General features: G+C 40.4%; 1 long non-coding RNA gene across 1 annotated transcript; it reads left to right on the forward strand.

The window, feature by feature from the left end:
* The first annotated feature begins 859 nt into the window (after window positions 1–859).
* LOC116572398 lies at window positions 860–57,038 on the forward strand. The gene is made up of 9 exons (XR_004278290.1): window positions 860–1,034; window positions 1,383–1,483; window positions 42,554–42,731; window positions 45,757–45,945; window positions 47,790–47,850; window positions 50,547–50,703; window positions 53,188–53,275; window positions 53,774–54,689; window positions 55,771–57,038. It is a non-coding gene; the product is annotated as an uncharacterized LOC116572398 (long non-coding RNA).
* The last annotated feature ends 15,051 nt before the right edge of the window (window positions 57,039–72,089 follow it).

Consider the following 72,089-nt stretch of genomic DNA (forward strand, 5'->3'; position numbering starts at 1 on the left):
CTCTAGACTCAGAACTGTGTGGGCAAGGGCTGTTCTTATTTATTTTTACACCTCCTGTCCATTGCCGGGCCCAGAGTAATGTCCAATAAATGATTGATGAATGAATAAGTAAAAGGATGTCAGACACAGAGAAGAGCCCTGGGGCAAAGGATCTGAGAATGGATAGGGCTTGCTTGATGGAGGAACAGGGCATGGAAATAGCAAGTCAGGGGCACGTTGCTAGCAGTTGGAGGAATTTAATAGAGGCTAAGACACAATTATGTACCAGGGGAGGGAGTGACGGAGGGGCATAGAGAGACTGTGCTGCTGATATCTCAGTGTTCCTGTGGACAGTCATCACTTCTCTTATTCTTCTATCCAGTATGCACCCTGGCATCACCAAGGTGGTTAACAATGAAAAAAATCAGTCCCACTATTGTCTGTCCGTCCTTCTGTCCATCCGTCCGTCCTTCCTTCCCTCCTTTTTTTTTTTATTACTTCTTTCTTTCTTAAAATGGCCTTTTCAAATGACAAAATTAATATATATGCTTTGTTTAAAGTAAAAAAGTAAGGTTAGGCAAAAGTTTGACCAGTGTTACTGTATTTCACCACACACCAGGTGGCTTAAAACACTAGAAATTTATTTTCTCACAACTCTGGAGGCTACAGGTCCAAAATCCAAGTGGGGGCAAGATGTCCCTCTGAAACCAGTAGGGGAGAATCTTTTTTTCTTCCAGCTTCTGGTGGTTGTAGCTGGTCCGTGGCGTTCGGTGGCCCGCAGCCACCCCCTCTGATTTCTGCGGCCATCCTTTTATGACGTTTTTCCTGTGTGTTTGTGTCTTCATGTGGCCATCTCTGTGCCTCTCTCTTTTGTAAAGACAGCAGCATATCGCAGTAAGGAACAACCTGCTCCAGTATGACTTCTTAACTAATTACATCTTCAATGACCCTATTTCCAAATATGATCCAAAAAGTACCAGGGGGTGAGGACTTCAACTTGTCTTTCTGGGGAATATCATGATTCAACTTATAACAACTATACTCCTACTTCAGAGGTAACCACGGATAACACTTTTTATTTTCTGCATCTTTAAAAAAAACGCATCTGTATATTTATATGCAGTTTTTAACCAAAATGAGATGTTACTATATATGCACTCTTTTATATGTGCCTTTTTTTAAAGTTAATGATTAACTGATTAACTTTTAAAATTTGCTATACATATTTGCTCTTTTGTACCTGCCTTTTTTTTTAAGTTAATGATGAACTGATTAACTTTCACTATCTGATTTCTTTTGTTTCACTTTGCATCTCTTGTCTTTAGGCTTATTTACTGTGATTTTTTTTTTTTTTAGCCATTATATCTGAAATGTGATCCTATAATGTTTTTTTGAATTCTCAGCATATTTCTGATTATTATGGAAACTTGCCGTGTTCCCTGTGGGGATAAAAAAAGAAAAAAGAAACAGATTTAAAGGCCCCATTTCATTATGCATAATCCAGGTAAGCATGTCTTCTGGATGTTTCTGCTCTAATTGACATTCAGAAATTGAAGGCCAAACTGAGTCCTCACCCTCTACCGCAGCGGAGGAGGGCTGAGGTCAAGTGTGACCCTCGTTTGAATCTCTCCGATTAGATTCAATGAGCTGTGTGCCTAATGAAAAGTTTCATCTAAAGGCTCATTTGTTCACAAGAACTTTTTCTTAACCTCTCTTTCCTCTACGTAATGCAAAAGTCTGCAAGGAATATGCAAAAGATGGAGGTTTTGCTGCTTAAGCATAATCCAGATAATCCTGCCAGTTGACTAAAATAAAATGAGACCTACTAGGGAAGAAGATAGAATCTAATCTTTATTTTCCATCTCTCTCTCTCTCTCTCTTTTCTCTTTTCCCTTTTGCAACTGGCCCTGGTGCTTTTCAGAAATAAGAACTTGTTTTCTGCCTAAATAAAAAGCACACATGTTTGTGATGCCAGTAATGATGGAAAGGCAGCCGTCCAGCGGGGCTCAGAGAAAATTGACCCCCCAGTGATCAGGTGTGGAATCCCTCTGAGACAAGTTCAGCTCCAAATATTTTATAGAGAGAAGGGGGCCATCGCCAATGTGGGAGGTTTTATGGGATATTCGGAATACACTTCCTGACCCACCAAGATGCCTGACATTATGACATTGTGCACTTCTTGTGACAATGTCACCGAAGGACAAGCTTAAAGCATGAAGGCTACATGAGCTCAGTATATAGTAGCTGCGAACCTGGGGCCATTAGAGACAGCTAATGCAGAACAGAATGCAGGAGTGTTGAGCTTTGTTGGAGGATGAAAACCAAGAGCGTGTGGGTGTTTATACCTGCCAGTGGTACAGCTATGGGGGTGTTATGAGGGAGGCAGGGGTAGAGGGGCTTAGGATGGAAGTAAGAGAGAGGATGTGGCTCCTGGAAGTATAGCTACCGATGACAAAGGACAGCCCACCTTTTGGAATCAGACTACTTGGGTTCAAATCCAAGTTCACATAAAATTGAGACTTGGGTCAATTTATGGTCTCAGTTTCTTTATCTGTAAAGTGTGGGGGGGTGTAAAAGCTGAATAATCTCAGAGGGTTGATGTGAGGATTAAATAAAACATGGAGCTTGGGACATAGTAAATGTCTGATAAGTATTAATTCCTATTATTAACTCCTATTAGTTATATTAATATATTAGAGGAAACGTGTTCAACACTAGCCAAGGAATTTTTAATGTGCTGACTTTAGCAACATTATAACTGTCCATTCTCACAACAATTTTATACTAGTAGTCCCTTGTAGAGATGGAGAAATTGAAGCTTACAAAGATTAAATAATTGGGCCAGTTTTAGGTAGCTAGTAAATCCCAGAATGGATTTGAATCTAAATTGCTCCCAAGCTTACTCCATGAAGTGTGGACCCTGCAGGCTGCTAATTTGCAAGCCCAGGGATCTTCAGTGGGGATCCATAGATACATGATCCAAGGTGGGATTTGGATACAAGTGACTTAATGACGGGAGAACCTTCAGGAAAGAACCTGTAGCAGAAGGGGGAGAGCAAGATAGGACGGAGAAGGGCCACCAGTGAAGATGTGGTCTAAGGCAAAGTCTAGTTTTGGCATGGTCATGGCAAGGGAGAGGGCAAGGAAAATAAATCAAGTTGAACACCGCAATTGTTCCCTCTTGAGGTCCATAGGCAGCTTTATTTACTCTCTGAATCAGTAGTCACTGGCTTTGGTCTCTCCCCTCTCCTTTCCCTTTCACCTCTTAGGTGAATGAGACTTTTATTCTTGTGTAGTTACCCAGAGGAAGGAACAACTGTGAGCTATTAGTTTCTAATATTGCCAGTGGCTAGGATGAGTCTATCAGCTCAGTATGGGTATATCAGATGAAATCAGGTATACCTGGGTTCCCTGGGTATACTCAGGTGACTTGGTGATATGCCAGTAAAAAATACTACCAGGAAAATCAAGGGGACAAGCCCAGAACAGGGGTCAGTCTGAGTACTATTGGCTTGTGATGACGCGGGGAGATCTACTGTCCTGTGGAATGACAGCCTAATCAGGAAAAGTATTCCTAGTCATTGAATCCAAGAGTCAAGATGAAGATAATGAAAGAAAAATTTGGGAAGGAAGGTATTGCTAAATCATAAAGTTTTGAAAATCTGGTGAGGCCAAGTCAGGCATGAGGGCTGAAATCGAAAATACTCCTTCATCTCTCAACATATAGGCACTGATCTACAGTCTTAAAGAAATGTGACTGTAGAACATGGAAAGAGGGGGTGACCAGATAATGTGATTTTTAGGATATGCTGAAGGGTAGGCTGAAGTTGCTTAAATGACAGACTGACATCTCAGCCAACCAGTGGCTGATCTAACCTGAGAACAGGTGGAGCCAGCCTGAAATGATGGCAGGGATTTAGGGGTGAGGGGTGTATAAACTAAATTTCTGGGTCGACTTCGGCAGCACACACCGTGGCTGCTCCTTTTTGTCCCCATGGAACATGAACTTATCACCCATAAGAATGAGGACGTTCTCTCCAGCTCTAAAACTTGATTCCATTTTGTTAGTACTCAACCCAGATACCACTCAAGTGTCGCTTTCACCCAGATTAGATGTGACACTCTTGGTACGTATCACCAGTGTGAAATGGTGGGTTTATTGCTTATTTTTTTTTGTGTGTGTGTGTTTCACCTTGAAAAATCAATGAAAATCTTTGGCCTATAGCAGTATTGGTTTTAGTATTACTTTTAGAAGTTAGCTTATTTATTTATTTTTTTTTAAAGTAGGCTTCATGCCCAGCATGGAGCCCAACGCAGGGTTTGCACTCTCAACCTTGAGATCAAGACCAGGACATTCAACTGGTGGAGTCACCCAGGCACCCCTAAGTTAACTTGCATTTGTTAAAAAAATAAACTCTATACCCCACCTGGGGCTTGAACTCCTCACTTAAGAGTTGTATATTTTACCAACTGAGCCAGTCAGGCGCTCCTGGAAGATTGGTTTTAAATCACACTTAGCACATGTTTCAGTAGAGATGGATGGTTATGGCATGGAAGCATTCTAGGCCGGAAAGTGTGAAACCCATGAGGCCGACTTGTTGATTGTCTTTGTAGTGGGCCTGGTTACCAGCACTCCAGACTGGCAAGGTCCATATTCCCCCCACAAAGTGCAGGTAGAGAAGGCCACTTGATGGGCTTCTTGTGGATTTGGAGCAAAAGGGTGACCCCAAGTGGTAACTTCTGGTCTAGCAACATGGTTCTGGAAATGGTAGTCTGGCACCTTAGTGGACATTCATCCAGTAGCTGCGCTGATCTGTAGGATCTCTAGTGTTGCCTCGCTCATTTAAAATTTTACTTTTAAGGAGATGATGTATCCTTGGTTCTGTCTGTGTTCACATATCTCTCCCCTCTGCCCTGCTTTTCTATACGCATGACTCCAGTTGGCTTAGCCGCACCTATGGTAGCAAAAAAGTAGCACCTGGATATCATGATCTAAGTGATATGCTGATACTTTCCAGGTAGCTATTCAGAGTGACCCAGGGAGACTCAAAAAGAGACATTCAGAGAACAACCTGGAGCTGATGACCACTCGTATTCCTGGATGAAAATGTTTTCTTTGAGCTTATAGCAGTAAATGTCAAGTCACATATAGGTTAGAGTATTTTCTTAATCTGCTACTGTACCTGAACTCTTCTTCAGGAATGGGCTTAGTACCATGCACATATCACTTAAAAAAATTTATCTGTCATAGCTATGTGTTTGGAAAATATTTGTAACTCACTGAGCATATGGATTTCTTGATTGAGTTGACCTTGGAGGGTTAAGAGAATTCTTCCCTGAGAGTGCCGGGTGTAAGCACACGTGAGTCTGGTCTCACTAGCTCCAGCAGGTGAGAAACAGATCTTTTCTTTTCCAGTTCCTATTGCAAAAAGTTTCCGGGCCTGAGTCTTAGGGCTGGGTAAGCTGTTCATTCCATGAAAATGTTCTGAGAGTCTATTATCACTTGTTTAAATGGGAGGAAGTCAATCAAGGTCCACTTACATAAGGAGTATAATTTAGATTAGAATTTTAAGGAAGAAAAACTGAGATCACTGTGCAAATTGGGTTGTTTTACACTACCCAGTATATAGCCTGTCTGTATCTGAGTGAAAACGATGACCTATTTATCCCCACGCTCTATGAGTTCTTCCACGCTCTGACACTTACTCTGATGTGAGGCTAATCTATTAAATCACTTTCTCTATCTCATTAAAAGCATGGCTTTCAGTTCTTTTTTTGCTCCAAGACTGACCTTCTAAAAAAGACCTCTGTCTTCCAAACCACCATGAACTTCTTCTCTTAGCTCCTAGGTTTACATTTGGGACAGAAACACAATTCAGCCTTCGCCTTCCGGTGTGCTTTGTTTTATGCACCCCAGAGCCTGGGGTGGGGGAGCTCCCCTGCTTTCAAAGCTATCTCCTCCACAGTGAAGGTGCTGTTGCTTCTTAGCTCAGTCATTAACAGAACATTCAAAAAAAAATCAGCTGAGCTTAATTTTTTTGTCATCCTAATGAATGGGAAGTAGAATTTATAGAGAAGAAGATAAACTAGGGATGGTTTTCTTTATTAAATAATTTAATATGGGATTCCTTTTAATCACAACCACGAATATGTGTCTTTGACTGGTACATCAGCTAGACTTTTCCAAAAATGTGTACACTCCCACCAGGAAAAGGATCCCATTAGAACTCAGAACAGAATTTCTGTTGTCACTGTTTAATAAAAGCAGAAAGAGTCACAAATGAAATCATCAAGTGATTTGTTAATTACTAGTGGGAGACCAGCGACTTATTATTGCCTCCCATGGAAAGCTGAAAACAGCCCCCAGAAGAAAAGCTCAACACAGGAAGTATTTTTAGCTACTCAAACAGCCTACGGTAAAATGTCAGTGTCCCTGTTAAACAACTGTCAGAAGCCTGACTACATATATTGACTTGAATTGAGAGAAAAAGAAACTAAGAAACTTAATTTAATTCTAAGGCAGCACCAAAGTTGATCATGTTTTGACACCTGGATTAGTGCGTCACACTCCAAAAGGGTATGGTCTGTGATGATGATATGAACGTTGCTGACTGTTCATTACTCATTTCTGATGGTTTTGGACATGAATTCTGGTGGATTTGTGGCCTACAGCAGAACCCAAATTGGAAGATGAAACAGGCTATTTTATTCGTGGTTTAGAGCATTAGAATTTCCCATTTCATGTGAAAACCTGCTCATGTAGAGAGCCTGGCTCTGAGAGTATGTTAGAACTGGAAAGTTTCCAATACTCAGAGAAGAGAATGGAGACCTGGAGAGTAACCAGTTCACTGAAAAGTCTGATTTAGGAAGGGGATGGGAATGACATTGTTCCATTGTTCTTCAGTCATTGCCTCTAGCTGTGCTCAGCTGAATCTCCTCTTTCCGTCCCTCTATGACGTTTCCGGCTCATCCCATAGCTTTCCAGCCACTTCCAGTTATTAGCAACGTTAGTCCAGTCTAGGCCAATTTAAAGTGATCTTACTACAATTTGCTGGTCTTGTCCCCTCCTGGCATGGGCCAGCCTTGATTCCGAAGGACTTGAGAAGGGGAGGGGGAGCACTATCAACCATTGCCCACTTTCTCTCTGCTCTTCCTCTCTGCTCGCCCTGCTGTGGGCCTAGTTCCTCTGGGGTTAGAGACGGCAGGAGGGAATAGGGAACAAACTGTTTTGTTTACTTAACCAGTTAGGGGAGAGCAGTCTTGTGTTGCCTGTTGGCCCAATGCGGTCCCTGTGGCCGTTGTCCAAACGCTGGCTCCCTCAGGGCAAACGTGTGAGTTCTTTACAGGATTTAGTGAGATTTTGTGAATCAGACTGTGGATAGTCCAGCACCCAAGGCTGGTAGACTACTTCATAGGTGTTTTTGCAGAGTTCTGCCTGATAGAACTTGGGTAGAGTACTGAAAAGATAGCTTTAAGTTGATGCAAAGGCACCCCTTCCGCAAGGACACTCATCATCCTTGTCTTTCTAGATCTTAGGAGTGCTGGTTTCTCTGTTGCAAATTTGTCCGTGTTCTGCTATCTAAAATGCTGGGCTTATCAACCAGTCCGTTGCCTAAGCAGATCTCCAACCAGGGAACCAGTGCCAGACTCCCTTTCTGGAAACTCCTGCCTGCCTCTCCCTGCTCTAGCACTCCTTACAGGGCCAGGAATGCGTGACTCTGGATTTTCCTCTGCTCCACCTCCCACCCCGTTGGGAAGTAGGCTGGAGGAGGAGCACTAAGCCAAACCCATGGGAGACAATCACAGGAGCTGTAAGGAACAAAAGGATGGAAAGGAAATCAAAGCGTGCCGTTGCCAAAGTGAGTTACAGTTTCTCAGTTGTGGAGACTGTCTTGACTGTCTTGTGCTGGATCTTGCCGCTGCATCTGTTTCAGAGGCCAGATTTTCCTGTTCTTCTCCATGATTTATTACTCTTGGTAATAAACGCACTGTGGTAATGAACAAAATGTAATGAACTGTGTTGGCAAATGGCATGGCTTGTGACTGTCCCACTTACAGTTTTCTCCATTCGATGCGACGCTGTTCTAATCACTTGTGAAGTTTTACTCTTGCTTAGAAAGAGAAATTGTAATATCTCGTCGAATTCGTACATGTAAAACCGTACCAGACAGCACATTTTCTCAAGTGCTTTTTAATCATTTGCCAAGAACACAAAATTTAAAGTAGTCTTGAGCTTCCAGGCGGGGAAAAAGAAAAAAAAAAAGAGCTGTTATTTGGGTTAGGTTTACCATTGTTTTCATGAATCCTTGTTAAGAGTTTTGCAAATAACATGATGTATTTACAACCAACAGAAATGTTCAGTAGCTTGATCTGTTGATCAAATATTATTAAAGAATTGCTGTGAAACATCTTGAAATGTAGAGCTTCTGGTTGGAATGTATACAAAATTTCATGGTCTTTCAAACTCATTTTTAATTTTAAAGCAGTCTTTTCTTTTTCCTTGAAATAATTTTCACTAAAACCCAAAGTGGGAAAAAAAAAAAGTATTGGCATCAGTTAGGTCATTGTTTAAATTAGGTTCTGCCACTTACTGCTACATCATCAACCTGGCTACGTAACTTAGCCTCTCCAGGCCTGTTTCCTCATCTATAAAATGGGGTAGTAGTCGTTAACTCAGAGAAAAGCCTTGACAATTATTTGAGAATATGGGAGATGCTTAGACTAGAGTCTGCGCACACGGCAAATGCTCAGATATTCTATCACCGTCGTCATTGACTCCTGTGGCGGATAGATCCCACTTCTGGCTCAGTTCCTCCCTTCCTTGTATCTTTGCCCTTGGCTACATGACTTCGCAGACCCTTCACCACAGAGGTGAAGTCCATTTCCCCACCTTCCATCTGAACTCAGTCCTTTGACTGGCTTTGGCAAATGGAATGTTCACAGAAGCTTGAAAATGCACATACTGTGCTTTTGTGGTCTCTCTTGATTCTCTGGCCCCAGGCTCTACACCATCCATGAGGATTGCTGGAGGACATGAAGGGGGTTCAGGGGACTCCAGTTAGCCCAAAGGAGCCATCCTGGAATGGTGCTATGGCAGCTGGCGGTTGTCAGACATGGATTTAATCCAGCTGGGACAGGTTGACATCACTGGCCAGCACACTGGTCAACTAGACCAATGCTGATGTTGTAAGTCACTGTGTTTCAGGGTGGTTCATGCAGCATCATTATTGTGGCAGCAGGTGATGGAGACAGTCATTAATAATTATTTGTTTGAATTTGTGGAGCAATCTCCTTTGAGTGTATGAGTTATCTCCTCAACTAGATTTATACCTCTTTGTTTTCTCTACAAGCAGATGCTTTTTCATACAACACTTTGTTATGATAGTAAGTACTCAGCCTATTTCCCAGCATATTATAATCCCCGGCAAAATTAGGGAGGCCATGTGTTTGCTCATTAGTGGAATGAATGATATTACAATGATAACACACATTTGGGTTTAATTCTCAGCTCTTTTTTTTTTTTTTCTAACTGGGTGATATTTGACTTACTTAACCTGCCTGATCTTGTTTCTTCACCTAAAAGTGGAAATAATAATATCTCTTCTTTTAGTAAGTGAGATAAGATACGCAAAGCACAGATTAGGCATTCATGAAAGCAAACACTTAATGGCTTCTATAGAGTTCCTTACGTAGGTTCAAAGGCTTATTTGAAAGTCTTAGCAATGGATTACTCTTCTCATACCCTTGGTCAAAGAATGATATTCCTACATTGTTAAAATTAGTTTGTACAGCCTTGATGAGGACATGCATGAAGGTAAGTGAGGAAAGGAGTTTAGGCAGGTCAACTGAATCAATCTTGGGCGTCAATAGAGTGATTGATAGAGACCTCAGCCCGTTCAACCCTTGTCTCCTAGCCACTTCCCTTCATCCTCCCTTTTGTTCTTTCCACTTTCTCATGCCCAACACACCCAGTGCCCTCCCGTGGCCTGCTGGATGTCCAGAACCCACATGGGGCTTTCCTTCTGGGTAGAAAGTGACCCATGCTTCCATCCCTCTGCCTCTCTCTCCTACTTAGTCCCTTTCATTTCAAATGCAAGCTTCCTACTCTGCTTTCTCTAAAACATGCCAAAGGATGCTGTGCATTTACCTTGAAGAAATGTTGCTACTGATGAGCAGGAACTTAATTCATAATGAGTGGATCCTGGGTTTGTTTGGTTGATTGGAAGGGCCTCGCCTCACCTTCTATCCTCTCTACTTTACAGATGGTTACTGGCTCTAACTTTAGAGTCAGCAGGCTCTGCTTAGAAAAGTTAGAAGATTGATAAACTGTACTTTCCTCAATCACCTGAAAAATAACCCATGCCTAAGACTTTGCTTTGAATGAGAAGTCTCCAAGACCGAGGTTGCTCATACCGAAGGTAATTTGACAAAGTGGTTTTGAATCCAGGCAGGGAACAGGACTGAATGCTTTGCTTTGCCTTTCTCTTCTTCTAGCATGTTGTCCTTGAGGCTTTTTCTCTCTTGCAGATGGAGGTATTCCCTTTTCACCTTTGTAGTTGCTCAAACTTGTTGCTTTCTCACCCAGACTCTAAAGGCAAGTTCTCTGCTTTCTTAGCATCAGTAAAACTAGAAATAGTTAACATTTATCAAGTATTTAATGCACGCCAAGTACCGTGCTGGGCAGGCTTTAGTGCATTTAATTATCAATAAGTCAATGAAGCTGGCATGACCGTTATTCTGTTTTTTTAAGATAAGGAAATAAAGCACAGAGAAATGCATTACATAATTTTTTGTAAAGTTTGCTTCCAAATTTGGATTCGATACTTTGGGAAATGATTTATCTTAAACTTAGAATGTCATCACTATCTACAGAAGCTCTTCACCAAAGACTCTTCACCAAAGACTGGAACCCTAGTCTGGTGAGATGATCTGTGAAGGGTCAGATCATCAACAGAGTGTGCCAAGCATATATAGTGAGTATGCACAAATGTGCATATAAAAGACCAGGAAATTAGTCCCAGGAAAAAGACCTTTTTTAATTCATTATTTTCTGAACTAATAAACCACAGCAACATTTTGCTCAACATCAGTGGACCTTATTATGTTCTACAGTATGCGTGCTGGAGCAACATACTTATGCATGGTAATGGGACTGGTTTTTAAGCAAGCACAATGAAATGTAAATCCAAATATATTCTTTCTCCTTTGGAAGAAGTCACCTTAGGAGACTGTTCATTTATTCCTGTGATGTTGTTTTAAATCTTAAAATGCTTCAATGCTTTTTGGAAACATTTCTTTCGGTGTTCCCTTTAGAGCCAAAGCCACAGAGGAAAATCAATCTCATTACTTTGTAATCACATCTTGTTTCTCACCTAAGAGAGTGTCTGTGAACTTGGTCACCCAGTTCATTCACCAGACTTGGTACTAGATAAAATTTTTCTAAAAAGTAATAAATAAAACTTCAGAGGATGAAGAGTTTTCATGGGTGAAGATACTTGTATTGAAGGTAATTTAGCCTCCTGCCTGCTCTGAGGTACAGGGTTTTTGAGCCAAGATGTCAGGTGGAATTGAGTACTCTGAGCCACCACCTTAAAAAAAGTCTTTGTTCTTATGTTCTCTGTCCCCTCAGCTGTCTCTGGACAACTCCTTCCATCACTTTCCTGGTTCTTGGCTTGAAACAGTTCATAGCTTTGTCCCCTGCTTGGTGTTGATCTAGGCTATTGTCTCAGGCTGCTACAATCCCTTGGTTCTGTCCTTTGCATGCTCTTACTTGCTTTCTTCTTTGGTTTTCTGCCTGGTAAAGTCCTTGACTATGATTTCAGGGTGTCTGTTCCTGAGTTGAAACTTCTCGACTGTTATCCCTGGGTGTCTGGATTCCATTTATTCCTGTGATGTTGTTCTAAATCTCAATGCTGTTGCTACCTTGGTTGAACCTCCCTAGAGTCTCCAACATGGCCACGCTCTATATTTCCAACTGGCACTAGTGTCAGACTTACAGAAAGAATGCCCCTCACTAAGATTCTCCATTGTTGCCACTTTCGTTTATCATTCTTGCTGACACCAATGTGGAGGGTGCAGCTAGCTGGTAGGGAGCTGAGATGTGTGACTATTGCTGAGCTGAAGTGATGAGTGTCTGGACCAAATCAGGGCAATGAGGAATAAGGAGGAAGGTCTAGATGAGAAAGCTCTTATGAAGACAGATCAGCAGGGATTAGACTTCCATGATATGGCCAAAGGCAAGGAGGAAGAAAATGTATATGACTTCCACGTTTCTTTATAGACAACTGGTTAAAAAATTTTGCTGAGACTGGGGACTCTGGAGGAGCAGAATGTTTAAGGACAGAAGCTTCAGTGTGTGTAAATATTTATTATATATATATATATACACACACACATATAAAATTATATATTAAATACATAATTCATTTATTTATTATTTATTCATTTATAATACATTTATAGTATAAATTTATTATATATTAAGTATATAAATTAAATATATTACATATTAAATATATATTATATATTAAAACTATATATATAGTTTTATAAAAATATTTTATTTATTTACATGAGAGAGAGAGCACACAGATGAATGGGGGGGAGGAGGAGAGAGAGAGGGAGAAGGATAAGCAGACTCCTTGTTGAACACGGAATCTGAAGTCTGATGCAGGGCTCCATCCCAGGACCCTCGGATCATGACCTAAAGGCAAATGCTTAACCCACTGAGCTGCCCAGCTGCTCCAAGCCTCAGTGTATATTAATTGTTACCAGCTTAAGAATAATAACAACAACAAAAAAATAACAGTGACAAAAAGAAATACTCCCTGCTAAGATGCTATTCCAGTGAATTACAATTACATATGTGCATATTTTATTCCTTAGTGCATGCTAGGATTTGAAATTTATAGAAATGTGATCTACAGATATAAGAGCATAAGAAAGAGGATCTATAAGACAGATAAAAAAGTACCGAAGTCAATTGCATCGGTGGCCCCGTGTGCTAACATCTCTGTGTAGTGACTCCCAAGACAGTGATTTGTGTTTTGCTTGGTGCATAAAGATGTATAGTTGGGCAAGGTTGTAAAAATTTTTTTGAGGAAAGTTACTACATTACAAGTCATAATAAACCTTTATTTTGGCAAGCAGAATGAACAAATTTGTCTACATGATTAGAAGAAAACTCTAGCAAATCATCAAGATATACAGGAGTTGGCAGCATGTGCATTTTTTGGGTTGTTTTTCAGAAACATATTTATTTCCCCTCAAAGGGGAAGAAAAATCTTGATGATAACATTGCTAAAAAGGAGAGAAGTCTAGGTGCTTTCTCTGCCCCCAGTGAAAATGACTTTGCCATCTGTATGTAGTGTGTTTCATATTTCATATTCTGCTACAGAATTAAATTGTTAATAAGTGGAAAATGTGTGAAAGAAATTTTTTCCAAATTATGATTCATATTTGGAAAGGATAAGCATCTAAATGTTAATGACAATAATACCATTACTGCTATGCCTGAAAATAAATCTAGGTAGAAAGAGATCCATCGTGATTAAAAAGAAATCAAGTTTATGTAACATTGTGTGTCAACTATACTCAAAGAAAAAAATTTAAAAAAAAGAAATGAAGAAAGTTAAAAGAAAAATGCATAAAACACCACCACCACAAAAGGAATTAGGTTTGCATCAGGATCCTGCTTAAAATTCACACTTCCTGTGAAATGTCATGGTCACACACCAACTCTCTCTTGTCCTTTAAAGTGGCTTCCAGCACAATCTGGTTAAGAGTAGGACCATCTAACTTAGAGTGAACTGGAGGCTGACATTTTGAAACATATCAATTTTATGGGCCGTTTTAATTAAAAAAAAAAAAATAGTTCAAGAAAAGATGTCCTTCACTAAGATTCTCCACTGTTGCCATTTTTGCCCCTTGGTTTTTATCATTCTTGTGCTCTCTCTGTTAGTACCTCTACATATCATTACTACTCTTTTCCTTGAACCACATGAGAATATGCTGCCTGTCACTTCTAAGTACTTGAGGGTGTATTTCCTACAAAGTCCGTCTGCAGCACAGACATCAAGATTACAAGTTACATGGATACATTGCTATTATCTAATTCACTAAACCCATTCAAATTTTTCCACTTGTCTTAATGATGTCCAGGATCCAACCTAGGGTTACACATTCTATGTAGCTATAAAGCCTCTTTTTTTTTCTTTAAGATTTTATTTATTTATCTGACAGAGACACACTGAGAGAGAGAAAACAAGCAGGGGGAATGGGAGAAGGAGAAGCAGGCTTCCTGCGGAGCAAAGAACCGGATGCGGGGCTCAATCCCAGGACCCCAAGGTCATGACCTGAACCAAAGGCAGATGCTTAATGACTGAGTCACCAGGCACCCTGCTGACTTTACTCTTTACTCTTCAGTTGGGAGCAGCTCCTCAGTCTTTTCTCATCTATCATGGTTTTGACCTTTTTTTGAAGAGTATTAGTCAATGACATCATAGAATGTTCCTCATTTACATTTATCTGATATTTCCTCCTGAGTGAGATTATGCGTTTTTGTCAGGAACCCTATAGGTAGGATGTTGTACTCTGTGTAGATGGCGTCTCTCGGGTTTCTTCACTGCAAAGTTCATTCATAAGTTGTACTTGTTAATAAGTGTTATGAGTTTGGATTCTACTGTATATACTCATGGATTCCTATTTTATTCAAAGAATGATAATCTTACAATAGATAAGAATTATCTATTTTGATGCTCAAATTATGCCCGATCCAGCTACTGATAGTTCCTTCCAGCTGGATTTCTGTCCCTTTGAAAGTTCCCTGACGTTGTTAGAACACTTCCTTACTTTCTTCCACAAAAAGATGTTCCAGGAGCATCTTGTACTTACCCTGCCTCAGCACTGGGACCAGCTGTTTGTTCCAGGAGTCATGGTTCGTTTTGGTGGAGAATAGTCTTTAAAACCATGCAGGACTTGCTTACTCCTTGTTGTCTCTCCTTGTGGCCCTCTTGGTGGATAAGTCTTGGAAATATATGTATGGATATGCGAACACGTGTGTGTGTGCGCGCGCGCGTGTGCCTATGCGTGTCTGTATGTTTTCACTTGGTAGTTTTCGAAGTGTGGTTCCTGGACCAGCAGCAGCAGCAGCACTGAGGAACTTGTTAGAAGTGCAAATTGCCAGACTCTCCTCCAGATCTACTGAATCCAAAACTCTGGTAGCAGGGCTCAGAAATGTGTGTTTTAATAAGACTCCTGGGTGATTCTGATGATGCACTTGAAGTTTAAAAACTACAGATCCACTCATAAATTCAGTGTCAGTGTGTGTGTGTTGTGTGGATCAGTGGGTCAGTAGTTTTTAACTTAGGCATACATCAGAATATGTATATATATTTGTTTCTGTATTATTTTTATCTCTTTGTGTGTATATATAAATTATAGATATCTCTATCTATCCATCTATCTGTCTATCTACAGAAAACCACGAGTTTGCTTTGATACTTCCAATTCCAGTTCCAATCCAACAATGGAGGGTATATTCTGGATTGTTCTTTTCTATATTTATAGCTCCCTTCATTGACAGGGAGAAACTTTGCTCCCAATTTTCTTAATATAAGGTCATCGTTTGTGTCCATTCCTCTGCGTGGAAGCCAGCTCTCGACCCTGGCAGGGATATTACCATTCCTGGTTTCCTTCTTCCCTTGGCCCCAAACCCTGTTGGTTACCTCCGAAAATATTAGAGAAAGGGAAGGAGGAGGCCTGTATTGATTTTTTGAGAATGAAACACTAGGAAAATAATTTTAAATTAATATATGGAGTGCCAATGTCAGTCGATTCATAGCGATTGGATGTTTACTCTTGATTACCAGGTGATAAATATCATTAAGTTTTTCTAACCTTACCTGGATACTGCTCTTTTCTCAAAATCCAGTCTCTTTTTTAGTCCTTCATTTCCCCTTTACCTCACCTCCATCATTTTATTGTCAGTTTATTGCTTTCATTAAATCGCGATGTGTATACATTATTCGATTTAGTCTACACCCTCTCTCTGTACACAGAGATCTGCTGCTTTAGCAGTTGATTCTTGCAGAAACTTGCCTTTATCTTCTTTTTAAATTTTGATTTATTATTATTATTACTATTATGAGAAGAGAGAGCCTGAGAGTGGGTGGTGGGAAGGGGCAGAGGGAGAGGGAGAGAGAGGATCCTAAGTAGTTTCCATGCCCAACTCAATCTCACAACCCTGAAATCATGACCTCAGGAAAGCAAGAGTGAGCTGCTTTCCTGACCCAGCCACACAGGCGCCCTCTTTCTCCTCCAGGCTCAATTCACCTGCGTGGATAGAATTCTGCACAGGTATTCCCATTTTTGAGCATTCATTCAACAAATGTTGTTGAGAATGTACGACCTTCATTTTGAAAAAGTTGAGTCTGAGGTGCTTTTGAGACACTCAAGTGTAGGTGTCTGCTTGGCAACTGAACATACAGAATGGGATTCAGAGTAGAGTCTTTTGGAGGTGGAAAGAAATAAAACAGCGACTCACCGGTATGTGTACAGGTGGTACTTTTAGGCTGTGTAGACAAATGAGATCCCCTAGAGAGAAAAAATGTAAAGTGAGAGGGGGGAGCCTGAGACCTATCCTTTGGGAACTCTGATATATTTTTTGGTCAGGGAGAGGCATGTGCATTGAAAAAGAAGATGGAAAAGGTTGGTCGAAGCATTAGGAGGAAAGCTATGAGAGAATGTGTCATATTAGTCAAAGGAGAAGTGCTTCAATAAAGAGGAAGTTTAATAATGCTTGGAAGCCTGGGAAATAAGAACATGTGTTTATTTGGACTTTGTGTGGTCTTATTAAAGGACCAAGTGAAAGGCCGTGTGCAGACTTGTTTCTGCAGTGTAATGGGAGTAGGAGCTCGAGGGGTAGAGGGAGTCGTGAGTGGGAGATGACAAAAGAGAGACTGTGAATACTTAATTATTTTGAGAGTTTGGCTTTGAAGAGGGACACAAAGATAAAAGCTGGGGCTGGGGAGGAAGAATGATAAACCAAGGGGGTTTTCTTTAATGGGAGAGAATAGACAGTATGGGGGGGTTCACTGCGGAGCAAGAGGCTGAGTAACAACGAAGTCATGAGGTCTTCCATATGGATGATGAAATCACTCAGAATGATGCTGGGCGTGAGTTAAATACTTTAGCAAGGTATCAAAGTCCTTAATAAATGAGGAAGAATGGCCAGAGGTCTCCATTTCAGGATGCACACACATAAGATCACATTCTAATGTTTGTAGGTATAAATGCAGCTTTTAGTCATTGATGAGTTTATTTACTGAGGTCATTTTGTTGTCCTTCCCCTCTTCCTCCCAACCACTTCAAGGACTTGTGAAATTTGCAAGTATTTGCTTCCCTAAACTGAGAATGCATGATTTTAGACCTCTAACTCTATCTCTGTCTCTATAGTTGTGTGACTGACCCAGGTTTACTTAAATTTCAGAGGCTCAGTATCCTCCTATGGAAAAAGAAGGTAATTGTACCTTCTTTCTTTTAGAGATGTTGTAAAGATTAGGTTAGTTAGATCCTATTAAGCTCGTAGTGCTCCACTTGGCAAATAGTAAGTGCTTGATAACTAATAGATGTTTTAATTTTTGCATTCAAAACTTCAATGCTGCCCATAACAAAGGACATGTTAATAGATATAATTATAATTATAATTATAATAGATATTATTGCTGTGGCTTGATAAATACTAGATAAGTAAATGGATAAAAAAATGGAGCAGACCCTTGTTTAGTTTCTAGACACACCTGTTTCAGGACCCACTCATCTCTGATAGAAGGAAACTGTACAGGAATTTCTGAATTGGCTCTTTGAGATTCTTTTTTTTTTTTTAAGATGTTATTTATTTATTTGACAGAGCAAGATCACAAGTAGGCAGAGAGGCAGGCACAGAGAGGGGAGGAAGCAGGCTCCCTGCCAAGCAGAGAGCCTGATGCAGGACCCGATCCCAGGACCCCGAGATTATGACCTGAGTCGAAGGTAAAGGCTTAACCCACTGAGCCACCCAGGCGCCTGGCTCTTTGAGATTCTTACTGTGCTTTGATTTTAGTATTTTTGGTTAAGTAAGTTGCTAGACTACAGAGGCACTGTGTTATTGTAATACTTAAAAGTATTTAATTAATAAAGAAACTTTAAAAATAACCCCCTTCCTTTATAAAATTATCTATGAAATACAACGGCTGAGAATTCAACCTTCGCTGTCAGGAAGTTCAGATTTACAGTCCTTGCTTTCTACCAGCCTAGGCTTCCCCTGAATTTATGCTTTACTTTGGCAATCATTCACAATTACCTGCAGAAGATATATGGTATCTCTCTGTGTACAGAGCACAGATACTTCTAAAACCACCCAGAGAAGGGACGAAATATTTGAGTTCCAGGTGTCGAGGCTATTCTCTGATCTTGAATTTCTTAACTCATTTACACTTTGCTTTTCACCAATAACTTTACATTAATATAGGGTTTCATGCGGGATGCTCTTCCGGTCATTTTTATTAGGTATAAAACATGAGTAGTGCTTTAAATACTGTCGTGTTTGGAGGACAGTATTTAGGCAGATTTGGCCTCTTCCATAAACAAATCTTACTTGCTCACTGTCTGGGCCACAACTTTGGTCCCTATGTTTATCCACATTTTTCTTCATAAATAAGAAGCCTTCTTAGGATTCTAGAACATATTTAGTGCTAAGCTCTAATTTAAGGAACCAAACTATTATAAATTCTGGAGTTTTATTTGCAGAGCTTTATATTTGGGTGTCAGATTGTTTGACATCTAAAATGTTCTGGTTTGAAGGGTGTGGTGTGGGAAGGAGTATCGGAGACTTTGGGGTCAGCCTCCTGGAATTTTGACGTGTTCTCCATTTGTGGGTATAGTCATCACTAGGCAACCTTATGAAGCAGGTGAAATTCGTCTTACTCTTCCAGACTCTGAATTCTGAATTGTTTTCCAGTCTTACTGGTTTGATTTCTCCCCTCTCTGTAGGAACGCAAAGGCTCTGTACTCACTCTACTCCCCGCCCCTCATCAAGACTATCAAAAATAGATCCATATCTCAATTATACTATATCTTGTTTCTCCAAATGCAATCCATAACAATCTAAATTAGAGTTATTTGAGAGGCTTGTTGAAAACATAGATTTCCATCCTTACTCTGTCGGGATATCTTGGAAATCTGCAGGTTATCAAATTTCCCAAGTATATATAAGGCATGATACATTTTGAAAGCACTAATTCAAAAAATTCTCTCTCCAAAGACATTTGTCTTTTAGGAATTTCTTAAGCCGAAGAATACAACCGGAGTCATGCAGTTGTAGGTATTTCTGTGTTGCTGTTTTTTTCCTAGTACCTTAGAAATCAGACCATGGTAGATTGTATGGATCTTTCTGCATAAAGAATTCTGGGAAAAAAATTGATATTTTTAGGGTCTGATGAGGTCAGCCTAAGTGGAATATTATACCTGTTATAAGTAAAAAGAAAATTAATCAATCAGCTACTTCCTTAGAAATCTGATATTGTATAAAAAGCGATCCTTCCGGTGAAAGATTTTGGAAATAATGTTTCCTTATTTTCCTCCAGAGAGGATAAATGGACAGATGACAACAGGATGAATTCAAGCTGAAGTTAGGATGACTTCTGTACATTTTTGAAAACCAAAATGCATTTTTGAAGCAGTTATCTTGATAATCTAAGCTTAAAAATCATTGTTTGAAATATCCAGAGAGTCATGTCGATAATTTCTAGGAAACTCACCTTATTTTGACAAACCACTTTGTGACTTTATGGGGGTTGATGTACGCTTAGTGAAACAAGGATGTGGAATATATTCTTTTAAGGCATTTATAGAATTTTGATTTCCTTCCTTGAAGTTCCCAGACAAGTTGACCATGAGTGCTTCTACATACAAAATTGCTGTGTCCGATTAATTCATTGGAAGGTATTTGAATTCGGTTGAAGGATTGTTTATTTTAGGTGGCAGGTATGTCCTTTAGTATGCCAAAAAAAATCAATTTTGTGTTTTAGTTTTTAGTGAGTTAAGCTTTGGCATCGTGGCCGGCAGTCCAAGCTTATGGTTTCATTTGAGGAGAATAATTTTTCTGCACATCACTCAGAACACTTCTTCCTAATGCTAAATGGCTAGCTAGGGGGTCTATATGCTGATGCATCTGCTTCCTGATGAAACTTTTACTTTGGCAAGGTGAGAAATGTCACCTTGGGTCAGCCCCAAGTCTTGTCTAACTCAGATTCTGCCCTAGGCAATAGAAATAATGAATTGATTTAGAGAGAGCATGGGAAATTTTTTCGCAGACTGTTGTGTTTTAACCAGACAATTAACCTTAAATTTTCTAAATAAAGTATCAGGTCCTGGTGAAGCTGTTAAATGCCCACATCAACAACAATTAAAGGAAACTAGCAAGAAATTATGCTGTCAGATTCATTTCAAAAATTGACTTTGTTTTTCAGAGCAGTTATAGGTTCGCAGCAAAACTGGGCAAAAGGTACAGACATTTTCCGTATACTGTTGTTCTACACATGCATGGCTTTCTCCATTATCAAAATCACCCAGCAGAATGGTACATTTGTTACAACTGATAAACCTACACTGACATGTCATTATCACCCAGGTCCATAGTTTATATTAGAATCCATTCTTGGTGTTGTACATGGGATGGGTTTGAATGAATATATAGCGTCATGTATCCTCATCACGGTATCATACAAAATAGTTTCACTGCCCTAAGAATTCTCTGTGTGTCACCTATTTATCTCTCCTTCCTTCCAGACCATGGGAACCACTGATCTTTGTACTGTCTCCATAGTTTAACCTTTAACAGTTGTCATATAATTGGAATTGTATAGTATGTATCCTTTTCAATTTGGGTTCTTTCACTTAATAATATGCATTTGAGTTTCTTCCATGTGTTTTTCCTGGCTTCCTAGCTCATTTCTTTTTAGCATGTTGCATTTTTTTTTTAAAGATTTTATTTATTTATTTGATAGAGAGAGATCACAAGTAGGCAGAGAGGCAGGCAGAGAGAGAGAAGAGGAAGCAGGCTCCCTGCTGAGCAGAGAGCCCGACGCGGGACTTGATCCCAGGACCCTGAGATCATGACCTGAGCCGAAGGCAGCGGCTTAACCCACTGAGCCACCCAGGCGCCCTAGCATGTTGCATTTTTTAAAAAGAAATCTGAACCAAAGAGGAAACTTCTGGACTCTTCCTTCTTTTCTCTTCAATTTTTATCCTTAAATTTTCACATTGTAGTTACCATTACCTTAAAGCCAATTCATGTTCTAAATTAAGGTCTTTGTTTTTTCTCTTTTTCCACCTATTTTTTTCCTAGAATTTATTTCATGCCAATTGCGGTCTTGGCATTTTCCAGGTTCTAGAGGGCTACTTAATAAAGCTTAAGACTGGGGTGTCTGGGTGCCTCAGTTGGTTAAGCGTCTGACTCTTGGTTTTGACTCAGGTCATGATCTCAGGGTTGTGAGATTGAACCCTGCATTGGGCTCCTGGTGGGTGTGGAACCTTCTTAAGATTCTCTCTCTCTCTCTATCTGCCCCACTTGAAAAAAAAAGCTTAAGATTTTTTAAAGAAGACTAAAATACAATCATTGTTTTAACTTACTGTAAAGTTGATGAAATGGAATAAATGAAAATACTATTGGAAGACATTAGTTATTAAGTATTACAACATCAGACCTTTAGCTAGACAGTTTATACACATTCACTTCTGTCATCTTTGGAACAACTTTGGAAGTTTGGTATTATTTTTCTTGTTCTACATTATGACAATTTGGGTTAATAAGAATTGAAATTTGGGGCACCTGGGTGGCTCAGTCAGTTAAGTTTCTGCTTTCCACTCAAGTCATGATCCTGGGGTCCTGGGATAAAGCCCCATGTTGGGTTCCCTGCTCAGTGAGCAGTCTGCTTCTCCCTCTCCCTCTGTTGCTCCCTGCTGTGCTCTCTCTCTCTCAAATAAATTAATAAATAAAATCTTAAAAAAAAAAAAAGAATTGAAATTCAAACTCAGTCTCGCTGACTCTGCAGTTTTCCTTTTATTACACCAAAACTGAATAAAGAGATGGCACAGAAAAATATCCTAATGGTTGTTGAAGAGTAGATAACTATACGACTATCACCTTAAGCTTCTCAAGTAATAGGGTTTTATAATTTCCTGTGCTGTGTAATACAATTTTTACATTGCATGATGTTTTCCTCTTGATTAAGCATTTAACTCCTACCGGCTTTAATCAAACATTGGTGAATTAGATCAGATATTACCATTTTACAGATGATAGGCTAAATAACTTGTCAGAGTCATATAGCTAGGGAACTGGAATTCATTTATGATGTGTTTAGAATGAGCTCAACACAAAATCTTTAAAAAAGTGAAATTCTGAGCAGTAAGTGTAACCATTCCTTAGATCCCCTACCCTGAATGGAAAGTGGATGCTCTGTGTCTCTGGGATTTATCCTACAGATCATTGCTTTCCTCTTCAGAGGCTGCATGCACTAACATCAAACAAAATGCTTGCGGAAGAATTTGGGCCTCTGAGGGGAAGGAAAAGTAAAAGGAATGCCAAAAATGGGGGAAAGAGGTTAGAAAGATGAGTTTAAAGAATTTTGCCTTGGGCTGGCCCTGTTGCCATCTGTCACAATGCTGTTTGCATAAGGGTCCTTTTAGCTTTAGAGAGACTAAGAAATATTTAACGATACTAAGAAGTAGAGCATATGAATCAGTCTCAGAATTCCAGTCTTTACTTATTTTTAATCATCTTCATTCACATGTCTGAAAGTAATTATACAAGAAGAAAAAAATTGTTAAATTTACATAATAACTAACCTGGGAAGGGCTGGTTACAATAATTTTATGGTTAAGCTCATTGTCTCTCATAATTAGTTTGATGATATTGATATTTTTAACAAATCATATAAAATACATGGAGTTGAATGGTATATTATTCCAAATTAAGAACAAGATATAATCTGTTAGTATAAAGCAGTGATGATTGTGTGTTAGAGTCTGGAAAGAAGGTAGGGAAGGTGATTTAGTTGTTTTATGTTGAGGCTCCTATTCAAATAGTGATGATATTTAGAAGTTGCTGAAAAATAACAGGTTTTGTTCTAAGAAATAAAAGCCAGGGGAAGTTTAAGTGCCCCCCGCCTTTTTCATAATATGTTTGTAAGAGGCTATATCTGTATGAAATCAGTAGAGACTTTTTACAGACAAGATCACTGCCCCTGCCTAAGCAATGAGTAGACTACATCTTTTAGTTTTATTTATGTTTTCTTCCTGTAAAGGTTTAGTCTTTTACTCGTATAATAAGCTATGGAAACTTTGGTATCAAAACCTGATAGAAGTTGGGAGACCTTATCGGTAAGTGTATACATAGTTAAGCTTTCAGTAGACTAATCAAACAGTAGACTATGTAAAATGGATTTGTCGATTTCTTGCTTTAGTTTTGTTAAATTTATATTATTATTATTTGACGCATGTATATTTAGGAGTAATGTTTTGATGAAGCGATTTCCTTATGATTATGAAAGTCTGTGTTAGTACTCTGTCTTGAGGTCTACTTTGTTTGATCTCAGTGGAGCTACGGCAGATTTCTTGTTCAGTGTTTACATGATGTGTTTTTCTATTGTTTTGTTTTCAATCTGTTTGTGTCTTTACATTTAAAGTGTATATTTGTGAACAGTACATAGTTGAGTGTTGCTTAAAAAAAATCCAGTCTCATATTACCTGCCTTTTAATTAGAGCATTTAGTTCATTTATATTTAATATTATTAGAGACATATTTGAATTTGTCCTGTTTTCTATTTGGTCCATGTACTCTTTCCTTCCTGTTATGGGTGATTTTAGTATTTTTTAGTGTTTTATTCTATCATTCAATTTATGTTTTTACTAACCCCACTAAGGTTATATTTTGGTGATTAGGAATTACAATAAATGTTTTTAACTTATGATAGTTTATCCTGAATAGATATATTTTACTGCCTGTATGAGAAATTTTGATAGTATAATTCAAGTTAGCCCCTTTGGAACTCATATATTTTATGTGTTTATATATTATAAACCTCGCTTTATGATGTCATTATTTTCACTTTAAAAAGTCCTTTGTCTTTCAAAAAGTTAGGAAATGGATTTAGCAAAGATTATTACAATTTTCAGTTCTGAATTATTCTATCCTGAAATTACCATGTCACTATTTCACTTTGGCCTCAAGTACTTTGTTTTGCATTTCTTATAGAGTATATCTGCTAGTCATAAATTCTTTTTGCTTTCAACTGATCAGAAAATATTGTTATTTAACCTTGAGTTTTGAAGGATTTTGTTGTTGTTGTTGGATACAGAGTTCTTGGTTGACAGTGTTTTTTTCTTCCAACAGTTGAAAAATATCATACTATTGCCTTCTAGCTTCTATTATTTCTAGTGAAAAGTTGTAATGTATATTGTAATTTCTCTATAGGTATGCAGTGTGTCTTTTTTCTCTGATTGCTTTTAGGATTTTTTCCTTTATCTATGTTTTCACTAGCTGGACTATGATATGCCTAGTGTGAGTTTTTCTGTGTGTGTTTACTTTGCTTTGAGTTTACTGAGATTATTATACATATTCAATGGTATTTTCATTAAAATTTGTGAAAAACTAAATCCACATTACTTGAGATATTTATTTTTTGTTCAATTCTCTCTCTTCTCTCTCTCTCTGGAACTTCAATGATACATATATTAGTCTGTTTTATTTCATTCCACAGACTATTGATGCTCTGTTAATTATTTAAAAATCTTTTTTCCTTTGTGTTTACCTTTTCTTTTTCATTTTTATTATTTTTTAATTAATTATTTTATTAACATATAATGTATTATTTGCCCCAGAGGTACAGGTCTGTGAATCATCAGGCTTACACACTTCACAGCACTCACCATATCACTTGTCTTTCACTTTTGATAATTTCTATTGTGCATTTATTAACTTCATTAACCCTTCCTCTTATAGTGTGCAATCTTCTCTTACTTCCATGCAGTGAAAATATTTTATTTCAGATTTTTTTTTAGCTTTAGGATTTCATTTGGCTCATATTTACTGCTTCACTATTTATTCATCCTGAAATTATCCATCTTTTTATCTATCTATATTTTTATGTAAATTTGAAAACATTTTTTTAATTTTTATTTTTTTGAAAGGTTTTATTTGTTTATTTGAAAGAGAGAGAGTGAGTGAGAGAGAATACAAACAGGGTTAAGAGCAGAGAGAGAAGTGCTCACTTCGGCAGCACATATACTAAAAAAAAGAGCAGAGAGAGAAGCAGACTCCCCACTGAGCAGAGAGCCTGATGTGGGACTCCAGGATCATGACCTGAGCCAAAGGCAGATGCTTAACTGACTGAGCCACCCAGGCACCCTAAAAGCATTTTAATAATCATATTACAAGTCTTGTCTGCTGGGGCTCCTGGGTGGCTTAATTGGTTGGGTAACTGCCTTCGACTCAGGTCATGATCCTGGACTTCTGGGATTGAGTCCCGTATGGGGCTCCCAGCTCCTTGGGGAGTCTACTTCTCCCTCTGATCTTCTCCTTTCTCATGCTCTCTCTCACTCATTCTCTCTCAAATAAATAAATAAAATCTTAAAAAAAAAGAGAAATATTAAAAAAAAGGTCTTGTCTGCTAATTCAAATATCTTGAATATCTATGAATCTGTTCCCATTGACTATTTTGTATTTTGATTATGAGTAGATTTTTCTGCTTTTCCACATGTCTGATTTTTTGTTTGTATACTAGACAGTGTAAATGTATGGTATAGAGATTCTGGATTCTGTTTCTCTGAAGAGTGTTGAGTCTTGTTTTAGTATGCAGCTAAATTGTTGGCTGGATCATGTTGATCTCTCTAGTCTTCATTTTAGGCTTTCTTGATATGAATCTATGTTGTCTTGCCTTTACTCTTAAGACATAGCCTTTAGCCTGGTACGTGGTTCTTCCTTTTAATGAGGTTATTTCTGGGGTTTCAACATAAAGGTTGAATGAAAGATGATGCAACAAAACATCATGGACGCTTCAGTGAGATTGTAGAAAAGAGGGAAGAAGTAGATATTTGACAAGTTTTGCAGGATACTGCTTATGAGGAGTAAAAGCTAGGGAAGTATGTAAAATAGAAAATTAAAACATGGCAGCAGTTTTTTTTTTGAGAAAAGAGAGTCAATTTTGCTTTCAATTTTTTTAAATTTGAAAATAGAGTTAAAGCTCTATTTTATTAACATTTTACATTGTAAAGGCAAGGTATTATAGGACTTCTTACTAGAGTCATTGAATTTTAGAGCCAGTAGGAACTTTAGAGACCATTCAGTTTTTACCTTCAACGTTCTTGGTAATTTAGTTCACCTATCATTTGTAATTACTCTTCATTTTACTCAAATAGAGCTGAGTATTGCTAGGAATTATCTTCGGTTTTCAGTAGTGGATACTTTGTGGATTTTTTAAAAAAAGATTTTATTTATTCAATTGACTAAGAGTACAAATACGGGGAGTAACAGAGGGAGAGATAGATTATATCTATCTTTTTATGTATATTTGAAAATATTTTATTTTTATTTTTTGAAAGATTTTGTTTGTTTATTTGAGAGAGGGAGAGAGAGTGAATAAGAGAGAACAGAAACAGGGTGAAGGGCAGAGAGAGAGAGATGCAGGCTCCCCACTGAGCAAGGAGACTGATGTGGAGCTTGATCCCAGGACCCTGGGATCATGACCTGAGGTGAAGGCTGCTGCTTAACCAACTGAACCACCCAGGTGCCCAGTATTTTGCAGATTTTTATAGGAGTTTAGTGGGAAGGGAAAGTTGAACTAGGGCCCAAGTAAGCTTTTTGGCTTCACTGATATTCTTTTTGGTTATATAACAGAGCATAACAGTCTTAAGAAGTTATTGAGAACCAGCTGCAAAAGATTCCCCCCGCCAAATTCCTCTCTCCTGGTTAATGCATACTGTTCCGTTCAGCTTCTTTCCCATACAAGTGGAAACAGGACTTTCCCTTTGACACCCATCAGATTTCCAGGATTCTGCTCACTTCTTCTGGAAATTACAGGTGTATTTGACTGGTGCAAGTCAGATGGGCACCAAACAAAATCTTAGAGTGCAGACAGGTGTCTTTTCTGTTGGCTGAAACTGGAGGGGATCTCTGGTTGAATGCCCACTGGAAGGATCATGTGCAGAGATTGGGTGGGGATGGGGGGCTGGAGAAGAATGATGCTTGTGCCCTTGGAGCCCTGAGGATCTGATTCTGCGTCACGTTTCCAGTATCATCTTTGTGGGCTCTACCCACCTCTCCCACCTGCCTGCAGTCTAGCATCTGTGTCAGGATTGTTGGAGGTGGGGGGACTTGAGAGAGGTGGCGGAGCTTTATTTTTCTATTCTACTAAATGTTTTAGGCTTGCATGATTTTTTTTCCCTTCTAAGCCATAGACTTTCAAAACTCAAAAATCAATAAGAAACACCTTTCCCCCTATGTTTTCCATCTTTAAATTCCTTCCCAGAGGCAACAAACACAGAATAGCTTAGCAGTTTAAATGGGGAACTAGGCAAAGAGAAAATGAAAACACCGGGCAAAATCATATTGGCTAACACTGATTAGAAAATCAGAAAAGTCAGATGAAAATATTCTAAAAGCATTAAAAATAAGCTGAAAAATAATGCAGCTTAAAAAAATAAAAAAGCCTGGAAGTTCTCTGCTTCTTTTGAAATACTGTTCAGGGGACACCTGGGTGGCTCAGTGGGTTCTGCCTTCGGCTCAGGTCATGATCCCAGGGTCCTGGGATGGAGCCCCACATTGGGTGGGTCTCTACTCAGCGGGGAGACTGCTTCCCCCCACCCCCCCCGCCTGCTGCTCTGCCTACTTGTGATCCCTGTCTGTCAAATAAATAAATAAAATCTTAAAAAAAAAGAAATATTGTTCAGTAGGCATATTGGTGTTTTATTGACCTTAAATTATGTCTAAAATTCAAACTATGTAAAAAACAAACAAGCACATAGTTGGTTGAATGGTGAAAACCATTGAGAACAATCATCAGTGTAATTGTTTGTTTGATATAATTCACTTTTTCTATTTTTCCCTCAAACTGCTTTTGAGTTACATTTGTAGATAAATTTTATAGCCATTGCTATACAATTATAGCTTAGTAGTTTGTATTTATAAATTTCCTAACTCACATTTGAGTAAATTTAACGAGCTAAAAGGTTTTTAATTGTTTCTATCTGTGTGTGTGTGTATGTGTATGTGCGTGTGTAGTCTCCCAGTGTCTGTATAATGATCTCTTATTTGTGAAATCCATAAAAAAATGAGAATGTGAAGACATTTATTAAGATATTATCAGAGGAGGAAACACTATACCTTACTGCATGTTTATTTAGATTCTGTTATTTATTATAACAGTTTTAAGATGATTCTTGGTTCTAAAAACAGTGCACATAGGCTTCCTTGTGTTCTAGGAGGGGCTTGTGAGACCCCATGTGACTATTATATGAGTTAAACTCTGCTCAAGTGTAAGAACTGTCCTTGGAGTCTAGGTGTCTTAGTATCATTTCAAAGTCATGTACGAAGTTCAGCTGGGGGTAGTTGGGAGTTGGGAAACTAGTGTCAGAAAATCTGATAACCTGTGCCATGTGTCTTTGGGCAAGTCAGTTCCCAGGCATGGGTCTCAGTTTCTTCAGCATAAAATGAGAGAGATGGAATGATAATCTCTCCTGTCTTCTGCAGAACTAAAAGCTATAATTCTATTTCACTTTGTAAACCTATAATAGAATTAAAGAGAAGGACCGTGTCCTGAAACACCACGCATTTCACTTGGGTTTCTAAGCAGGGCTCCACCTAAATCATTTTGGACAGTGCTTTATCTAAGCTTCTCTAAAAGACCTTCAGGGACCATTCTTGATAATTCCATCTGCCATTTAACTCTATCAAGAATTTTATTGTGTCTATAGCTACACTGTGTCTTGAGCACTGTAGTTGCTCAGTAACTACAGGCTGATGATGATACTAAGACTCTACCTGTTATACTGTAGTCAAACTCCACTTTGTCAAGTTTTATTTTCTCAGTAGATTCAGAAAGTAAAGATGGGTTAGGGGTGCTTAGGTAACTCAGTCGGTTTGCCGTGGGGTGCCAGATGGTTATTATCTCTTGCACCCAGAGCTGAGTGGGGGTCTGGGAGCGGCCACTCTGCCAGGTTCAATTCTGGGCGGGGGTTGTTTGGTTACAGAGTGCCTATAGAAAGTCTGCTGGTATTTTTCCATCTCCTCATGGGTTAGCAAGTGAAGGTACAGAAGCAGAAATAGCGGTAATGGTTATAATTTAGGCATCTCAGGTTAAGTGTCTGACTCTTGATTTTGGCTCAGGTCATTATCTCGGGGTCCTGGGATGGAGCCCTGCCTTAGGCTCCCTGCTTAGTAGGGATTCTGCTTTTCCTTCTCCCATTGCCCCTCTCCCTGGCTCATGCTTGCTCTCTCTCTCTCAAATAAATAAATAAATAAATAAATAAAATGTCTAAAAAAAACAAAAACAAAGTAAAGATGGGTTATTTACGACTTCATGCTTTATTATATGTGGGAACAGGAAGGAAGTAGTTTGTTTCTTCCCTTTGTTGATGGTTTTTGGAGAGGTTTTGGTTGTGTCTTTGTATCTCAAAAACATCCAGATGAACAGGGCAATACAAATGACGTGTTGAGGAATGCCCGTGACAATATTAGGAAAAATATAGAAAATTCTGATTTTCGTATTCTAAAAATGGTTTTTAATACCTTGGTTATTTAATGAATGAATGCATGTAAGAGATTCCATAATCTGTTAAGTGTTCTACTGATAGGAATAATTATTATTTTATTTCTAGTATTGTTGATTAATTTGAGCTGGTTTCTTCTGTCTCACCCATCTACCCTTTTGACCAATAAGCTGACTCTCTCCCAGGTGCAAGAAGATAGAATCAATTAGTTCAATCATTTCAAATATTAAGTTAGTATTTAGTATAGGACAACAAAAGGCATGTACATATTGTCCTGTCTTCAGGGATTTGCCGTCTTTTGGGGTTAGAAGAACAATGACACTTTATGAAAACAATGATAAGCAAGCAGTGCCCAGAAAGACTACTTTCTGCCTATTTCCTTGAGTCTCAGTCAAGTTGACACTGTCTTTACTTTCCTGTGACCCATAATACACTCTTCCATGAATCACATTTCTAACTTTAAATTATAATGATTTGTTTATTGTCTCTTTTCCCCATTGGGTTGTAAATTCTGGAAGAGGAAGTTCCATGTTTGTTCCTCAGTGTCTTGTACATTGGCCATTGTATGTTAGTGCTCTCTTGTATATTTGCTGAATTAATGAGTGTAGATGTGGAAAGGTAGGGTAGGAAACTCGAAAATGGGATGTTTGCTAAATATAGTCCCTTAGGAGATATGCAAGATGATCCAAGGACCATGGGAAGAAAATATTAGCCTATTTATTTTCGTTCTTGTTTCTTACTTAAAGATTTTCTATTTTGTGTGGGTTTTGCAATGTTTATGCTGTATTAGTTCAGTAAGACATGTGTATATTTATAAAATGGTATAGTAGTTAAAGATGGCTCCAAATTTTTTGATGCTCCTCCCATTGAAAGGTAGGGATCTATATCCTCATTCTCTTGAATCTGTGCTGGCTCTTTGTTTTGATTACTCGAATATCATGAAAATGACACCATGTCAGCTTCTGTGCCCAATCCTTAAGAGACTGGCAGCTTCCAGTTCATCTTATGAACACTCACTCATGAAGTCCTGAGTCACCATGTAAGAAGAGGGATTACCCTCCTGGGGAGACCATGATCATGTAGACAGGCTCTGAGGTCTCATGGAGAGGGAGAGGGGCCCAGCTAAATCTAACCGTCTCCTCCAAGGCACCAGACTTACGAGCAAAACGGTCTTGTATCGTTTAGACCAGCCTGGCTGAGCCATTACTAGGCTCACTGAGAGATCTTAGTCAAAGAAACAGAATTACCCACTGAGGCCTATCCTAATTTGGGACCAACAAAATCATGAGGTATGATAATAATAATAATAATAATGTTTTAAGGCACTAAGTTTGGGAGTAGTTTGCTATATTAACAACAGATACCAGCACTATATAGGGGGATTTTTTTTTTTTTTTAAACCAGAGGGGATGCTTGATCAAAAGTAACAGTTAAGTTAACAGTTAAGTTAAAGTAACAGGGGATTAATGTGGTCAACACACATGAGAATGATTTCTTATTTCCTAGTTTTCAATTTACTACTAAGTTTAACCTATGTGGTTAGACCTATGTGGTTAGTAAGCTATTTAGTCACTTGTAAGAGTGCTAGGTCTGCAATTTCACAGTTTTTAATCATTTAAAATGTTGTTTTCAATTTATAAATGACTAGGTTTTTTATAGATATAGCCAAAGAATATGAAAAATTATTTCATACTTGCAAGGCCTAATCCACTATGCATGATTCTGAGGGTTTGGACTTCTATCTTACCAGGGCTTCGAAATGCAAGAAGGATAGGTTTTGAAGTTAGGCAGAACTAGTTTCATTCAGTTTGGGATCTGTTGCCGCTAGGCTTGTAAGAGTTGATCAAGTTACTCCATTCCTCTGAATTCAGTTTCCTCCTGTAAAATAGGATAAATCCCTAACATACTTATATTGAAGAGTTGTTGTGAGGCTTAGTGAGTGGTCAAGATATTATATCTCCTACTATTATTATTATTTTTTGGTTATTTTATTGACATTGAGGTTTTTAAATCAAAGGGTTTAAATTTAGCAAACAGTGGCAGAGAAACATTATTTATTGCTATACTGTGATTTCACAAATATTTTCGGTTTAGTGCGTGAATATACTTGAAACATAGCCATGAATATTTTTCAACCAAGACATCTATTTTAAGTGGGAATGATGTGGTTAAAGAGTTAATTAGTTGAGAGTGGCTTCTCATTTCAGCCCAACTTTACCCAGTTGCCCAGAAAGAGTTATGATTTTAGCCAGATTAATGGTAAATTATTTCTTCTAAAATTATGATCTTTTAAGTGCTTATTGGGCAGAATGATTATCTATCAAACATTACATATCCGATATCACTAAATATGTGGTCACATATTTATGTGCTCAATGTACTTGTGGATAATGAGGGTGAATTTATTTTTCTAAGTGTTTACCCCATCAGACCATAATGATATAAAATAGTCTAATTTTTTTTCAGAGTATATTATGCAGTTAAGATCAATCTGTTGAGTACTGAATTGTGGTACTTGAGGAAAGGCAATGTTTAGTCCCTAAGTCAATCTCTACAAACTTACTTTTTAAAAACTTTTGGTAGGACATAAAATTTACCATCTTAACTATCTTTCAGTGTACAACTACAGTAATGTTAGCTATATGTACATTGTTGTGCAACAGATCGCTGGAACTTTTTCATCTTACAAATATGGAACTCAATACCCGTTGGATAACAACTCTTTCCCCTCTCCTCCTAGCCCCTGGCAGCCATCATTCTACTTTCTGTTTCTAAATAAGTTTATTATTTTTATACCTAAGTCTTCCCCTTCTGCTAACTTCCTTGGGTCTATTGGTGATATCGCTCTTCACCTAGTTCCTTCAACTCACGTCTCTGCAACTTATCTTCAGATCCCATACTGACTTTATCATGCTTGTCAGGTAACTCTATTCAGTTATGTATTTTGAATAGTCTCATCATTTTGCTTTCCAGAACAATATTTTTCACTTTGTCTATAGCCTCAACCTCGGTGGCAACCTAGCCCAGAGTTTCACAGTATTTTTCCAGGTCACCTTTGAAAACTTTTGATTAGGAGCCCTAGGATGCCAGACTCCTTCAGGTGTAGTCTGAGGCCATTTCCTACAGTCACACATTGACAGATATTGGTCTTCTTAGCAGTTGGAAGTAGTTAAGCCTCGTGGAAAGTTAAACATATGGAATCCTGCCTTGACTATATGCTTGATGGAGAATAATATGGTCTCAGCACTGTTTCAGGGTCTTCAATCACTTAAAGTAGATGCTAGATTTGGTACAGTAGTCAATCTCCATCAAGCATATTCAGAAAGCCTTGAATCATTCAATTCAGCAAACCTCTGCTTATGATCATTCAATTCAACAAACCACTGCTCATGTGGCACTCATGATAGCAATTTGAGTGATAAGTGAGCCTTTGAATGGCTTTGCTCCTATTGAGAACATTTCCCTCAAATGTTTGAAGGTTGATGAACTTGGCCAAAATTATCCAGGGGCATGTCAGGTGCCTATAGTCATGCTGCTGATAATTTATGTTACATTTTTATTTCATAGAGTTTGTACTTCTTCCACGATTCCTCATAAACTCTTCATGAGCTAGAGAATATGCACAGGAAGCTCTTCTTGTAAAAGGATTTTTTTGCAGAGAAGAGCTTATAGAGAGTTAATATTTCTAGACAGTAGAGGTAGACTTTTTGTCTTGGGCCTTTACTGAGCCTCCTGAACCACTTGACTTTGTAAATGAGCATTAGATATAATCTAAGTGTAGATTAAATTTCCCACTAGTCAATTACACAAGAAAACCTTTGGTATTTATTGGTTATCTAATGTGATGGGTTTTCAAACCAGGTTGCATAAGAAATACCTGGGGAAGAACTATGAAAATGCAACTTCTAGGTGTCATTCCCTCAGGTTCTTATTCATTGACCCACTGGGCTTAATAAGCTGCTTTTTTAAAAATTTAAGTTTTATTGTGGTAAAATGCATAATATAAAATTTACCATTTTAACCATTTCTGAATGTACAGCTTGATAAAGTATATTCACAGTGTTGTGCAGCCATTGCCACAATCCATCTCTAGAATTTCATAATCTGCTTTTTAAACTATACCCTTGGTGATTTTCAGGTGGGGAATTCCCACTATGTTTTGTGCAACATTGGTATAATGTGAGCTTAGAGCTGTGCTAAGCATGGTGGGAAAAATAAGAGATGTGAAACATGATCCCCGGACTCAAATAGTTTTCGCCTTGACCGAGGACAAAGAATAGTACATATGCAATAATTAGAGAATAACTACACACAGAATAAAAGTAAGTGATACATACAAATATATATATCATTGTACATGGGTACATACTTGTACAGATGGGCGGGTACTAGAAGGAATGAGACAAAGAGATATTTTTATGGTTGAAAAATATGAAAAGTAATGAATACCATGATGGAATGGGTCTTGGGTTTGATTCAAACAATGTTGACTGTACAATATTGCTAGGCATAAAGGCAACAGTGTGAGGATTTCAGGCAAAGGAGTAATGTGAACAGGAAAGAACCGTAAACCTGTTTCTCCAAAGACTGTGTAGGAGTTGATGCAAGTCAGAATTTATGCTTGCATCAAAGGTAATTCCCACATAGAAATAAGGAATTACTTAAATTCCATGATTTTGCAGCAAGGAACCAAGGACAAAAATAACCATAGTAGTACCATCTGTGCTTGTGGTCACATGGTCATAAGCAAAAAATCATAGAGCTTTTCATTTGAAGAACAACTAAATGAAAATTATTCATATGCTAAGTATTCTTCCTTGCAGCTTAAACATTAAACAGAATTTCCTCTTTAGTGATTAAAAGTATCTGCACCTGATGTTCTCAAGACCACAGACCCTAATTTAGAGTTTAAACCTCCAGATCTCATCCAGGAAGGGTGAGCAACATTTCCCCAGGGGCATGAAGTGGGGAAGGACCTAGGGATCTGAATGTTTCCCAGAAAGTTTTCCCCTTGGCAGCTCTGAGTTCTGCTCTCTCCCTTGTCCTCCAGGAACAAGGGTGAGTGTTTGGTGATGTGGCGTTACAGTTAATTTTGTCCGTTGTGATAAATATATATGTATATGGTTATATATAAGAGATATCCTTATCACTTTGAGATACTCTAGAAGTATGGGTAGCAAGGCAAATGACTGGGAGTTGCTTAAAAATATTCCTGAAAAGTACATATGAGTATTGGCAAGATATTGATAGTTATTGAGTCCAATAATGGGTTCATGAACATTCATTTTTATAACATTCTATTTTTTGTGTATACTTATACATTTTATTGAATATTGAAAAAAGAATCTTGTTTAATATAACAGGCTAGCTATAAAGGATTGGAAAAATATTAAATATAGAAGAACATTGTTATCAGAATGCTTTCCAATTCCTTTAAATGATGATGTCTTTTTAAAGAAACTGAAGTTGAAAATTAGCGATGACTAATTATCAGCTGGGTTTAGTTTATGTAAAAAAACTGAAGTGCTGTTCAGTCCATGGATCCATATTTGAAGAAATTATCTTAACATTATTTCTAAAAATAGGTAATGAATGTGTATTTATTTTAGAGGAAATAAGATATTTAAGACTGCATGCATTATCTTTGAAGATTTTTCACTTTAACTTTTTTTTAAAGATTTTATTTATTTATTTGACAGACAGAGATCACAAGTAGGCAGAGAAGCAGGCAGAGAAAGAGGAGGAAGCAGGCTCCCTTTTGAGCAGAGAGCCCCACGTGGGGCTCGATCCCAGGACCCTGGGATCACGACCTGAGCCAAAGGCAGAGGCTTAACCCTCTGAGCCACCCAGGCGTCCCTCACTTTAACTTTTTAAAAGAGATTTTGTTTAGGGCGCCTGGGTGGCTCAGTGGGTTAAGCCGCTGCCTTCGGCTCAGGTCATGATCTCAGGGTCCTGGGATCGAGTCCCGCATCGGGCTCCCTGCTCAGCAGAGAGCCTGCTTCCCTCTCTCTCTCTCTGCCTGCCTCTCTGCCTACTTGTGATCTCTCTCTGTCAAATAAATAAATAAAATCTTTAAAAAAAAAAAAAAGAGGTTTTGTTTACTTATTTATTTAACAGAGGGAGAGTGTGTGTGTTGGTGCACATGCAGTGGTGGGTGGGCAGAGGGAGAGAGAATCTCAAGCTGACTTTGTGCTGAGCACAGAGCCCAACGGGGGGTTCTATCTCTTGACTCTAAGATCATGACCTGAGCGAAAATCAAGAGTCAGCTGCTTAACAACTTGAACCACCCAGGTGCCCCTCATTTTAACTTTTAAAAATAACATTTTTAATTTTAGTATAATTTTGGATAAGAGAAGTTTCAAAAATAGTACAACAGTTTTGTACACTCCTTACCCAGTTTCCCTTACCGTTGCCAACTCACATTACCATGGCACATTTGCCAAAATTAAGAAATCAACATTGGTGTACATTACTATTAACTAACTCTACACTTTTTTCATATTTCACCAGTTTTTTCCAAGAATTTCCCTATTCTGTTCCCTTACCAGTTTTCCCAGAAAGGTGGTTACCCTCGAGCCTTCCTGCTTGAATCTCCCCAGTGAACTGCCCTCATAGGCAGATGCCTGAGGGAGGGCGGAAGTGGGGGGTCTTCTAGGCCAGGTACTGGGCAGGGGGAGGCCCAAAGACTCCTTGAAGATACAGGCATCCCTTGACAAGATTAGGCATTGAACACTTGCCACAGGGGGCCATCCCCAGAGAAGCAGGGACAGTTGGCAGGAGACAGCACCACACTGCAGGGCCATCGTAGGGGGAAGCCTGCCTCCTCTGTCCCATCCCCTCTTATCCTAACCTACCTGTGGGGCAAGCACTGGAAGAGGGAGGAGCAGGTCAGTCAGAGTGGACCAGGGCCCCTCACCTTCAGCTGCTGGAACCTCGAATCCAGCCTGCAGAGAGGAAAGCTTTGGTTTTAAATGAGTCTATGGTTTTAACCTGAGGAGGACAGGGTCTATCTTTGAGAATCAGCCCGAGATAGATTGCTGTTAAGGAAGTGAAGGGGTTTAAGTCTGAGATCTTGGTAAGATTTTCTACCACTATGGGGTGGGGGAGTCCGGTAGAGCCTAGTGGGAGAGTTGTGGCAGGAAAAACCAAATAAGCTCTCTCCCCTCTCCCCTCCCCCAAACAAAACAAAATAAAAAAAACCCAAAACAAAAACAATGAGCAGAGACTCTTCAAATTCTCATTACGTACAGAGAGCATCTAGCATGAAGCCTGGTGCATGTTGAGTATGCAACAGATGTTGTCTTTATTACTATTAATGTTATAGGATTAGCCAATTGTATAGGATTTAGTATAGGATTAACAAATCCAGAATTTTCCTTCCAGCTTGCTTTTCAGCTTTGTACTGTATGTTCATGAAGGAAAATGATGGAAAGAGACTTTATTTTCCCTTGATGCAGGGACTTGCCTGGGATGGTTTGCAGGGAGGGGTGTGTTCTGGGAGCCCTCACGGTGGGGCCCCTCTCTACAGTGCAGGGTTTTGGGCAATCTCCTGGGAGAATGAAGAGCTCTGACTGCAGTGGTAAAATCACAGCCTCATTTTACACCAACTCTGGATGGACGGTGGTGTAACCACCAAGCTTCCCATTTTAAGTAGAATGCTAATGCAAGCCAGAAGGAAGAATGGGGGTGGGGAACTACAAAAGGTCAATACATGCATTGGTTAATGTGTTGTAAGAAGCTGGTGTTCACCTGAATGCGCTGTTAGTCCTCTTGTGATTCAGCGAAAGAGTAAATCACCCCCCAGCTCAACAGAGCAGAAACAAAGAAGCTCTTAGAATCTGTTTATCCTTGTCCAAGAAGAGACCGGGTTAGAGCTATAGAGCGCTATCCTCCTAGGACGGTATTTTGTCTGGTTGTATTTTCCAAGATTCTTTGTTAACAGTCTCTGGGAATACTGGCAAGAAACAAAACACAAAACAAAACAAAAATAATTGAGATAAAATGATTCTCAGAAAGAGTGTGCTAGAACGTAAATCTAGATTGTGTGAGACTGCTGAGTTAGGGATTGAAAACACGAGAGTTGGTGCCTCCTTCAGTATAGTAAGTCTAGATATTGGACCCTCGGAAAGACATTTCAGAATCTACCTTTCTCTCTCATTATCTATTTCTATCAGCACATGCATACCAGTCCATATGCTGCGGGAGATACCTATGAAAATCACAACATATGGTCCCTACCCTCACAAGCCTGCTTGGGAAGGAAAGAAGCTAAAGATTAAGTCAGAGTAGGAGTTTTGGATATTCGTTATAAGAACCTATAGCAACTCAGAGATGGAAAACGTCAGCATAACTGGGAAATCAAAGCAACGTGGAAATACACATATACATTGAATGAGCAGCTAACAGACTTTTCTGGGTGCAAAGGAAGGAACTGTGCTAGTTAATTGGATATACTCATGCAACGGAGGGGTCAGAAAATGTGGACTTGGGATGGTAAGAAGAGGGGGTTGTAGTAAGTTCTCAAGCAATTGGTGTAGCTGTTGGTCACAGAGAGGAACTCACTAAACCCTTACAGAATGTGCTTGCCTCTCCTGGAAGCATGTTCCTTATGCCATTTTCAGTAATTTACATTTTAGTTGAAATTATTCTTAACCATCTAACAGGTTCCTCTGGGGTTCATTTATACCTCTCTTCTAATTCTGAATCAGGAGGACCTGCTTTCATGCCTAAGCTTTCAGGCTTGTGTTCAGCTTAGTGTTTTTGCCTTATTTCTTATGACAGTGGTCTCAGGTGAACTGCAGGCAGGACTTCCCATGGCTCTCTGATGCTCTGGGTCCCAGCTATTTCCAACAAAGCTTTAAGAATTTCCCCATGGACCACTGCAAGGAAATAGCATAGACCCAGGCTAGCATATGGTAGATACTTAACAAATCTGACCTTCATAACCTCCTTTTGTTTCCTAGAACTTTTGTTGTGGTTTTTTTTGGTTTCTCCTTTCTTTCATTGGCTGTTATAAGCTGTGGGTTTACTTAGCGGCTGCTGGTGGTGTGGACTGCATTCACGCTGGGGAAGCCGGCCCCCATTTTGATAAGGGAGAGCACTGTGGTGGGGAGCACATAAGAAGTATTAGCAGCTGTGTGGACGGAGGAACTGAGGGGATATAATCTTGCACCCGGCCAGACTTCATGAGTTTCTTATATTCTATATTTATTAATAGTCTAATTTTCTCTTTGGGAGGAACACTTTCTTTTGGAAGCTAGTGAAATGATTACATTTGGAAGAATGTCTTCTTGGACCATTGATGTTCTAGACACAAAAGTGTGGTAAAAGGGAAGTCACATGAATGTCATGAGTCAAAGACACTTGCCATTGAATCTGTCTTCATTATTTGTTGCTGCTAGAACTCATCAAGTTACTTAGCTTTCCTGTGCCTCGCTTTTCCCCATAAAATGGGGGGTAGCAACTATGGAGTATTATGGCTCCATCAGAAAGGATGAATACCCAACTTTTGTAGCAACATGGACGGGACTGGAAGAGATTATGCTGAGTGAAGTAAGTCAAGCAGAGAGAGCCAATTATCATACGGTTTCACTTATTTGTGGAGCATAACAAATAGCATGGTGAACAAGGCTCCCCTTGTTAGAGAGGAGAAGGGAGTTGGGGTAAATTGGAAGGGGAGGTGAACCATGAGAGACTATGGACTCTGAAAAACAATCTGAGGGGTTTGAAGTGGCAGGGGGTGGGCGGTTGGGGGAACCAGGTGGTGGGTATTATAGAGGGCACGGATTGCATGGAGCACTGGGTGTGGTGCAAAAACAATGAATACTGTTATGCTGAAAATGAATAAATTAATAAAAAAATGTCAAAGAAAGAAAAAAAATGGAGGGTAGCAATACCTACTTCAGAGTGTCACTATAACAGCTAACCTGTTAATGCTAACAAAATGACTAATTCGTGTTTAGTATCAGGAATTATATGGTGGAATTTTCATGGTACCGTGATAGAATTAGAGCAAGGAATGGAGGAATCTCCTTGCCTTGTGCTGCATATAATTCTCCCTTTCAATGAGTTCCCAAGGGAGAGAATGACACAAAGCACAGAGTTCTGTGGGGGTGGGGATTATCTGGTTATCACATCTTTCACAGATACTTGGTCTACATGAGTGAATGGATAGGTCATTTTATCACCAGTAGGTTCCCAAAATCTCAGTTACGATTCGTGATTTAGATTCATGGCCCCTGTTGGCTTCTCTTTCGCCGTCCCTTCCCTCCCCCAGTAGTTGTCCATCTCATTACCATACACCCCAGTCTAAGGAGACAGGAAGAAATGAGAGAGCCCAGAAGGACTGACCTGCAAGGATGTCTTGGTTCAGCCGAACAGCACCCATGCACGGGGGAACACGGAATAGGAGAGTGTGTGGCATATGTGGGCATGATCTTCCTTGCACAGTGGGTCCTTCTCTTTAAAATATGGACCAATAGTTTTGTGTCATTGGCTTTTTGAGGAGCAATGCGATGAGGGAGAAGGAGATAATGACCTTCAACCACATTGCCTCCCCAGCCAATATAGTCAGGGCTTAATAAATGATACTTCCCTTGACCTCTCTTACAGTGTTTTAAAAGGAATCATTTAATATGAATGGATACCACTTTGTTCTTTATACTCCATCTCTTCTCTTTGTTTCCTCTAAAAACAGAAAATATCTCCTTGTTGGTGCTCTTCCCATGGAAATGGACAGTGGAGCTGGTTCTAGCTGGGGGCTGGCAGGAGCATTCGTGTCTTTTTGTTACCTGACCATTTCTGACCGGCTTGCCCCCTGCCCAGACTGGAAATGTACTGGGCTGAGAGCCAGGAGGCCTGCAGCTTCAGGCTTGGCCCAGCGAGGCCGCTTCAGCTGTCTTGTTCCCAGCTCCCTCCCATCAATATATGGGGGTGGAGTGACAGTGGAATGACTTTCAGACTTTGTTCCTTGGACGTTCCTGCCACTTGTGTGGGAGTCAGGACCGGTGGGAAGGCCATGGAGTCTAAGCAGGGTAGGCTCCCATCTTCTGCCTGCAACCACAGCCATCCCACTTCTATCTTTTGTGTGTTGGGGTCTTGCACAGAACTTTGTAAGAACTTGTTCTTTAAAAGTCTGAAAACCTCTGACCTGGATGAGTTCTAAAGCCGTCTTCTTCAATACTTTGGCCGCTGGTCACACGTGGCTACTGAACACTTGACAGGTGGCTAAGCTGCAGGAAACACCTTTGTTTTCTTCAGGACCCTGGGGAGTTAGACCATCTTTGAGGGCACCTGGCAAGGTAGCCTGTCGGCCTCTGAGTGGGGTGGGGCCTCAGTCTTATTTGTGAATCCTCACACTTCTGTGAATGATAGATTGCTTCGACATGCTTAGGGATACAGGCTGTTAAAATGAGAGGTTGTGAGCAAATCACAGCTTAATAAAGCTGCTCATTTTGCTTCATAACCTACAAAGTACTCTTCCTTTGCTACAATCTAATGTCTTATGTGGAAGACTCTCCTTCAAGGTTCATTGAATAAATTTTTTTTTTTTTTTTGAGGAAAGGGTAATGTGAGAAGAATAGGATGATATCCTATTTTTAAAGGAAGTTTTTATTTTATGCCGTGTAGTTGAACAAGCTTCAAACAAGGGTGAGCAGACCTGAGTGAGAGTGGGCTCTGTCAATAAACAGCTGCATGACTTTGCGGGGAGTCTCTGTTCTCTTTGGACATTGGTTTACTCATCTGTAAAATGGATGAGACTTGGCTCTGTCTATTGTTTATATGAAAAAGTATTTATTATGGGTTGAACGTTTGTGTGTCTCCCCCTTTACCCCCCATGATTCATGTAATGAAACTTTAACTCCCAGTGTGATGATATTTGGAGATAGACCACTTTGGGAGGTAATTAGGTTTATATGAGGTCATCAGGGTTGGCCCTATGACAGGGTTAGTGTTCTTCTAAGATGAAGATGACACTGGAACTCTTTGCTACATGAGGATACAGCCAGAAGACAGCCAGGTGTCTACAAGTTTGAGGAGGGCTCTCACCAGAACCCAGTCATGATGGCACCCTGATCTTAGGCTTCTCAGCCTCCAGAACTATGAGAAATAAATGTTGATTGTTGGAGCTTCCCCTCTATGGCATTTTGGTATAGCAGCTTGCACTATCTCAGGAAGTATTTGATAAATGAATAGTGATGAGGCACAGTGGTTATGAGTTACTTTAGAAGAACTTGGGATGTTTAATGCAGTCTTCCTCTGCTGGTCCAAACCTGGTTCTGACACTTTCCAGCAGTGTGATTCTGAGCAACGCACCAGTTCTCTCTGGGCCTCTTAAGATTCCTTCTTTCTCAAGGTTCTGTTAATTTACAAATACGACTTAAGCCCTCTGCTTTATATTTTCTGGGTCTCAAAAAGCATGCATGTGTATATTTATTTTAAAGAATCTCACCTTTTAAGTTGCAAAGGTAATATATCTGCTTCTCATATACAGTTCAAAAGTTACAAAAGCATAGAAAACTTAAAAAAAAAAGGGAGGACTTTCTCTTTTTATTTTCCCAAATCTAATAGCTTGGTGAATTTCCCAGGTGTACCTATGCTTCTAGAATCCATCTGTGTGTGTCTGTGGGTGCTTGTATGTGCATGTGTGTAATTTTTGCTTCAGTTGAATCAGGCTATAGTTGTTTTGCAACTATTTTTGAAAAATTTAATGGCATTCCAAGGTTATCTTTTTATATCACTGTATATTGTACTATTTTTTCCTTTTCAGTAGCTGCATTGTTGGATTCCGTGGCATTGTTGGAGAAGGTCATCAAGAGGACACATGATCCACCAGTTGACTCAGGAGCTACACTTGGGCATTCGGAGACTCCCCGCCCCCTCCCATGTTCTTTGAATGTGCATTCTGCCCACTGTTCCTCATCTTTTGGTCACCCAAGATAAGCCTTGTAAGTATATTCCTCACTTATTAAAACTGCCACCTATCAATCTCTTTCTTTGCTCTCTCTTTGCCCTCCCAGTTTGGCGGCCAACTTCAGATTAGCTAACTTATTTAGCTAATCCCTTATTAATGAGGATGTTATTTACTCATTTTAAATTTGTTTCTTACAATTATAGTATAAATAATATATGCATATAAGAAGAAACATGGGCAGTACAGAAAGGTATAAAATATAAAGCAAAGTCTTTCTTCTGACCCATTTCCACTTTTTTGTTTTTGTTTTTGTTTTTATTTGAGGGAGAATGAGTGAGAGAGAGCATGAGAGAGGAGAAGGTCAGAGGGAGAAGCCGACTCCCCAAGGAGCTGGGAGCCCGAGGCGGGACTTGATCCTGGAAGTCCGGGATCATGACCTGAGCTGAAGGCAGTTGCTCAACCAACTGAGCCACCCAGGCGCCCCCATTTTCACTTTTCATCTCTCAAATCAAGTTTCGTAGTATTGATGACCTTGTATAGGTTTAAATTTTGTTCTTCTGCTGATTATTATTGTAGCTCTAAATAGCATGCTTATCTATTTGTTGATTTATCAACTTTAGACAGTATCTATCAACTGGCTGCTAGGAAAAATAAGCAGGAGTCTGAAATTCTGTGGCATGGAAGAGAGGACAACTTCTTAGAATATGTGTCTCTGTGTGTGTTATCCTGATTAAATATTTGCCTTATAAAAGTTATTGATATAATCTCTTGTAAATGATAATTTTTCTGTATTTCAAAGACTTTCCATCCTGGTAGGGTAGAAGGGTGAGATAATTTCAGTCTTTTACTATTTTCATGAAACCAATGATCTGGGGATATTATGTAGGATCAGTTTTATATGCATGTTTGTAATGACACAACCTTGTTTTGGGATTATTGGAGCACATACAGAAGAGAGAGGTCCAAATTTCCACCCGTGGGCTGCTGGGGGAACACTGATGAGAGCCTTAAAAGCACACACTAGATGTGGAATCCAGTGGTGGATGGCAAATCCTAGATATTTTCAGACTGATTTCAATGTCAAACTCCACAAGGTTCAATCTGAGCAAAAGGTGTGAATTGTGGGCTCAGGGAGAGATGGCTAGTCAGATATTCCTGAGTCAAGACACTATAGATAGAGACGTTTGAAGCTCAGGTCAGTTCTAGGGTGGGGCTGTCATCTAACACTGGGGCTGGGAAGGTTTTATAATGCAGACACTGATGGAAATGAACCGGAAGTTTCCAATAGAGTTTTCTACCGAATAAATGCTTGTATTAGGCATTTGCTTCCTGCACATAAAAATTTTGTTGGGGCATCTGGGTGCCTCAGCTGGTTAAACATCTGACTCTTGGTTATGCCTAGGGTCATGACCTCAGGGTGGTGAGATGGAGCCATCATTCGACTTGATGCTGGGTGTGGAGTCTGCTTAATATTCTCTCTCTCTCTCTCTCTCCACTGCCCTTCCCTCCCCTATCTGCCATCCTGCCCCTCCTGCTCTCTCTCTCTTTCTCTCTCTCCCCCAAAAAAAAAAGGATTCTCTCCCTTTGTCCCTTTCTTTCACATGTGTGCATGTGCATGCAATTTCTCTAAAAATTTTTCTTGTGCCTATGCTGAGTTGGAATTGGTAGAATGTTAAAGTGGTCTGCCACTCTGGTTTTGCTGTTACTAGGAATTTAAAGATTTTATTTTATTTTATAGAGAGAAAGCAAGAGTGTGAGGGAGAGGAAGAGGGAAAGAATACTCAGCAGACTCCATGCTGAGCCTGGAGCCCGTCCTGGGGCTTGATCTCTTGACCCTGAAATCATGACCTGAGCCAAAACCAAGAGTCTGACGCTCAGCCAACTGAGTCACCCAGGCGCCCCTAAGGAATTTCTTTAAAAGCAGAGGTAGACAGAAAATTAATCAGTTATGTGTTTTTGGCTAAAAGATTTTCTGGCTGATTCATGTGTCTCTCTAGATCATGAAGGAGTGATAACAGCCCTGTGAGGGTACGGGGAATTAGTCAACATTGCTCTTAGGGTCATATCTCCAACTACATATCACTTAATAAACATTCATTATGTCTACGTGTGTGTGTGTGTGTGTGTGTGTGTGTGTGTGTGTGTGTGGTGTGTGTGTTTGGGCATATGAAACTGTGATGTCACGACCTTCTCATAAATGGAAACACCTAAGAGCATTTGATTAGGAATGCTAGAAAATCAGGTTCTGCTGCCTTGATTCCCAGGCACATGAGTGCTCTCTAGATCTCTGTGGGGAGTGCACAGTAGGCATAGGATTTAGTGGGAGCCTTCCTAATGGGCCATGGGGTCTGGCTGTGCTGGGCTTAGGATCCAGATGTGGTGGGGTCTTAAGGTGTCTGCCCTTTTTTGGGTGGTTCTGTATGGGTGAGGTAACATGTTATCAATTAACCATCAGAACAGAGTGGTAGCCATTCTCCAGAGGGAAACACTCAGGTTTAGTCTTTGGGGTCAGAAAGAGTGTTAGGGGTGAAGTTCTGAAAAAGAAGATGATGGTAGTCGTGGTGGTAGGGTAGTATAGACCAGTGGCTCTCCAAGAGTGGTTGGCGGACTAGCAGGATCAGGATCACTGGGAACTTGTTAGAAATGCAAATCCTCAGGCACATCCCAGACCTACTAAATCAGAAGCTCTGGGAACAGGGCTGAACAATCTGTGTTTTGAACACACTCTCTAGGTCATTCTGATGAACTCTCCAGTTTGGGAACCGCTGCTGTAGATTAACTAGCTACCTGTTCATTAATTTGAGATGACTTTGGTGACATTTATGTAGGCAAGAACATGTAAAATCCAAGTTGAAAAAACTAGATAAATAAATGATACATTTCTTCCAAACTTCTGCTATCGAGGAAGAGTTTATATATTTTTTATTAAGTAGAGAAATAACATTAATTGAGAAGTTCCTACATGCTTGGCGGTATGCTTAGTATCTTAGCTGCATTATTTCCTTGAATTTTCCCATCCTCTCTATTAATTAGGTGCTATTTTCATTTCCATTTTACAGATGAAGAGACAGAAGGATTAAGGATCTCATTAAAGTTTTTGGAACTAATAAGTGGCCAGCTGAAATTTGAACCCAGGGAATTTCACAAAACGAGCCTGACTTTCTTAACTGCTAGGCTGTACTATACGATTCTTAATTTACCATTACACTCTCTCCCTGTGTGAAGGACTGTGGACCATGAACAATTTGGTAATGTATATTGATTAGTGTTTTCCTGCTATGGGTTTGCTGTCAAACTGATATTTTGCCTGTCATTGCTAACCATTACTCTTCAATCTCTTTAGAGTTAACAATTTCAACATACTTGTTTGCAGTTAAGCTCAGAGTTTAATGCTAAGTGAACTTCATATATACTATGTTTTAATCTTGCACCTGCTAAATTTATGCTTCTCCATTACACCTGTAAATCTCTCCCTGCCATAATATGAATGATTTACCATTTTCCTCTCAAGGATTTCCTTGTGTTGTATTGGCACCTCCTATTATATTTTAGGACAAGGGTAAAAATAATGAGACATGGTGAGTTTAATTCAGCTCCAAATATTGCTTCAGAATAAGCATCCAATTATTATTATTTTTTCTTGTGGTAAGTTTTCCGTAATTGGAAATGTTGAGGTAATGCTATTTTAAATTCCGAACTTGAAAATACTTCTATAGCATTAAGGTCCTCTCCTTTGTGTGTTTGAATGATTGGGTGTGGGTCAAAGAGACTTGGAACATTAATTTTAATTCAGAAGTGGTTCCAGAGAGACAAGTTAATTTTCGAAATCAGCCTGGTGAGAGTTGGGGCTTGGAAAATGCATTCAAGGAAAAATGTCTTATACTCTGCTAGAACAATTATGAGGTAATAGGCTCAGGAGAAACTGGCCACCAAGGTTTAGTAACAATTCTAGAATTGTGGCTGATTTGCTTGAAAATCTCAAATACCACATCTTGCTGATTCTAAGACAAATTACTTTTCATATTTTAATATTTATAAAGTCAGACTACACCTTGTAGTTGATGAATATGTGGTAGGATATTAACATGGAGGTTTGGGTTGAGGCTAAAATAGAAAGTATATTTTCAAAGTAGATGGTAGCAGAAGGAATCAAGACTGTTTATATTTTTTAGTTTTACTTTTATTATTTTTTAAGATTTATTTACTTATTTGAGAGAGAGGGGGAGGGCAAGTCAGGGCAGGGCAGGGGAGAGGGAGAGAGAGAATCTCCAGAAAACTCCCCACTGAGTGTGGAGCCCAATGCCGGGCTCGATCTCACAACCCTGAGATCATGACCTGAGCTGAAATCAAGTCAGTCAGATGCTTAACCAACTGAGCCACCCAGGTGCCCTTTATTGTAATTATAGCAAAATATACGTAGCATGAAATTTACTGGCTTAACCACTTTTGAGTGTACAATCTGGTGGCATTAAGTGCATTTACACCATTGTGCAAACATCCATCTATAGAACTTTTTCATCTTTTCAAACTGAAACTCTACACCCATCAAATGACACCTCCCCATTCTCCCCTCCCTCCAGCCTCTGCCAACCACTGTTCTACTTCCTGTCTCTGTGAATTTGAATATTTTAGGTACCTTGTATAAGTGGAATTGTACAGTTTTGTCTTTTGGTGACTTGATTGTTCATTTCACATAGTATCCTCAGTATTAATCTATGTTGTAGCACATGTCAGAACTTCCTTCCATTTTCAGACTGAATAATTTATTCCATTGGGTGTAGACACCACTTTGTTTTTCTATTCATCCATTGATGGACACTTGGGTTGCTTCCACTTTTTGGCAATTGTGAATAATGCTGTTGTGAACATGGGTGTACAAATATGTGTTTGGGAACTTCCTTTTGATTCTTTTGTGTATATACCCAGAAGATGAATTGCTAGATCACGAGGTAATTCTAAGTTTTTGAGGGACCGCCATACTTTTTCCCATAAGGGAGTCACCATTTTGCATTTCTACCACCAGGGCACAAGTATTTCAATTTCTTCACACCCTTGTTAATATTTTTTTTTTTTTCTGCTTTCCTGATGTTAGCCATCTGAATGGATGTGAGGTAGAGGAATGATGACTCTTAATGACCTTACTCATATAGAAGGTATAATAAAGGGGCAGAGACTGGATATTTGGGGATTACCTTGGGAGGAGGATGTTGATGGAGAGCTGCTGATATGACCCCCACAGGGAGGACAAGTCAAATAAAGCCTACAGAGAGGTATAAGTTGTGTTTCCTCTGTTTTCTCGAGTCAAAGAAGAATATTCCCCCCTCAGGTCTAAGGAGACCACTCGCAGATCTAATACGCACACCTGCAATCTGGACTTGGGTGGTGTTGATACCATCTCATGATGGTATCAGTCAGGTTGGAACTTTGCTGCTCCTTTGCCTCCTCTCCTTCTCCTCACTGTAGCTCTGGAGGGGTTGGGAACTGCCATAAGCAAGTTGTAGGTGGGAATGGAAGCCTAGACTAGAAGAAGAAGAAGCAGTTGACCACATCCCATTATCTGCTCGCTTTCCACCTGCAAATACAGATAAAGGAGGTAAGAAATTTCAGCCTTGTACCAAACCAGGTTTTGGTTATGATGTAGGACTGTGTATTCTAATTACCAAGTGGAAACTGCCTTCTGTCACTTAAAGTGATAGTTCAATTTTTTAATGACCTAAAAGAAACCATGGAATTCATGGCATCAACTTTCATTTTTTTTTTTTTTAAAGATTTTATTTACTTGTCAGAGAGAGGGAAATAGAGAGCATGAGCAGCAGGGAAGGATAGAGGGAGAGGGAGAAGCATGCTCCCTGCTGAGCAAGGAGCCAGACATGGGGCTCGATCCCAGGACTCTGGGACCATGACCCGAGCGAAAGGCAGCTGCTTAACCCACTGAGCCACCCAGGTGCCCCTCAACTTTCATTTTTATCCAGGGCAATAAACAGTCTCATGGAGACCATTTTAAGGGACAGAGAGAGATAGAAATAAAATTGCTTTATTATTACATCCTGTGGATTGGACTCAGTGAAATGGTTAAGTGTACATGAAATGTGCTAGTGTCTTTCCCAACTGAACCTCTGCCCCGTTATAATGAAAATGATGGTGATTTGTCCTTGGACAGTAGAGTTGATGGGGGAAGACATTGATCTGAGTCTTGTTAGGACATGTAGAAAGAGAGAACATTCCAAAGTGTGATGTTCAGCTGTAGTGTGTTTAGCCTTGGGAAGAGTGAGCTAGTTTACTGGGAAGCATGTAAACAGTAGGAAAATTGGGATAATCTCTTATGGCTGCATGGGGGCTGGCACAGGGCTCTAGCTTACCCCCCCTCCAAGATAGGGAGATTGTTTGGTTCTAAAATGTTTAACTGACCTCATGATCTCCATCATTTTTTTAGTCTTATGTTGGCCTTTTTTTTTTTTTTTCTCCTTTCTCTCTCTTTTTGGAGTCTTAGCAATGTCACCAGATTGAGGTTTCTTTAGTACTGAGAACTTTACATTAAGAAAATGTAAGGTTAACCACTTAGTCCAGACTTAGGGAAACATCACATTGTATGTATTTGTCATGTTAAAATAGCTACTGACAAAAATAAAATTTTTCGTCTTTTTGAAAAATATTTTTGCTTCTGTTGCATTACAAGAATGCTCCTGAATTGTTTTTGGGTGAAATGTTCCAGTTAGATACTCAGCATCAATTAGACAGCAGTGTTTATGGAGTCGTAGGTGAGAAGTTTATTTTAGGAAAACCGAGCTTTGCTGCTTAGTTATTACTGTTTTGGGGGATAATGTCTGCATAATTTTGGTCATCCTCAACACCGCCAGAACTGCACTTAGCTCCGGATTCCACCAGAGATTAGTTGTCTTCTGTCAGCAATTAATGGGAATAAATCAAATTGGCCTAAACAGTAAGAAAATTTATTTCCTTTTAATTAAAAAAATCCAGAGGCAGGGCAGGCTTTAAATGTACTTTGGAGCCAAGTCTGCTTCTCTGTCTTCCCCTGGGTTGGCGTCCTCCTCAGACCCACGACAAGATGGCAGCAGGTTTCCTAGCAATACATTCAATCATAACAATTGCTAGAAAAAGACAAGATGTTTCTTTTAATGCTTTATTTATTTATTTGAGAGAGAGAGAGGGAGAGAACAGAGAGAAAGTGAGAGGGAGAAGCAGACTCCCTGCTGGGCCGAGAGCCTGACATGGGGCTGGATCCCAGGACCCTGAGATCATGACTTGAGCTGAAGGCAGGCACTTACCTGACTGAGCCCCCCAGGTGCCCCAAGACAAGATAGTCTTTTCTTCCTTAATCTGAAGAAAACTTTTCCTCAGAGTACCTCTTTGCTTCCTCCACCACAGCAGACTTCATTCTATTTCTCACTGGCTGGGATTTGTGATACGTCCTAATTCAGTAACTGGCAAGGGACCAGTGCTTCCAGGACTGACTTAAAAAGTCCCTGGAGTATGATGGGCCAGTTTCTCTTGAGGCACAGAAGCCATGGAAGGAAAATCCAACACCAGCCAGGATTCTGTTAGGAAGGACAAGTGAGGATGTATGCTTTGTAAGCAGCCAATAACATCTAATTACAAAAAAGAAGGATTTTCAGAGAAATCCTATGACCATCAGTGATAAAAAGGTATTTTCTTCAAATAGGAAGAATGCTCTTTGTTGTATTAAAACTAGAGGGAACCTTAGATACTGTCTGGCCCACATTCTTTATGAATGCAGGTGACTTCCCCAAATCCTAGTTAGCAAACAGCAAGCCTAGGGGGAGTCTGAGGGCAATTGTAGAACAATGAGTATGCCTTCGTTACTCTACAGTGATGCTTTTCGTGATCATGGCAGAGGGTCAGATGCTGAACTGAAGTGGAAGGACAGAGTGAGAGAGTCTCAGGAAGTAACTGTCTGTGGTATCGCCTGAGGAAGAAAGGGGCCTGAGCGGCTGCCAGGAAAGCCAGCTTGTTCTGTGCAGGATCAGGTTAGTAAATACTTCAGGTTTTGCTCATCAGATGGCCTCTTCACCTGTGCCATCGGGTATGAAAGCAGCTGCGAACAGGATGTCATAAACGGGCATGACCATGCGTCCAGAGGAATGGATTTACAAAAACGGGAAACGGGCAGAATTCGACCTGTGGTCTGCAGCTTGCTGGCCCTTGGTTCCATGCTTCCACAATACGGGTCTTCTGCTGGCGGCTCCAGTACAAAAATGGCTTTGAGATGCACCAAAGGAGCTTTTAGAGTGCTAGACGCAAGAATTCGTATTTTCCCTAAACTGCAAGTCAAGGCCATGGCCTTCCATGTTGTTTACCAGTCAATTTATCACGACAACTGGTACATTCAGTCTGTTAAGCAGACTCACAGTTTATTTCACTGACCGGATCGGTCAAGCAGTCAGAATAGTGTGGTCTTGCCAAAGCATCACCTTGACGTAAGGTTCACACAGCTAATCCTCTGGGAACCAGTGTACCTGAAAGTCAGTTTACTTGTTATCTACACATCTCACTGAGCCTCCTATGAGGATATTTAATTAAATCACACTCTGAATGAGGGCCTAGCTTGCCTTAGAATTAATTTAACCAAATAATTAGGAAACTTCTCAAGTTGTTGCAAAAATTGGTAACAGGAAGTCATTTGCAAATTGCTTAAGCATTCATATCCTGGGAGAGGTAGGTCAACTATTTTTGGCTGGGAAGTCACGTGATGGATGCATGGCCTGAAGTCTTAAGAAGAGGAGCAGGGATTTGTATTCAGGGAACCCGCTTTTTAAAGTTCTCAGAGGCAAGGGCAGGATCTCTGCTCCATTTTTTGGAGCGATCACTGAGGTTGTGTGTAATCATTTTGATGGAGCAGTTTCGATTTGTCAGATATAAACATGTAAGGACTTTGTCTTTTTATTATTGGATTGTGTCAGTGGAGCGTCTCTTCCCTGCTGAGAAGCTGACACCCTTAATGACAGCTGGGGAAGATGCCCTAATTTTTTTTTTTTTTTTACTCACCTTTGGAATTAAAATAGTCTTATTCCAGTTCTTAAAACTTTTCTGTTTTTATTTTAAATTAGTTTAAATTATTTTTTATTTTTAAAAGCTTTTCCTGTTCTTTTGAAAGCCTCACCCAAATACCCATTTCCGGGCTTCTCCACTTTCCCCCATCTTCCTTAGTTTCCATCTGGAGGCCAGGAGTGTTCGTGGGACGTGTGGTCCGCTTTCTCCTCATGCTTGCCCCCTGGTGTGCGGGTGTTGAGGGGCTGGGAGGCGAAGTGCCATCTTTATGTACAAGGGCCGGGAGAGAATTGACTCTCTCTCTCCTATTGTCCTCAACACGGCATTTGTAATTCCTATTCCATTACACGAACGATTTCATACTGGAGGCAGTTGGTTTCCTTCCCCTGTCTGGGGGTATTGGTCCCATCTCAACTATCTGCCCTGTTAGAGGGTGAACATCCACATGCTGGTTCTCTCAGGGCACGTCCTTTGGTTCTTGAGGGTCCTCAAGGCAACCTTCCCTAAGTCCCCGTGTGAGAGATCTGACGGGCCCGTAACCTCTTCCTAACTGCCGGTCCACCGTGGGCGCCATCTTGCAGCTTGTTGCTGCCGGTTCCTCCCACCCAGCAGGGGGCGCCTGCTGCACGGACGTGCGCCCAGTGCCGCTGCCCAGGGCCTGGGCTCAGAAAGGCTCTGCCTTTGGTCTCCTGCTCTGAGGGCGCCATCTTGAAATCCTTAATAATTTTATTTTCGAATTTGTGTTTTGGAAGTGAAGTGAGACAGGAAAAGGGGGCATGGGCCAGGGACTACATGGACCTGTATCTCGCTGTTTTCCTCTGCAACCTGGGTTGCCCTGGCGCTCCCACTTGGTTTCCTGGACACTGCCCAGCCTCCGCAGCGCCGTCCTGGTGTTGCAGCGGTGGTTGCGCTCTGCCTCTGACTGAGCAGAAAGGGCCTGCGTGAGGACCTGGGTCTGGCAGGCTTGGACCGGTGCATTCTGTCTTGTTTCCTCGAGTAGAACAAGGAGGCATCTGCCCCTGCGCTACGCGGGCCTCTCATTTCTCAATGTCAAGGGCTGGGAAACCACTAACGCCTTTTGGGATCCTGAGGGAACCCAGGACCCACCTTCTGCTGGGGCCTTCTCTTCGCTGCGTCTTAGAGAGTTTTGAGATTCTGTTCCGAGGGGTGCATTGACTCTGCTTCAGCCCATGTCCTTCTCAGTCACCTCCTGAGGCAGGAAAGCCCGTGTCACCGTCTCTCCCCATTCTGATTACAAGTGTTCAGATGGGCCGTCGGCATTAAAGGAATTCATGGTGGGCCCAAGCTGACGGGATTCTTCGCTGAAATGAGAGTCTCACCCAACAACTCATTTCAATACCAGTACAGTCCTGTACTCAGTTCCACTCTTCTCGAACAGCTGGGGGGCTTCCTCCCCCTCTGTAGTGTTTGCCTTAAATTTTCTGCACATTTTCTCCTTACAGTTGGTGTACTGGAAACAGCCATAACACTTTTCCTAGGAGTCTCTCAGACTTTCACTAACCCTGAAACGAAGCCTTCGGTTTCTTACAGGTAAAATGGGGAAATAAAAACCAGTCCCGTTTCCTTCACATGCTATTTGGAAGACGTCCATAGGATGATCACTGTAAACCCTCTAATGTTTTCACGTTCTGAACTTGAGATGCCCCCAGACTCTGAATCTAAGGTACAGGCTGGCCCTAGGCATCCACGGCATTGGTCTGGGCGACAGCTACTTGATGATGGGGGCAGGCAAAACAAAACAGAAAACAACATGCCACCCACGTAGGCTCAAGATTATAAAGTGAGGTTTTATTACAAAGACGGTTTCTTGGTGGAAATGTAGTGGTCTGCATGGGAGGGGTTGGGGTGTGGCTGTGTTTGTTGCACAGCTGTGTGTGAGGGAGGGGTACTTTATGTTGAGAGGAGGCTGATTCAGGTATCTGGGGGAAATGTATGTGAGAACACAGAACTGGGTATTTTTACATCCTAAAAATCTTGGTGTGATGTGCATTCGGTCCTTCTGAAGTCCACCTGTGTTTTTGTTGGCAGATATTTTCCTGCTTTGATCCTCTCTCTAGCTGCCTTTTGAAGGAGTTCAGTTACCCCCCCCCCCCCCCCCCCCCCGCCACCCCATCCAGTGACTCCTCTGTGTTAGCTCTTCCTTAACCGAACCAAACCAAACCTCGAGACTGCAGACCAGCTCTGCTCCCTGCCTGCAACACAGGCTTATATTTTTGGATCCAGGATGTCCTGTGGATTGGACGGCTGCCAGGCCTTCAGATGCTTGGCGTCTGGGATGGCGTGCGATGACGTCGGGCTGACTTCTAGGGACCCTGCGCCTCTGCTGTTGTTTACCAGCTTCAAGTTCCATCTGGTCTTGCTGACAGGAACCTTGACACCATCTGCAAAAATTGGAATAAAACAGTTTTGGTCTGAAGGAAAGGAAAATTGCACGTTGAAGCTTATTTGGGAAATGTCATCTTCACTGCTTTGGAAGGAAAAATAGAAGGGGCTGTTTGTTAATATACGTTCATGTATTTGGTGAACTTCTTACATGGACACGTCTATAGGTGTGACCTTTGGGTGTACTGGCTCTTTTTCTCTTCGATCTGGTAAACAGAGACTGCAGGAAATCTGCAGGATTCCGGGATGGGCTTTGATGATGAATCGACACGCGGTTAGTGTTTATACCTATCAAGGCCACCTCTTAACACCGTAGTTGGGGTCAATGTGCTTTGCTGGTGATCATGGCATGTAAGAATTATAGTCATGCGCTTCTCTTATTATTACCCAAAGGGTTCACTTGTGTATGACATAAACCTCCACAGTTTCCTGTCATCTCACCCAGGACAAGGGGGTCATAATAACATCCCAGTAAGGGCTGAAATTGACACAGGGCTCAGGGCCCAGTGTTGCTCTGAACACTTTACAAATATGAACTTCATTCTCACAGCCACCCTAAAGGGTAAGTATTACTATGTTGCTGACTTTACAGATGAAACTGTAGAACAGAGAAGGTAAGCAACGTCAAGGGCATCCATCCAGCAAGCAGTAGGGCCCAGATTTGGAAGGAGGTTGTTTTGCTTCAGTCAGTGGAGTTAGGACCAGAGGTTATGCTGCAGGAGATCACTATATACTTTGCTAAGTATATTTTATGTCTAGTCCTCACTTAGGACTATGTGCCGGCCACTCTCCATTTGCTGCTCGGATTTCTTCTCTTCTGTATCCTGGGCTGGCTAGGAGAGGCTTACCCTCTCTGGACTGTATCTTGGGCTTCCTTGCCTCCAATTTCCATTTGAGTTTGGTGAATGTGAGGCACAAAAAGAAATGAGAGGCTGGATATTTACTGGCTGTGGACCTCTCCCCACCCCCGCAATGGTTGCTCTCTTGGTGTGTGGCCCCATTCACTTCAGGTCTGGTAACACTCCTGTCTACAACTTTATTCAGGCTGAGCAGGATAGAACCTTCCAGCCCATGCAAGTCCTGCTGCTTCTCCATCACTGGGGACTCCCCAAGTCCCATCCACACCTTTGCAAAAAGCCCTGAATTAAAATCTAACACTTTGGGTATGTCATCTATTTCTGTAGGAATTCTGACAGATAACAGGCTTCTTCTGAGAATTCATCTTTTGTCCCCTACTTTGAGTCTCTAGTATTTAAGTGTTTTTATACTTTATCAAGTGTTTTTTTAAAAAAAGACTAATTTTTTGGCAGTGAGAGAGAGAGAGAGAGTGCACACAAGTAGGGAGGGGACAGATAGAGAGGGAGAAGAAGACTCCCCGCTGAGCTGGGATCCCAATGTGGGGCTCGATCCCAGGACCCTGGAATCATGACTTGATCCAAAGGCTGATGCTTAACCAACTGAGCCACCCAGGAGCCGCTATCAAGTGTTCTTACCTGTGATTTTTAAAGAATGGTTAAGTAAAAGATAAATGGGAAAAAAAAAAAGTTAAAATTGAGAGTAGGACTAGGCAGGACTTATTATCTTGGCTTAGAAGAAACAACAGTAATCATCCCATACTCGTAAAAATTCTGATTCTTTTCCAGGTGCTGTTTGCTGTGTTTGTAAGCACTGTGTTCCAGCCCCCCTACTGACGACATTGCCTAAGTTATCCTATTTAATCCTCAGAATGATCCTAGGAAGTAGGACCTTTATTATTCTCATGTTGTGTGTGGGACACGGAAGTTCAGAGAGAGGAAACTAGCAGTTCAAGGCTGTGTGGTTCGTCAGTCTTGTGTGTGTTTGGGGTTTATACCCGGGCTGGAGTCCACACTCTTGAGCAATATACTTAGACCTCCTGCATCTGATTTTGTTCTTGAAGCAACTTGGGAAGTAGGCCAGACAGGTATAATTTTCTTCCCTTTATTACAATCCAGTAAAATGAAGCCCAGCGAGTGGAAATGACTTTTCTGTGACCACAGAACTCATTCGTGTGTATTTATAAATAGCAGAACTGGTGATTATTGGGAAGCCTTGCTGCGGAAACCAAGCGACCTTTGAGGCTGTTTTGGTCTGTGCAAAGAGCAGTGGGCTTGGAGTTAAGAGATGTGGGTTTAAATCCCGAGGCTTCTAGCTACTTGACCTTGAGAATTCAGCTTCTGAGGCTTTGTGTCTGCACTCAGAAAACGGGAGAAGTAATTCCTCCTTCACGCGGTGTGTGAGGATGATAATAAAGTAATTACATGCCCACCCCAGTAGTTGTTTAATATATGTTCTTAAAATTGCCCACATAAGTCATCAAAGGGTAGAGCCATGGATTGAGGGATGGACATGGAGACAAAGGACGTTTGGCTCCTCATACCCTCACGGGCATGTGGAAATGAGTCCTACACGTGGGGAGGAACTTCCAGAGAAGTCTGCAGTGGGTGGGCAGGACTTTCTCCACCTCTGAACACGGACAGAATGCCTGCTCTAGGTTATTGAAGAATTTGGACTTTATATAGGTGTGGCAGCTTTGCTTTTATGATATGTTTTATGGTAAAAACTGACTACAGTGCTCCTATGTAGCAAGGAACACCTTGAGACAAAGTTTTTTTCTGATAGTCCATTAAGTACAGTTATGTAAATGCAATGATTTTACAAATAGAATCATTGTCTCAGTTACAGTGATGCCTTGATCAGAGTGGTTTTAGGGTCTTATCTTAGGTGAATTTGAAATGTTGGGCTTTTCTTAATCATCCCAGCAGGAAGTAATTTCCCACCCAAATGATGAATGATGAATGATGCCTGAACTTATCATCCATGCCATTTCTTGGAATGTAGCATTTCTGGTTTGAAAATGATTACTTGTGTATTTTTTCTCTTCAGATTGAGAGCCCACATATTCTTTTTTTTTTTTTTTTTATTAATTTGACAGAGAGAAATCACAAGTAGACGGAGAGGCAGCCAGAGAGAGAGAGAGAGGGAAGCAGGCTCTCTGCTCAGCAGAGAGCCCGATGCGGGACTCGATCCCAGGACTCTGAGATCATGACCTGAGCCGAAGGCAGCGACCCAACCCACTGAGCCACCCAGGCGCCCGAGAGCGACATATTCTTAAAAACACGACATCCCTTACTACTGTACTTGAATATATGATAAATGAATTAAATGACATTCTTTCTTTTTTTTTTTTTAAAGATTTTATCCATTTATTTGACAGAAGAGATCACAAGTAGGCAGAGAGGCAGACAGAGAGAGAGAGGAAGGGAAGCCAGCTCCTTGCTGAGCAGAGAGCCCGATGCGGGGCTCGATCCCAGGACCCTGACACCATGACCTGAGCCAAAGGCAGAGGCTTAACCCACTGAGCCACCCAGGTGCCCAGGCGCCCCCTAAATGATATTCTTTCTGAGCTATATCATGACCTGAGGCTTCTGTCATTCTTTCAAAGCATGGAACATCTTCTGTATGCCAGGGAGTTGGCAGGGCATAGGGGTAAGGAGATCGCAGGCTCTGGTCCCTGACACAGGTGCAGATCATTCTAGTATGATCTTTTAAGTCCTTTTAAGAGGCTCTGTACAAGGTACAATGGGTTCAGTTCTCAGGTGGTAACATTGAAAACAAATGCGTTCACAGAACATTAGTAAATGATCCTCATAGATTATTTTCCTTGCTAATAACCAGAATAAATGAGTACATCAAAGCCTCCCACACTCAGACTGCTTGGGGAATGGAGTGTTTTGGTTTCTGGAATTAACCCATGTGACTTTTATGGTTGTGAAAATGCAACAGAGCCTTCTCATCCTCGAAAATATCCAGAAGCTCCACAAGATGGCGCTATGTCTCTAGGAAAGCAGAACCTTCCCGTCAACCCCTTTGAATTTGAACTCCGGCCATTCTTGTGATGTTGACATTTCCCTAATTTTTTATAGAGGCACAGGTCTGAAGAATGTTAATCACTCAATTCACATTTATTGGATACATGTTGAATGAAAGTTTACTTTTTTTTTTTTTTTTTTTTTTAAAGATTTTTATTTATTTATTTGACAGAGAGAGAAATCACAAGTAGGCGGAGAGTCAGGCAGAGAGAGAGAGAGAGAAGCAGGCTCCCGCTGAGCAAAGAGCCCGATGCGGGGCTCGATCCCAGGACACTGAGATCATGACCTGAGCCGAAGGCAGCGGCTTAATCCACTGAGCCACCCAGGCGCCCGAAAGTTTACTTTTTTAATTTCAGTTTTAAAGGTTCAGTTGAAAAACGGATCACCAGAAATTCACTTGCAATAAATAAACTGAAATTTCCAAGGAAGGATTTAGCACAATTTCATAATGTTCAACTTGTTTCCATAAAAATAATAATAAAAAATAGAAAAACAAAGAAAAATGACAGCAGGCTCAGGACTAACAAACGGTTCTACAGATGGATTTGCAGACATCAGAGGAGGCAGTGTGACATGCCATTGACTTTACTTGATTATATTCTTTGATTTAATTTTCTACATTAAAAGCACTACAAACTCATTGTAAAATATAGACAGTACATGCATATATTATCTAAAATAAAAGTGAGTCTCTATTCATCTCCTACCCCCAGCGATAGCCATTCAATTCCTTCATTATGCATTTAAATCCTATTTTTCTTTAAAATGAGAGAGCAGGTTTACAAATGGACAATGGCCAGACCATATGTAAAAATAAAACTTTAACCTACAATTCATGGCCAGCAGTGCAGGAAGCCATTATCTACAGTGGTCAGCCCAGGAAGCCTGCGTGCTACGTATACGTCGCACCTGTAGGAGCTCAGAGCAATATCTTCAGCAATGGATCCAGGAAGCAGACAATAACTTCAGCAAAATCATCCCCAAATAGCCAGGACTTGTTTCATCACAGACTGCTTTCTTAATTTCTGTTCCGACTTCCAACTTGGGACTAACCAGAGAAAGCCAATATGCACCCCGAAACGATCACCTAGGATTCCCCACTTTTTAGTTGGCCTGCCCACAACTTCCCCATGTTAACCGTCTCAAATAAGGCACACCTGCAGGCTTCCCTTATTCTCCTATAAAGCTTTCCGGCTCCTCTGTCCGCCTGTGAGCCTGTCGTGGCGCCTGGCTCTGTTGCTATGCGAAGCTCCAAGTAAATAGCCTTTGCTTGCTCTCCTCTGGTTGGCGTTCACTTATTTTCATGGTAGAATTAAATTCACACACTGAACAACATGTATTTGAGTGCCTGCTGTTCCAGAGGCTGGGGATACAGACACAGTTCCTGCATACAGGATGCTTACATCTTAGCAGAGGAGAAGTAAGTAACTTGTCTATCAAACCAAGTTTGAAGGAAACTTGTGTTTTGAAGGAAAATAGAGCAGTATTGAAGGATTGAAAATGGCAGAAGGTGCTGTCTAAATAAGGGTGTGTGTGTTGGGGGGGGGGGGGTTGTTCCTGGCTGCCTCAGTCAATAGAGCATGCGACTCTCGATCTTGGAGATCTCTCTTGATCTTGTAAGTTCAAGCCCTGCGTGGCATGTAGAGATTACTTAAGAATGAAATCTTATTTAAAAAAATTATTATTATTAACATATAATGTAATATTTGCCCCAGGGGTACAGGTCTGTGAATCATCAGGCTTACACATTTCACAGCACTCACCTTAGCACATACCCTCCCCAATGTCCATAACCTAGCCACCTTATCCCTAACCCCCCCAACTCCCAGCAACCCTCAGTTTGTTTTGTGATATTAAGAGTCTCTTATGGTTTGTCTCCCTCCCAATCCCACTTGTTTCATTTTTTCCTTCCCTATCTCCTTAACCCCCACGTTGCCTCTCAAATTCCTCATATCAGGGAGATCATATGATAATTGTCTTTCTCTGATTGACTTATTTTGCTCAGCATAACACCCTCTAGTTCCATCCACGCCGTTGCAAATGGCAAGATTTCATTTCTTTTGATGGCTGTATATTCCATTGTGTATATATACCATAACTTCTTTATCTATTCATCTGTTGGTGGCCATCTAGGTTCTTTCCATAGTTTGGCTATTGTGGACATCGCTGCTATAAGCATTTGGGTAATGTGCCCCTTTAGATCACTACATTTGTATCTCTGGGGTAGATACCCAGTAGTGTGATTGCTGGATCACCAGGTAGCTCTATTTTCAACTTTTTGAGGAACCTGAATACTGTTTTCCAGAGTGGCTGCACCAGCTTGCATTCCCACCAATAATGCAAGATGGTTCCCCTTTCTCCGCATCCTCGCCAGCATCTGTCATTTCCTGACTTGTTAATTTTAGCCATTCTGACTGGTGTGAGGTGGTATCTCATTGTGGTTTTGATTTGTATTTCCCTGATGCCTAGTGACGTTAAGCACTTTTTCATGTGTCTGTTGGCTATCTGGTTGTCTTCTCTGCAGAAATGTCTGTTCATGTCTTCTACACACTTCTGTGCATTGATTTTTTTTTTATCCTGACACTATATTGAATTCCTGTATGAGTTCTAGCAGTTTTGGAGTGGAGAATTTTGGGTTTTCCACATAAAGTATCATATCATCTGCAAAGAGTGAGAGTTTGACTTCTTTGCCAATTCAGATGACTTTTATTTTTTTGTTGTCTGGTTGCTGAAGCTAGTACTATGTTGAATAGCAGTGGTGACAGTGGACAGCCTTGCTGTGTTCCTGACCTTAGGGGGAAAGCTCTCAGTTTTTCCCCATTGAGAATGATATTTGCTGTGGATTTTTCATAGATGGCTTTGATGATATTGAGGTATGTATCCTCTATCCCTACACTTTGAAGAGTTTGATCATGAAAAGATGCTGTACTTTGTCAAATGCTTTTTCAGCATCTATTGAGAGTATCATATGATTCTTGTTCTTTCTTTATTAATGTATTGTATCGCATTAATTGATTTGCAGATGTTGAAACAAACTTGCAGCCCAGGAATAAATCCCACTTGAACCTGGTGAATAATCCTTTTAATGTACTGTTGGATCCTATTGGCTAGCATTTTGGTGAGAATTTTTGCATCTATATTCTCAAGGATATTGGTCTGTAATTCTCCTTTTTGGTAGGGTTTTTGTCTGGTTTTGGGATCAAGATAATGCTGGCCTCATAAAATGAGTTTGGCAGTTTTCCTTCCATTTCTATTTTTTGGAACAGTTTCAGGGGAGTGTATTAATTCTTCTTTAAATGTTTCATAGAATTCCCCTGGGAAGCCATCTGGCCCTGGGTTCTTGTTTTTGGGAGATTTTTGATGACTGCTTCAATCTCCTTACTGGTTATGGGTCTGCTCAGGTTTTCTATTTCTTCCTGGTTCAGTTTTGGTAGTTTGTATTTCTCTAGCAATGCATCCATTTCTTCCATACTGTCAAATTTGCTTGTGTGTAGTTGCTTATAATATGTTCTTATAATTGTCTGTTGGTTATGACCTCTCCTCTATCATTCATGATTTTATTTATTTGGGTCCTTTCTCTTTTCTTTCGATAAGCCTGGCCAGGGGTGGGATCAATCTTATTAATTCTTTTCAAAGAACCAGCTCCTAGTTTCGTTGATCTGTTCTATTCTTCTTTTGGTTTCTATTTCATTGATTTCTGCTCTGTTATGATTTCTCTTCTCTTGCTGAGTTTAGGCTTTCTTTGTTGTTCTCAGCTCCTTTAGGTGTAGGGTTAGATTGTGTACTTGGGATCTTTCTTGTTTCTTGAGAAAGGCTTGTGTTGCTATATACTTTCCTCTCAGGATCGCTGTTGCTGCGTCCCATGGATTTTTGAACAGTTGTGTTTTCACTTTCATTTGTTTTCATGAATTTTTTCAACTCTTCTTTAATTTACTGGTTGGCTCATTCATTCTTTGTAGGATGCTCTTTAGCCCCTGTGTATTTGGGTTCTTTCCAGCTTTCCTGTTGTGATTGGGTTCTAGCTTCAGAGCGTTGTGGTCTGAAAATATGCAGGGAATGATCCCAATACTTTAGTACCATTTGAGACCCGATTTGTGACCCAGGATGTGATCTATTCTAAAGAATGTTCCATGAACACTAGAGAAGAATGTGTATTCTGTTGCTTTGGGATGGAATGTTCTGAATATATCTGTGATGTCCCTCTGGCTCAGTGTGTCATTTAAAGCCTTTATTTCCTTGATGATCTGTCCATTTCAGTGAGAGGGGTGTTAAAATCCCCTACTATTATTGTATTATTGTTGATATGTTTTTTTTTTTTAAATTTTGTCATTAATTGGTTTATATAGTTGGCTGCTCCCATATTAGGGGCATAGATATTTAAAACTGTTAGATCTTCTTGTTGGACAGGCCCTTTAAGTATGATATAGTGTCCTTCCTCAACTCTTATTATAGTCTTTGGCTTAAAATCTAATTTATTTGATATAAGGATTGCCACCCCAGCTTTCTTTTGATGTCCATTAGCGTGGTAAATTGTTTTCTACCCTTCACTTTAAATCTGGAGGTATCTTTGGGTCTAAAATGAGTTTCTTATAGACAGCATATGGATGGGCTTGTTTTTTATCCATTCTAATACCCTGCATCTTTTGATTGGGCCACTTAACCCATTTACATTCAGGGTAACTGTTGAAAGATCTGAATTTAGTGCCACTGTATTGACTGTATGGTGCTTGTTACTGCATATTGTCTCTGTTCTTTTCTGGTCTATTTTTTTTTTTTTTTAAGGCTCTCTCTTTGTTTAGAGGACTCCTTTCAATATTTCCTGTAGGGCTGGTGTTTTGTTGGCAAATTCTTTTAATTTTTGTTTGTTCTGGAAGTTCTTTATCTCTCCTTCTATTTTCAACAATAGCTTAGTTGGATATAGTATTCTTGCTGCATATTTTTCTCGTTTAGTGCTCTGAATATATCATATACCAGTTCTTTCTGGCCTGCCAGGTCTCTGTGGATAAGTTTGCTGCCAATCTAATATTTTTACCATTGTATGTTACAGACTTCTTGTCCCAGGCTGCTTTCAGGATTTTCTCTTTGTCACTAAGACTTTAAGTTTTACTATTAGATGATGGGGTGTGAACCTATTTTTATTGATTTTTGAGGGAGTTTCTCTTTTTTTTTTTTTTTTTTAGTATATGTGCTGCCAAAGTGAGCACTTGAGGGGTGGTTCTCTGTGCCTCCTGGATTTTGATGCTTGTTCCTTTTGCCATATTAGGGAAATTCTCTACTATAATTTTCCCTGATATACCTTCTGCCACTCTCTTTCTTTCTTCTTCTTCTGGGATCCCAATTATTCTAATATTGTTTTGTCTTATGGTATCACTTATCTCTTGAATTCTCCCCTCATGGTCCAGTGAGTTGTTTGTCTTTCTTTTGTTCAGCTTCTTTAAACTCCATCATTTTGTCTTCTATATCAGTGATTCTTTCTTCTGCCTCATTTATCCTAGCAGCAAGAGCTTCCATTTATGATGTCATCTTATTAATAGCTTTTTTTATTTCAACTTGGTTAGATTTTAGTTCTTTTATTTCTCCAGAAAGGGATTTGATTTCTCCATAAAGGGCATCTCTAATATCTTCCATGCCTTTTTTGAGCCCAGCTAGCGCCTTGATAATCATTCTGAACTCCAGTTTTGACATATTACCAATGTCCATATTGACTAGGTCCCTAGCTGTTGATACTGTCTCTTGTTCTTGTTCTTTTTTTTTTTTTTTTTTGTGGTGAGTTTTTCTGCCTTGTCATTTAATCCAGATAAGAATATGTGAATGAGAGAATAAAATACTAAAAGGGTGGCAAAGACCCCAGAAAAAATATACACCATGCTAACCAAATCAGAAGAGACCCAAAATCAGGGGGAGAAGAAATGGGGGAAAAAAAATTATATATATATATATATATATATATATATATATATATATATAAAACTGATGAATAGAACAGAGACACCCAGTTGATTTGGGGTGTATTCTGATTTCTTAGAAGAAACTACCTCCCAAAATTTCAAAGAAAGAAAACCTTATATATGTATACAAAAATAAGGGTAAAGATGATGAAAGGATGGAATATGACTGTAAGGATAAAAATTAAAAAAAGATTCTAGGGGCGCCTGTGTGGCTCAGTGGGTTAAGCCGCTGCCTTCGGCTCGGGTCATGATCTCGGGGTCCTGGGATCGAGTCCCGCATCGGGCTCTCTGCTCAGCAGGGAGCCTCCTGCTTCCTTCTCTCTCTCTCTGCCTGCCTCTCAGTGTACTTGTAATTTCTCTCTGTCAAATAAATAAATAAAGTCTTAAAAAAAAAAGATTCTAAAAAAGGAATTGGTAAAATAAGTTGGTTGGAAAAAGAAAAAAAAAAGAAAAAAAAAAGAGAAGAGAATAGGATCAGGCTGGAAACTAGAACAAAGCCATGTGCTAGATTTAGGGTATATTTTGATTTATTAGAAGAAATTGTATCCCACAATTTTAAAGAAAAAAAAACTATATGTATACAAAAAACATTAAATACAATGAAGGGATAAAATATGACTATGACAATGAAAATTTAAAAAGATTTTTTTAGGTATTGTTAAGATGAAATAGTTAAAAAAGGTTAAAAGAGAAAAGAGGAAATGTTAAAAAAACAGAATAAGAAAAAAATGAAAAAAAAATTAACTTTGCAAGACTTAAAGATCATGGGAAAAAAGTCATGACTTCTATGTGTTACTCTCCCCTAGCTCTGGAGTTCCAAAGTTCTTGTTGATCAGTGAACTTGGCCTTGGCTGGATGTTCTTTTTTTTTTTTTTTTTTTTTTTTTGACCTTAAATTCTGCTTTAACACGTTACAATTTTAATTTTGGGTTTTTAAGAAACTAAAAAAAAAAAAGGGACAGGTGAAATGAGGCTGGTTTTAGGGGTAAGATGAGTTTGTTTTTGAGGTTTGATATGCTGGTAGATTTTTCAGAAGCATCTAGAAAAGGGACACCTGCGTGGCTCAATCATTAAGTGTCTGCCTTCGGCTCAGGTCATGATCCCAGGGTCTAGTGGCTTCCCCTCCTTGTGCTCTCTCTTTTTGAGGGACACAATTCAACCCACACACCTGAGTCCCTCCGGGTGCTGGGGACACGATGCTGGCTTCCCCGATCCGGGGAGGCTTTGGCCGGAAGGAAGCTTGGCTGGATGTTCTTGCTTATCTTCTGGGGGGGGGGGGCTGTTGTAGTGATCCTCAAGTGTCGTTGCCCGAGGCAGAACTGCACTGTCCTTGCCAGGGGCCAGGCTAAGTAATCTGCTTGGGTTTGCTCTCAGGAGCTTTTGTTCCCTGAACCCTTTCTGTAGAGCAATGGAGGATGGGAATGAAAATGGCGGCCTCCCAGTCTCCAGCCCTGTAGGAGCTGAGAGCTCAGGGCCCCACTCCTCAGTGCCCTCTCAGAGAAAAGCAGTCAATCCCTCCCATCTCCCTGGTCTCCAGCCATGCTCTGAGCTCACCCAGCCTGTGGCTGAGTGTTTCTATTACTGGCACACAGCCCCATTTGGAGTTGCCAAACCCCACAGATTCCTGCAACACGTTCCCGTGCCACTCCTCCAGAGGAGGAAGAAGGGGTTCTCTCCGGATCTACCACTTGTGGGATCCCTGATCAAAGAGCAGCCACCCGACTGTGCCTTGGATCACGGTTTAAGGTAACCCCCAGCTGAGAGCTCACTCCTTGGCTCCTTCTCTGTAGCTGGCTTCCCTGCTGCAATACTTGGTTGCTCTATCACACTAAGACAGCTCTGGTCTTTCTGTGACCCCGTGGGTCCTGAGACCACATGGTTCCCATGAGGGCTCCAGCCCCGCTTAGCCTCTGGAGTGATGTCCCTCAGTGGAGCAGACTTCTAAAAGTTCTGATTTTGTGCTCCACTGCTCCACTGCTTGCTGGGAGCTGGTCCCTCCCCTCCACGGTCCCTTTTCCCGTCACTTCGGATTCACTTCTCTGCTTTCCCTACCTTCCACAAAGTGGTTGATTTTCTGTTCCTGTAATTGCTGCTCTTCTTCTCTTCTATCTCTTACTGAGTTTGTAGATGTTAGGAATGGTTGGATAACCGTGTAGCTGAACTTCTGGGACCTAAGATATTTCAGTCTGCTACTCTTCCAACATCTTGTTTCCTCCCAAGAGTAAAATCTAAAAAAAAAAAAAAGAAAGAAAAAAAAGAAAGAAAGAAAGAAGGCAGAGAAGAAAGTTTCCCCTTAGGAGCTGACTGGTCAAGAAGACTCCTGGGTAAATGAAAGCAGTTGGCCACATGGCTGCATGGAGAGAGCTCCCTCGGATAAGAGAGCAGCCCTGCAAAGATGCTGCATGGGGCTCACACTTGTTTTGTTGTGGGGAGAGTTGCTGAGGTAGCGTGAGCCGAGGCTGAGTTTCCAAATGGCTTGGACTGTGACACACATTACAAGGTACATTTTACTTTAAGACTCCACATACAACACACACAGCTGTGGGTTGAAAAATTCATGCTGATGTTCTAACCCCCAGTACCCCTGAATGTGAACTGGTTTGGGAATAGGGTTGTTGCAGATGTCATTGGTCCAGAGGAAATCATATTGGAGTAGGGCAGGCCCTTAATCAAAGTTACAAGTGTTCTTCGAAGAAGAGACCCAAAGACACAGACAGGCACGGGGAGAGCATCACATGATGAAGGAGGCAGAGACTGAAGTGTTCTAGCCACAGGCCTGTGAAAGCTGGTGGCTTTCAGCAACCACCAGAAGCGGGAAGAGACAAGGAAGGATTCCCCTATAGGCTTCGCCAGTACCAAGGCCACAATGACGCCTTATTTTTTTTTTTTTTTAAACTTCTGGCCCCAGGAACTGTGAAACAATATATTTTATTGCTTTAAGCCACCGGTTTGTAGTATTTTGTGATGATAGCCCTAGGAAACAGCAAGCTCGCCTCACTTTATTGTCCTTTGTGTTCTTGTGCCCCGCAGATACTACGGTTTTCACAAACGGAAGCTTCTCAGAGACCGTGCACTGAGCGAGGCTCCCAGCACCATTTGCCAATAGCAGTTGCTCAGTGCATGTCTCTGTCGCGCTTTGGTGATTCTTGCACAATTTCAGACTTTTTGGGTAACCATATTTATTTGGGTGACCTGTGATCAGTTAAGACTTACTGAAAGCTCAGATGGTGGTTAGCATTTTTTAGTAATAAAGTATTTTTCAATTAAGGTATGTACATTCTTTTTTGGAAATAATGCTATTGCACACTTAATAGGTTACAGTATAGAGCACATGTAACTTTTACATGCACAGGGAAACAAAAATTACTTTGACTTTCTTTATTATGATACTTGCTTTTTTGTGATGGTCCGGACTGGAGCTTGCGACACCTTTCAGGTATGCCTATAATGTGTACACATGCATGCACACACAGAGAAACACAAGAGCTATTTGTCCACACTTATCTTTATTACCCTCTAGTTTACTGACAATTCCATTTTACACTATGACATTACATGTTGGTCAGGACACTAGAATGATTTCCCAATCCCAGTCCCCAACAACCTGTACCCCGCAGTTGTATTTGAATTGAGATAGGAAGCCAGGGAAAGAGCCAGAGCCAGATGGCTAGGCCTGGGTGGCTGTGGGGGGACTGCAGCTCTTTCCTCTAGAAGCTGAGAGAGGCACTGGTTGGGAATTTTTTTTTCCCCCTTTTTCAAGGATGTACATGTGAGACATGGTCTGATTGATCTGTTAAGAGGATCTCGTTGCCTTCTGGAGAATAACCCTTACTTAGGGTTATTCCAAGGGTGGAAGCAAGGAGAGCAGTTGGGGCACATTGTATTAACCCGGCTTTGTGATGGTGGTGGCCTGAACTAGGGTTAATAGACACATAAGGCCCATAGGAATGCATCACTCTATTTAAAACTTAGTGTTGCTTTTTTTCTCCTAAAAGTTGTCTTTCTTTACCTCTGGAGGCAATTAAGAAATTTGGTTTTACTGATTTTTGCTTTCTATTCCATTGCCCACCAATGAGAGGCTCTAGGAATTCTCCCTGAGGAGTTAATATTTTTTTCCTATCCCTTCCTCCAACCTTGTTGAATCCCAGGACAAAATGGAGTAGAACAGCCCCCTGTCTTTCTTGACCATCTTGTCCTGTTTTGGGCATCACTACACCAGTGCTCTGGTGTGTAGTCTGGACTGTAAGGTACATGGATATATTTCTTTATCCAAGGATCAACCACTCTTTTTTTTTAAAATATTCTCTTTATTTATTTGACAGAGAGAGATCACAAGAAGGCAGAGAGGCAGGCAGAGAAGTGGGGAAGCAGGCTCCCTGCTGAGCAGAGAGCCTGATGTGGGACTCGATCCCAGGACCCTGGGACCATGACCTGAGCTGAAGGCAGAGGCCTTACCCACTGAGCTACCCAGGAGCCCCGGATCAAGCACTCTTGTAAAGATATTATGGCATGAGAGGCTGAACCATCCCTAGGGTAGGTTTCCCTTCAAGCCACACAGGGAAGGTATTGTGATACTTTGATTGTCATTAGAAAATGCCATTCATACATGCTTTTTCCAACTCTGATTTGTTCTCTCTCCTTAGGTTCATCCAATCCTCCTTTGCAAAATGCTCTTTAAGCCCTTGTCTCCAGCAATAGACTCTCTTCTCAGGGATACTCTTTCACATGGGAGTCAATTCTGAGGTCCCATTACTTTCTTCTTCCAAAAAATTTTGGTAGGTTTTGTTGGCGAACCGCTGTCCTGGGCTTAGCCCCTGTGGATGGGGCTGCCTGCAGTTCTGTAAGTGACGGGGAATCCATTAATCCTCTAATTACATATATTAGTCTTCCCACTAGTGAGAACCATGAGTCTGTTGTTTTATTACTAGTGAGAAAAAGAAAAACAGACCATGACATGTGAGAACTGGCCTTGATGTTCTCTTGTTAACATAATTTCATGGAATATTACAATCAGACAAGATCACCCTGTGAGTGGGATGAATCAAGACAAAAATGAAACCACATGAGAATATGGACAAAACATAGCACTATCCAAGCCACAAAGATGATCAAACTTGCCCCATCCTGGATAATATGAGTGATGGCTGCTTCTTTATTAATTACAGCTTTAGCCTCTCTCTATTCTTCCTTTCTTCTAGGTAGCATTTATTAAACCACTCAAACATAGTATTACCTCCACTTTCTGACAGCATACAGTTTGGAACTGAGTCAGCTTCTTGGAATTCTCTATAAAATCACTTAACATGAGCCCCAACCCTACATGACATTTCTGATAGCCTCTAAGATGCCCCATGGCTCCCCATGGGATGTTGTCTTCCATGTTTCGACAAGAAATAACCCTAACTTGTTCAACTATAGATGTGTTCTAGTGGTCTCTCCCTATAGAACATTGACACAAAATTATGTTTGAAATAAGCCAAGGTGACAAAGCAGACATATATATTTTATTACCACAAATCACCTAACCAATTTCCAAATGAAGGTATGTAGGTTGCTTCCAGTGTTTTGCTATTGCAGATATTGTTGTGGTCCTGCTCTGGGTCAAGATGGAATAGTGGGGAGCATTATGCAGCAGGTGACGGCCTTAGGAAAGTTGCCAGGACTCAGGGCAGGAATGGGGAAGCTGCTGCCCATTAGTAAAACCTGACTCCCAGAGTTATCTCCCTGAGTATAGGGAATCCAATGTGCCTAAATTTACAGAGCAGAATAAAGGATAGTAGAGAGGTGCACAAAGGGAGAAGTCCTGGGATGTTGGGAGCGTCTCCTCTGGGTATTCAGTTGACTCTGACTCAGCACATGCTTGTGACAAAATATACAGCAGCAGGGTTAGGAACCTCCATAAAGTGTTAGAGGGAATAGTGCCAGATTCACACTGGATGAGGAATGTGCTTGTTCCCAAGAGCTGGCCTGGCAAATGTGATATTTAATGGGGGCATTGGATAGAACTCCAAGGGTCTTGCCTCAGTATTGGGGAAAAATGAACTCAGACTAAATGCAGATCTGGTTCTCACAAATGAGGCTTAAGAAGAGCTCAGCAGCCTCAAAGTCTTCCCAAGTAACTTAATTATGTTTGAAAGCAAATTTCTAGAATATATAAAGAACTAGAAAAATATCACATATCAACTAAGATAAAATTTACTATGTCTGGCATCCAATCAAAAAGTCTCAGGCTTGCAAAGAAGCAGGAAGATACAACCCATAAAAAGAAAGATCAGTCAAATGAAACTAACTCAGAAATGATATGGTAGAGTTAGTAGTCATTAAAGCTTATTATGATAGTGTTCCAAATATTCAAGAGACCGGAAGAAAGATGGACTATCTTAAGTAGAGAGATGGAAGGTACAAAAAAGATAAAAATAAAACTTCCAGAGATGGAAACTACAATGTTGAAATTAAAAAAATTCATGCACAGCTGTAAAAAACCTATAGCTATTGTTCTATTTAATGATCAAAAACCTAATGCTCCCTCCCTTCCCCCTGAAACAACATCAGAAACAAGGCAAGGATGGCTACTATCATCACTTTTTAAATTATTTTTCTGGGGGTTCTGTCCAGTGCAATAATACAAGAAAAGGAAATGAAAGAGATTCATTTTGGAAAAAAGAATTCCTTATTTGCAGATGACATGATTATCTAAGCAGAAAGTTTTATTGAGTCTTCAAAAAAGCTTCCAGAATAAGTGACTTCTAAGCTCTTTACGTGGATTTATTTGCTCTCTCTGAAAATTTGTGGTACATACTATTATTAATTCTATTTCCAATTGGTTAAACTGAAGCACCTAGAATTTAATAAACTTGCCCCAAATTATGCAGCTAGGAAAGGTCTGAGCTGGACTGCAAACCCAGGGAATATTGGCTCTAGAGTCTTTAATTGCTGTGTTTTACTTCCTCACTACTTATTCTCACGGAATATAACCAAGGATATAAGACTTTCAAATTTCCTCTGAATGCTTTGCCACTGTGTATACATGGTATATTTCCTCTAGTTAAACAATGTTTCACAAAGTTCTACACACCACAAACACGATTAAGGAGAGAGTGTTACTTTTCTGTTATTTTATGATGATCCTTGCCAGTGAAATGAAATAGTACTAACTTTGGATCCAGATTATTGTTTAGACAATGGGGTTTATCAGGCAATACTTTTTTATGAACTAGGAAAAGATGAATTAGGGAAATGCACCATCTGAAGGAGAGGGAAACAGCCCAGTGGGTGCAGTGGCTTGGAGTCTTCGTGGGGTTTCTGGCCTGGGGAGGGTGGCAGAGAAAGGACATTTTGCTCTTGGACAGGATAACACATTGGCCAGCAGATTGCTGGCTGGCTTTCAAGCTCTTCTTTTCCTCTTGGCTGGGGGCTATTGTGTAATGGAAGAATTGCGCACCCATTAGACTTCTCTAAGGACTTACCACAAGATTTGTAGCTAAACAACTCTAATCAATTCCAATATTGTTTACTACCTTTTTTTTTTTTTTAACAGAACAGGAATATTAATTTTTATTATTATTTTTAAAAAGATTTTATTTATGTATTTGACAGACAGGGATCACAAGTAGGCAGAGAGGCAGGCAGAGAGAGACGGGGAGGCAGGTTCCCTGCTGAACAGAGAGCCCGATGCGGGGCTCAATTCCAGGACCCTGGGATGATGACCTGAGCCAAAGGCAGAGGCTTTAATACACTGAGCCACCCAGGTGCCCCAGGAATATCAATTTTTTAAAAAAGATTTTATTTATTTGCTTGAGTGAGACAGCGGGAGAGAGAGAGAGAGAGCATGATGGGGGGAGGCGTGGACGAAGAGTGAGAATCCCTCAGGCTGATTCTGCATAGAGCCGATTCTGTTGAACCCAACATGTGGCTTGATCTCCTGACCCTGAGATCATGACTTGAGCTGAAACCAAGAGTCCAAAGCTTAATAAACTGAGCCACCCAGGCTCCCCAGGAAAATCAGTTTTAAGTTTTTATGCTTAAAATGCACATATATCAGATGTTAATCCCATAAGGAAGAGATTATACTCAATTGTAGCTTTAACCTAGTCAACATTCTTATTCTACAGAATTCTTCCACAGC

Source organism: Mustela erminea, chromosome 13 (assembly GCF_009829155.1).
Source record: "Mustela erminea isolate mMusErm1 chromosome 13, mMusErm1.Pri, whole genome shotgun sequence".
Classification (NCBI taxonomy): Eukaryota; Metazoa; Chordata; class Mammalia; order Carnivora; family Mustelidae; genus Mustela; species Mustela erminea.